A 72,089-nucleotide genomic window follows, 5' to 3' on the forward strand; every position below is an offset into this window, starting at 1 on the left:
AGGTCTTCAGCTGCTGACTTAGAAGGCAAGCCCTTCTCAGCCTGCAGAGCTCTAATCTTCCCATCTCCCGCATAGAATCTGATAGATCTGCTCTCCCTGCCGTGGTTGTGGATAGGTGTAATCTCCTCTTAGCTGAGAGGAAAGCCATATAAACAGCAATTTTCCTTTTCCGTTTCTGCTCCACTGCACACTATGCCTCTCTGACTCGTACAGCTCCTTTCAGGCACTTCCTCCAGTTTTAACGTGGCACCATTTCATAATGTGTAATAAGAAACATCGAAGCTGATATTTCAGTTTAGAGCAGAGTAGATGTAGTGAGATCCCTGTTGCTGGAAGAATAAGTAAGCTGAAAAACGCTCCGCACTTCAATATGCAGTATTGATTCCTGCATTGAGCCATAATGTCAGCTGAATGCCTGCCTTCCTCCTCACTTTCCACAAATGCAAAATAATAGACCTTGTTTTCTGGAATTCAGAAATTATTTTGGATTTTTTTTTTTTGGCAAGTGGTGCTCTGACAGTGCCCCCTACACTCTCATTTAATTTGTAGTATCATTTGTGTTTTGTATTTCATGTTTAGATATAGTTACCTAAAAATTATATTTATTGCCCTAAAGGCAAATTGGCTTCAATTTTATAGTGAGAACTTCAGCATTACCTTATTATGAAAAAGAGTCTAAGCCATATACATTATGCAAGGTTGCCATAGTAACACTTTTTCCGAAGGGAAAACTGACTGACTGTAGTTCCCACAGAAACCAGTCCCTGCTGAGACAGGTGCCTCCAGGGGAAGTGAAGGGAATATAAATGAGAGAGAGAGAGAGATGCACACAGATGTATGATCTCTGCAGCATCCCTGCATTGCTGCAAATTCAGCTACAATGGGTTTATTTTCAATTTGTGGATTTGAACTGTATGACTGGCACCTCCTCTTGGCACGTAAACTCTGCCCACCCCTCCCTTCCGTGGAACTGGTTGTGCAGATGGAGTTGTGGAAATGCTCTGCGATGGCAATGAAGTGACCGCATCTGACAAGAAAGTCCAGAGATCTAGAAACCACAGTGCATGGGAGGATTTAAATGGTAAATGAGAATTTCCCCCTCTTATTAACTCTGCTTCTCTGAAAGAAGTCAGCAAAGACAGGTATGGGAATAATTCCTTCTGGAGAGGAGTGATTCTTGACTAATTTGTTGCTTAATGGTTTTGTTCTTTTGGGGTACAAGCACATGCTGCTTGGTAAAATGTATAATTGAAGATCAGGATGTTTTGGAAAGGAATTAAGTCATAGGATTTGTTAAGTGACAAAAAAGCCATTTCTTTAATGTACTTAAATATCACTAAAGGCAAGTATGGATTCACGTTTCTGAAATCCTTTTGCAAGTTTTTTCACAAGTAGTGTTGATTGATTTTATTTTTCTTGAAGAACAATAAAATCATGACATTCATTCAAGGCTTAATGTGGCCATAGCTACAGATTAACACACTGCTACTTCATCTTCATCCTGTCATCTCTCTGCTGCTTTATGGGAAAAGCAGGCTGACATGGTTATTAAATCTGGCAACTGTGTTATATGCGCATGGGAAGCAAGTAGAGCACAGCATATAGAAAACGAGTTGCCTTCAGATAGCAACCTTCCTTCCACTGCCACAAGGCTTGAGAGGCAGACCAAAAAGCTCTTTCTCCCTTTTCTAATCACCAGTCACTGGAACAGTGTGCAAATACCACAAATATGGTGGCAAATGTAAATATTCTTTGCCTGTGCAATGCTTTCAGATTGCTAATTAGGATTTCTACCTTGGTGTTTTGACTGAAAAAGCAGAGGGGTGAAAGCTGAAACCATCCTCAGAGTAAATGCTTCTCTGCAGTATTGTTTTGGCTTTCAATGGAGGAGATGCTGAGGGAAAGGAATGTATGAAAGCTTTCCAGAACAAACGGTTTGCAGTTGTTTGTTGATTTCTGGGGATGTCTGCTCGCCACTTTGTGAGGGGAGAAGCCAAGCAAATGCAGGAGGTGCTTCTAGATAGAGGGTTTTCTGCTTATGTTAGATAATATTAGATATGCGGTGAGAAAGAAACTTCAGCATTAACAAGCTGCTTCTGAACATGCAGGAGAGAACTCTGTCATGCTATTTTTCACCTTGAACCTTTAAAAATTCATACATGCAGAACTGGACTTCTAATTAAGAATCTCAGCAGTACCTTATTATTGGAAGTGCAAACAAATAATCATCATAAGGGCCACCAATGTGACCTGCTAAGAGCAGTGAACATAGCACAGTGAGCAATACATGTTTTTAACCCATTTTACTCTGTTTGTACATTAAAAGAATATTTATGTGATGTGTGGCATGGAGGCGTGATAGTAAAGTGGTTGGGAAGTAATGGAGTTGCAGGTTTCTCAGTGATGCTGTGATACTGTAAAGAAGAGAACTGGTGATTGTTAGTGGGGCTTTTTGATCTTGTGGTAAGGGAGAAACAGCATCATGTTTTTTAGCCTCCTTTCTAATGCAAAGCTTCTGTAGTACTGTTGTCCTATGGAGTTTTTGTGCAGTGAATTTTTATGCTGTGAATTGAATCTGCTTATTGAAAACAGCCTGCAATCAGTACCAAATATACACATCAGATAACTGCAGGAGAAATACAGGATGTAGCTGGTTTGTTTGAGTTGCTGTGTCATGTTTCTTGCTTTGTTTACATGATTTGTTATTTCTTAGGGATACTGTAGGCTGTTTATGAGCCCGGTGAAAAAGTCATTACAATAGTTAACAGGTGACTGCAATTAAGTGACTAGAGAGAGATAATTGTTCCCTGTAAGGAAAGAACTGAACATATTTGCAGTACTACTGCTACTGTGTCTCTAATGCTGTTGTAACACAGGTTATATGTTTGGTCCATCTGTTGTTTTGAAGCTACTTTTTAGTACTTCAGCTTCATTTTGCGGATGTATACATAGAAATGCTTGTCTTGATTGTAGCAACTGAAAAGAGATTTTGGAGCGTCTCCTCATTTCCCTTTTTCCTCATATGCAGTCAGAAATTCATAGTTTCCCTGAAACTAAGCTGTAAAAATGGTGGTTTCTGATGACAGCTGTGGAGCTAATCTTCCCAAGCCTGAGTGGCAGCTAGCCAACTGCTGAGGCAAGAGGTGACCTTTCAGGACAGTGTCTCTCACAAAAAGGTCAAAATGTTAAAACAGCAGACGTCAAATGCCTTGTGCAAAGGAAAAGGATTGTCAGCTGGTGGGCTTCAGCTGAAGGTAGTTGATCTACTTTTTGCCTGGATTAAACATGGAAAGCCCCTGCCTAAATATATAGAGTATAAAGAAATCATGTGCGTCCCAAATCATTTCAGAAGTTTTGGGAAGATCTGGGGCTTGAATAAACATTTTCAAAGCTGTTTCATTGAAGATCTGCTCTGGAATGTTGAGACTGATGTCCAGAAAAGCAGCCTTTTCACCTTCTCTTCTGCACTTTGCATCTCATACCAGTTTTCCTTCCAAATCTCTCATCCACTATGTAAATTGATTTTGATTAAAATTAATTAGTGCTCATTGATGTGCAGCAGGATGCTGAAATTCTGATAGTGTGTGCACTGACTTTAAGACATGTGCACACTGAATATTAAACAGTTCTTCGTGCTGCAGCCCTGAGATGAAACTTCATTTGTAGCTGCACTTACTGGTGCTTTGTAGCTTCCTTTGAAGGCACTGAAGTCTGACCGTTATCTCTAGATCTATCTGTATCCATGACACCATTCCCATGCTCAATGATGTGTCAGATTCTTGCAGATACCTTTACCCTCTGTAAGCAGACCAGAATTGATCATTGATACTGATCAGCAGCACTGTTGGTTCTCTCCACATAAAATATTTCTGAGAGGTGTGAAACTGCCTCATCCTTTACCTCTGCCTGAAGCAAAGCAGTATGTGTGGTTGATCAGGAAACTAACCTGTTTACCTTTTGGTTGACCTCAGAGAGTAAGAAAGGGCATACCAGTGGCTGTACCAGGCCAGACTTGCCTGGGCAGTTTGCAACTGGCCACAATTCAAAAAAATTCTCAGTATTCTCCAAGCAAAGCACAGGGTGCACTACTTGCACAGGCAAAACCCTGCAAAGCAGTCAACAGCCTCTCCAAGTTGTGCCTCTCCAAGTTTTCTCTCTTGCTACAGGGAAACAACTTTTCTGTCTGTGTTTTAATGCTCTTCACATCTACTCCTAGAGGAAGCCACCTCACCCACTGCTTATTTAAAACTGGGAGCATCGCATTCCCTGACTACCACCTTTTTTTGGAAAGACAAAGTCTCCATATTGGTCTTTTCTTTCCAGTCAGTATTCTGTGATCACTTCTTCTGTCTTCTAATTCCCTATAAGAAGAGTTATGAAGCACGTGAGGTAGGTAAGGACACATTCCCGTAAACATATTACGGAAATTAAACTTTCATCTTTCCTTTCCTTTCCCCTTCTCTCCCTCTCTTCCTCCTCCCTGTCTTCTAATTTCTGTCTGCTTTCCCACAAGCAGGTCTGTGATTTGGGCCTTAGCGAGACTTATACATAGTTACAATAAAACAGTAACCTATGTACGAATTAACATGACCAATTATGACAAAGCTACCTAGGATGAATTTTGGATTTTTAGCTTCAGACAGCTAGCCATATGTAGTTGCAATCTATTTAATAATACATGATGATGTGGAAGAACGAACAAGATAAAGGTGCTGCTGCTTTTCTGTGGACTCTGCATGAAGAAGAAACCTGTGGAAAATAACTACATATTCATTAACAGTTATAGTTTGTTTTAAATCCAATTATACAGAGCTTGGTTGTTTACTAAAAGAACTGTAGGGTCAGATCAGCTTATTAAACTTGTCAGTCATTACACCTGATATTAAATTCTGACTGCAGCAATGGCATTATCACTTTATTCTGTATTTTACATTATCATTACTCTTTGCCATTGCTGTAGCACCAAGGAACACTTTTATTGGAACAGCACTGAGCTAGGTACTATATAGAAACAGAAGGTAATCCTTGGACCCAGATTATTTACAAGATGTTTTAAAAATAAAGCAAAAACTTAGCAATGAGGGAAAGAAGCAAGTATTTTAAGCATATGTGATCCAGATGTCGGAACCCTTGTCATACATAGTTTTCTTGTTTATCTTTTTATCTGAAGTCAGAAAACAGATGCCAGTAGAACATTATAACCAAAGTGGTTGTTAGGATACCAGCTATTGAGAGGATGCCTAGATACAAGTAAAAATTGTTATTAAAATAAGCAAATGACATACTATTACTGTATTTCAAAGCTATCTTACTGATTCACGTGGGACTGCTTCCTTAGGCTGTAACTGCTTAGCTAGTAAGTTAACAAAGTATATTAATTGAAATTAACTCCACTGACCAAAGCATGGGTACAATTACAAATAGTTGTGAACCACTGATGAAGATATCCCTTAAAATCATTAGGACAATGTTGTATTATTAACTTTGTTAATTAGTAAGTTAAGAAGGTTCATGATAAACTTGATTACTAGGGTAATAATATTCATTGTTTGGTTTAATGAAGAATGTTTACCTGCAGTTACATATGTTCTAAATTTCAGAGTTAATTATTGGAATGAAACAGCAGCAGTGTGACACTTGGCTGATGGACAGTAATTGATTCATCTTGAATCATGTACTGTGACTTGGGCAGGTGGACAGTGGGCATTATGTTATCTGTTTGCTCTGTGGCAAATTTTTCCCATCTCTCTGCTCCTTACCCATCTTGCAAGTAGATTTCAGAAGAAGTCACACATCTGTTATCATCACCTTTTCTGCTACCTTTTGTTTGAAAGTTATATTGTGAGGTAGGCAGAGTTTTTTCCATCTGGATAGGTAGTTCCTTGAAAGGATTTTGTGGAACTCATTAGTCGAGAAATATTAGGGCAGGTGCCTCTTTTTTTTTTTTTTTTTTTTAAGAGACTATACCATGATTCCCAAATGGATAAGTTGGAAGGTCAAAGGTAAAATGATCTATCCCCAGGAGCTGTATGGGTTACTGTTAAGAAGGTTCTGAAATCCTATTCTCCAATTCATATATTCCAAAGCATTCTGAAAAGAAATGACCTGATTTTGAAGATGGCAAATCAGAAATAACCAAATCACTGCAGCTTGTTTGTCCTTCTTGAAGGATGATTAATCTTAATTTAAAGGGAATCAGAGACACTATACCTAGCTTTCTTTCTTTTGTGCATCTACAGTCTTTTCATAGAAGTCTTCTCACAATCTCATGTACTCCGAGCATTTGATCTATACCCATCAAGGACTTAAGACCCATTCCAAAAAAACAAAAACCCACAAAACAAAAAAACAACAGGAGAGGTATGATGCCGTGTTCTTTCTAGCTTGCCTACATAGCCTTCTGGATGGGCCCAAAAGGCGATTTCCCTGAGAGCTGTGTGTTTGTCTCTGCCCTGCTGCTCATGTTTTGGGGTTGTGCACTGTGTCTGCAGACAGCCCTAATGCAGTTGTGGAACCTTGGATCAACTCTCATACTCTCTATAATGCTTCTAAGGACTGCTTCATTTAGTGAGTCCTGAATTGCAGAGGACCAGTCAAGCAATTTTATCTTCATGAAGTGGTGGTTAAAAGATATTTAGGCAAAAGTCTGGAAATTGGTCAAACTACAGTCAGCTATTGTACTTAGTACATTTTAACTAGAGGAGTCTTGATACTCACAGAAATTGTTTTATTATTAAAACACTAAAAAGAATGGTTCAACTCTGAGACTAAGACCCCTCTAAAGCAATACAGTGCATGAACAAAAGCTGATTACAGAAATGAGCTGCTTCTCTACCAGACTGTGACCAGAGGCCAGAGGTTTTCTGTCACTCTCACTAAGCAGCATGAAATTGCTTTTTGTCTATAAATTAAGAAACCCGGCTCTCAGTACTTAAGTAAAATGGAAAGCAAAGAGATTTTGCTTTGCTCTCACAATACACAGGAATAATCAATATGCTTACCATATTGCATGTCTTTCAACTAAAGAAAGAGCTCCCTTGTGCATAACAAGCTCAGCACAACATGGCTTGCTTTGTAGAGACAGACTGCCTGTTTGATTTACATCAGAGTAAACAGGCAGCAGATTAAAACTGATTTGTCTTCTTCCCAGAGAGAGAATTTTCAAGATGTATTTACAGGGGTTGCTAAAAGAGGACACTGAATCAACATCCTTCCTGAAAAATCTGACTACTGTGAACAACATATACAATAATTGTGCTTTCTGGTTCTAAGATGATAGGCAGCGTGTGAAAACAAAATGATTTACTAATACTTATTAACTCAGCTTTCAGAAAGCCTGGGAAGCAGATTAGCATATCATTCTCAATTTACAAAAGATTGAATTGAAGCCTCCAAGAAAGCTGGAAGTAGAACTAATATCTACTTTCCCAGGGCTGCGTTTTTACTGCAATTCATTTTCTTCCTCTGGCTCTATAGGCGTGTTGCACGTTGACTGTAGGATCCTGTGCCAACACTGCCTTGAGGCTGAGTCTTCGTTCTGCAGACACATTTACAATATAGCTGCACTCATGCGATCGTTCAGTAATACAGCAGTTGATGGGGGCTATTAATTTGGAGGTGACCAAAACCTTGACTTCTTACTAATAAGAGAAAAAAATACTTAGGGTTACCAGGTTATGAAGCCCGTAAAGTTGAATACGATCTTCTAGATTTCCCCTTCTTTGCCCTTGACAATGTTGGCTGAGCTCCCAAAACTGAGGGATCTCTTGGAAAGGAGCAGCTACCTAGATTAATATGAGCTTTGAGTTGTGATTTATGGCACTGAGCATTCAAATTCCTAGTGACAACAGGAGGCTTTAAAGGTGCTTTTCCTCTGATGGATTCAGCTTATTAACAGGTGCTCTATTGATGCATCCTGTATGTTTGACATCTGTCAGTTAAGGTTAGGATTAGAGAGGGTCATCAGCTGTTTGAGTCTGACCAGAAAACTGAACTGTCAGGTAAAAGAAAAAATATATAAGTGCCTGAAAGAAGTAATGGCAGCCTTCTGCCAGGTATGGGTAGATTTCCTTGTAAAATCCCTCACCATCATTACTCAGGTATCTCTATTCACTGGGGTAGAGGCAGAGGTTTGCAAACAATCCCTCCTCGGCTTCCAGAGCTAGGTTGTCCTCTCTCTTAAATCTGAACCCTCTGACTAATATTCTCCATGCTAACATGGAGGATATTAGCAGCCCTGAGGAGGATTTGGGAGTGTTGACTGATGAGAGATTCAACATCAGCTGGCAATGTGTGCTCACAGCCAGAAGGCCAACAGTATCCTGGGTGGCATCAAGAGAAGCTTGACCAGCAGGTTGAGGGAAGTGATTCTTCCCCTCTACTTTGCTCCCGTGAGATCCTACCTGGAGTGCTGCATCCAGTTCTGGGGCCCCCAGCACAAGAAGGACACGGAGCTGTTGGAGCAGGTCCAGAGGAGGGCCACAAAAATGACCAGAGGACTGGAGCACCTTCCCTGTGAGGACAGGCTGAGAAAGCTGGGGCTCTTCAACCTGGAGAAAGCTCTGGGGTGATCTTGTAGTGGCCTTCCAGTACCTTAAAGGGGCCTATAGAAAAGCTGGGGAGGGACTTTTTACAAGAACACATAATGGCATGATGAGGGCAAATGGCTTTAAACTGGAAGAGGGTAGGTTTAGACTAGATATTAGGAAGAAATTCTTTACTGTGAGGGTGGTGAGACACTGGAACAGGTTGCCTGGTGAGGTTGTGGATGCCCCCTCCGTGGAAGCATTCAAGGCCAGGCTGGATGGGGCTGTGAGCAACCCAGTCTAGAGGGAGGTGTCACTGTCCTTGGAGCAAGGGGGTTGGAAGTAGATGATCTTAAAAAGGTCCCTTCTTACCCAAACCATTCTAAGATTCCATGAATATTCTCAACCTTCACCGACACCTGTGAAAGCTTTTAAATCTTTAATTGTATTTTTTCTTCAAGTCTGTTTTCCTAGATATTAGATTTATTTCTAGGTAAGGAATCTATTTCTAGGTAAGGAATGCTACTTGGTTATATAAAATGAAAACTATGGCAAGCAAGCATCCTTTTGTATTTAAAATAAGGAAAAATAGAACAATTGTTGTAGTCAGATTTCCCTTGAACATAAAAAACAGAGGGTCTCCTTCTGCTGTCAAAGTTTTGTTTTGGTGGCATTACTCAAATACAGCACTGCACTTAGGAACAAATACAACTATGAAGTAAGTTACATGTTCAAAATTCACCCTAAAGAAAGAGCCAAAGTTTTTCGACTAGGAAGTTGATACAAGGCCAGTCCTGTAGGGTGGTCTGCCTACAGTATAGTGGGAAACAAAGGTAAAGACAGAAAAGAGACCACTGCCTACCTTCCTTGCCTGTGGCAGAGGGAATTACAGTGGCTAAGCAGCCTTTAGGCCTATGCTGCTTTAAATCTGTGTTTAACAGGGTCCACTGGTTTCTTTGACTTCTCTCCCTCCTGTTCGGTACACCTGGCCTTTCTGCTGTCTGGGAATGCTGAAGGAAAAAGGCATCAGTAATATACAGATACTTGTACTGGCTCTGCTGTGTTCCTATGCTGAGAAGACGATCCCTTGACCTCCATGGGCAAGCCCTATGCTTTCTTCTTACTGGAATCATTGGTTTATGGGACCGAGGTGTCCTCATTGTGCATTGTTTTGATAGTGTGGGAAGGACACAGTCTAGCTAACCAGCTTATTTTAGGGTATGTACAGAAGTGGTATGAAATAAATCACAGCCACTAGGTGGCCCCCATAGATTCCTCTCTCTGGTTCACCTCTCTCAGACCTAGAAAATTGACTGTGTCCCAGTATGTGCGCCAGCAGGCAGAAAATAATAGAGATGCCACTGTTCCTTCATCCACAGAGGAGCTTTTAAATAATTCAGTTTCCTTCCTTTTTGCCTGTGTAGCTGGGTCAGAGGTTTAAGAAAGCAGCAATTTGAGCTTTTAGAATAAAAAGACCTTGATTGAGTGGGCAGCATGCTGTGTTCTGTCCTGGTTGGTGCTGTCTAAAAAAATTATCGAGGCTGTTGTCAGCCTTTCCCTCTAATCTCTGGTTGTTCACAGCACACGCAACTGGGAAGCATAGTACCCATTAAGCTTCAAGGTTGGCACTGCAGTTTCCCTCATCAATTCCTACTGGGGCTCGCTTTCTTCCTGAGCTCCTTCTCCTTGCACAGTGTCTTCAGTGGACAATTTACCTAATGCCCTAATCTAATCTAATTCAGCTGCTAATGTTTGTTATAGCCATATCACGGCATTGAATACTGCAGGTCTTACTTTGGCAAAATTCCTGCTAATTCTATGATTCTATAATGGCAGCAGCAAGCCTGGTTACTTAAGGGCTGAAAGCAGACTGTGAGAATTAAATATTTTTGTGTGTGTGTGGTTTAATTTCTGTTTCTAATTGGGATGCTTAATATCCCAGCAGTACCTTTGGCCTTCTTTTCAATTAGTTTTTGAACGTGTAAAAGCCAGTTGATAGTTATTTGATATGGTCAGTATTAACTCCAGCATCTGAACTTTCAGCATACAACAGTTCTTAGACATAGCGTTCTTGAGACTCACTGTCTAAAGAAATTTTCCTCCTTTCTTCCATTTTCCCCATCATTTCTTCTTGATACCTTCTCTTAGTCTCTTTGAAATCTATGCTTGATTCTCATATACATCTTGGAATTCAGAGCTACACTGGAATATTTTCTTGGTTCCCTATAGCTAGAGAAAATGTAATCCTTTTACATTCCAATACACAGATTGGAATATGTGAGCCAGAATTACTGTGGCTCTGGCAATAAGAGTAGGAAGACTTGATTGTGTGGGTAGGAAGATCAGGGGAAATATTCTCAAATATATGCTCAAGTAAATAAATACCTTACTTAGGATATCCTCAGCTGAGATTTCTTCTATTTACACCTGCTTCAAAGCCCTGCGTGCCCTGCAGGACTTTCACTCTAGACTTTAGTGTCTCCTAGCCTATAGCCCCCCACTGTTTGCCCCAGTTTCTGCCTCATTCCAGTACAGAGCATCTAGCTCCTTGCTCTCTACAGCCCTTGCCCCTCCACGTCAGCCGTGTGGTTCACAACCTCTCCAGCTTTCTGCCACAACTGCTCTCTTACCACCAAAGAGTTACATTTTTCCCAGGCATCCCAGATCCTCTCCTCCTGCATCTCTTCGCTCTGTGCCAGTTAAAATGCTTATTCTGCTCGCCTCACGGCCCTTAAAAGCTTCCCCAAAGCCTTCTGCTCCCTAACGTAGTCTCCTCCTTCCCTCAGTCTTTCCCACTAGATTCCAGTATTTGCAGCTGGAGAAACAGGAGGCTGCTTCTTCTCCCCTAGAATTTCAAGTTCCTCGGTGCAGGGATCTCAACATACCTCCCTTTTCCTCTTTCTCCTTGTACTTGAAGGCAGAAAAGCAGGGTAAGATAGGCATATACTAGCCCTTTGCATGCTGTAAGAATGGATGGCTCCAGGCAAGGTTTGGAGCAAGACTAAGCCAAGAGATATTTAAGTGTGGTATGTTTTGTAGAATATGTAGCCCTTTCTGCTTCTTTTGCCAAATAAGCTGTCCAGTATTCAACACATATCTTGTGAAGAAACTTCAGCCCCTCCAGGGCTTTTGAACTGTTTGGTGTGGTTCTCCACGTGCTCATTTATTTGTACTACTGGTCACATGTTAGCGTTTCTGATTCTTGGATGAACAGTGTTTTCAAACGAAAAGGATTTGGACGCGTTACTTTTGGTTCAGAACTCTTTATGAATGCATCCATATGAAAAAGTATTGCATCTGTGTTTCCTGGACACTTGCTTTTGAAAGAAAGCTTCCTGATACAAATGACAGTTTGTGAAAAGCACCAATACTGAGACGTCATGGTTTAGTAGGAGCCTGGACTGGCAGTTAATTTTTGAGGGTAACAAAGTGATTCAGATCATAACCTGATGCAAACTGATATATGCCAGAACTTAAGGGATGTGACTTTGAACTTGTATAGTTTGAAGCAGTGTGGGTCTTGCCTGCCTGTGCCATGGTACGTTTTCATGAGCAGCTTGAGAAATGGCTCCTGTCTTCTTTCTTCCCCTGCTCTGTTCTGTGATGTCCAGTCTCTCCATTAGCTGTGATGATCGCTGGGCCCTGTGAGCTGATTCACCTCACGCACCTTCCAGAAAGTTGCTGCATTTTGTCACGGGTTAATTTTCTGTCAGGTGATGAGCTGTATCCATTCTCTGGGGATCCTAAAAGTGCCACAGCCTCTGCAAGGAATGTATGTGAGGAGGACCTTTCAAAACAGCCTCATGCCTGTCTTTTGAAATCGTATCCTTCCAATATTTGACCTTCTTTGATGAAGTTCATCGGCAGTAATACATTGTATGCTGTTTGCTGGCTTGTTTGTAAACTCAAAGAAGATAAAGTATCCAGCCATTAGATCTTGTGCTGTACGCTCCAGGGTAGGGGGGGGGGGAAAGAAAAGACTCATCATTCCAGCTCACTTAGAAGGGAAAAAGCTACCATGTCTCCATGTCACCACAGCTCTCAGAATCACATGATGTGCGGGCAGGCCCGTATCCCCACAGCCACAGGTGTTAGTGAGAGCTGGTGTGAAAAAGTGGCTTAGTGCTGCGCTTCTTCCTTTTTCCTGGGGACAGCCAGGGACTACTGCAGCCTGTAGTGAAAATATCACCAGCCTTGGGGCTTCTCTGACTACAACATCAAGGTTATAATGAATTATTTTTGTCTGAGCTGTTTATTTGCTTTATGTGGAAGAAGAGTGATACTGCAAATATAATTATAATGCAAAATACCAACAGCACTGAAGCAGCCTACTCCGATCTAACAGTAGGAGCAGGCTACAAAGGATTAAAATAGTGTGTTCTCTTTTCAGATCGTCAGCTGAAAATTAGGTGCCTTTCTAGAAGGGATTGGGCTTTTGCCGAACTCTCTACCAAAGTCTCGGGGCAACAAGCAGAAATGCTTAAACAAACTACGGAGTAAGTGAGGTCACCATAAATTGATACAAACTCAGCACCTGAACCTAGATCCAAGATATTTCATGTGCTGGTTCTAAAATGCTGGTGGTAATATAATTTATAATATTACAGATAATTCTTCTCTAAAAATGGGTTATTGTCAGTGCCAAAATGTACATTATAATAATTCCTCAACTGTAAGTGAATTGAAGCTCTACCTTAAACTTCTCCAAGGGAAGATTTGTCTCAGTTTATCTGACTTACAGTTTTTCAGTCTGTACAAAGTGTGCCAACTTGTTTGCATCAGAAATATGTAAACTCCTACACCAAGCAGTCTATTGTTAGAATGAAAGGTGAGCATACAGCTGTGGTGCATCCCTGGATTTTTAATCTGCCATCCTGAGGCCCCATCATCTTGGCAATTTCATAGGTTAAAATTTAATGGCAAGGTGCTTCCTCCATTGAACCCAGACCTTTTAAGTATCACTTTCTTGGTATTTAAACTTCAGAATGACAAGATATAGAATAAATTGCTTTCTTCTATACCTTTATAATACAGAAATTCCAGCACAGCCACACTATGGACTCAATGGGAGCAGAATCCAATCCAAGAGACATTTTCTACCACATACCACGCATAATAACCTGTTTGTCACTGACTGAGAAGGGGCGATTTTCCTTGCTTTAACAAACATACAATGTCATTCAAAAAAATCTTTCAAAAATTTAAACACAAATCTGCATATTATCAGTATAATGAAGATCTAAGGCACATCCTTCTTATTTTGAGAAAACAGATATATTGAAGGGTACACATGAGATAAGTGTAAATCAATGTCTTTACTCCTCAGGGAAAGAAAATGCTCTCTGCACAGGCATCACAAACTGACAGTTGTAATCTCTACTGACTCTCCACTTTAATACCACATCTGACCAAAAAGGAATTTTTATTCCAAAGATAACAGTCATTCAGTTTGTCATGTGCTATATCAGTATGAATGGAAAGAGAGCCTGTATGTCCAGAAAGCCACACAATGGCTACTCTGCTGTGCCTCTGTGAAACAGTTCCTGGCCACAGATCTGAACTCTGCTCTTCCAGAAGGTCGTGGAACCACCAAGGTTGGAAAGACTTCCACGATCATCCAGTCCGGCTGTAACCAGGATCAAATCCTTTGATTTCAAGGAAAATGTCAGTCCTGATAAAAACAAGAAGTAGTCAGTTCTCCTCACTTGATCACTAAGTGAGAGAAAAATAACTGTGAACAAACCCCATTTACTGCTGTATCAAGAATATATCTTTGCTTTAGCTGATGTCTTCTGCATTTCAAGTATTTTGCTGTTAGCAGTGGGGGAACAGAACAACAAAAAAAAGAGAAAATGTTAGAATGCAGGCCAAAGATGTACAGCTGTGGTAGCATTTGACTAGTAGGACATGTGAAATCTATTTGCATGTACATTTTATTTGTGTGTCTAATAATATGACTGAGTTTGTATGTAGCCTTTTACATTGGATCAAAAGATTGTATTTCGCTCATCTGGAGGGCTGTGTTTTCATAAAAGCTGTAGGAATATAATTTCTTTGAGAGCTCTAGCCCTCTATCTGATCTGACTGAAATTATTCAATGACTTCTACAGCTATTGAAAGGAATTGTGACAGCACAGGGAAAATTCCATGTAAAATTACTTCATAGTTTTCTCCTTTGCATATCCTAATTAATACTTTTTAAAGTATCAATCTAATTTAGTCATCTAAATCCTGGATCCAGGTTAAAGGATCATAATCATGCAAAAATGAGAAAAGGAGCAAGTGACAAGGCTTGGAATTTTGAGGCAGACTGTGAGAGACTGAGACAACAGTGTTTTTATTTTGTTAATGTCTCACTGCCCTGATCTATGCTTTAATGAAAGCTGCCTCATTTAGAGATTCTCACTGTTTAACTGAGTAAAATTATTACCAGTAGGGAATCTTGCGAAAGTCCTCTGGTGAAACTAAAGGCTAAATAAAACTTGATATTTTGAAGTAAAATAGCACAAAAATAACAACATTTTCTTATTTCAAGTAACGCAAAACTTCTTTATCTGACATAGACAAGGGTGAAACTGTTTCCCCGTTTTTTTTTGTTGGAAAAACAATGCAGTTTGGTACTGACCTTAAGCTATCAAAAAAAAAAAAAAAAGTGTATACGCCCTACAGCCTCTGGCACTTGAATGTAATCAGGGCATTAGACCTTGAAATAGCTGAAAACAAGGTGTGAAAGTGGCTTTAGGAGCTTCAAGTCACCAGCTTTCTCAAGGTGCTTTTAGAGATTGTGTTTGTGACGCTTTTGATTATGACGCATTTTAGCTCATTGTTGTAATGAATGGACAGGATCACCTCAAATGCTTTCCATCAGGCAGCTCTTCACTAATTCTGAGATTTGCCCGACAGGAAAGGGTACCATGTTGGAGAAGTCCTGTGACTGTTAGAATAGAATGCACAATCACTGATGCTTCGTTTGGCTGACACCTTTAACCAAAATTAGATATGCTGTTTTCAGACACTAGGTTCTGGTTTAAGGAGGAAAAAAACAAAAGCAACTGACCATGTGTCATGAACAAAACAAAAAAAAAGGCTCCATAACAAACTAAGTAAATAGTAATTGTTTGGAGGTTATTAAAGTATCTAAATACTGTCAGGAAAAGAACAGGGCCTATCATTCATATAAATACGTTTCCATCTCTTCGTGCCTCCATTTTTGATAGCTTATTTTTTTAAGATGTGCTGCTTCTGTTTGGATCTGCCGTTGTATTTGGATGACATGACTAGGTTGGGAGTGGTCTCTTGGTGTGACTGCGGTAGTAGGAGCTGCTTGGCTGCAAATGTTGATCAAATGCAAACTGGAAGGATTCCAGTTTTGTGAGAAATTGAGCCCCTTGTTTTTTGGTCAACTCGAATGAAGCCCACCTTGCACAGAATAACTTCACGTTGACATTTGGAGAGATATAAATGGCATTTATCAACCTTTCTGAACCATTTTATTTCTATGACAACTACGTTTTATTTATGCGATTTTAATAACTAAATATTTAGAGTATAAATTATATCATTAAAGACACTTGTCTACTATTTTCTACTATTCTTTCTAATATTTTCTCCATCCCTGGAGTTTTTCAAGAAAAGGGTAGGTGACACACTGAGTGACATGGGTTAGTGGGCATGCTGGTGATGGGCTGATAGCTGGACTAGATGATCTTAGTGGTTTCTTCCAACCTTAATGATTCTGTGATTCTATGAGAAACTTTGTGAACCTTTTCTGTCCCAGAATCTGTAGACATATCCTGGCACTGCATGTCATTTCTCTCAATAATTGGGTTGTTCTGCTATATTTGGATTAGGAACTGCTTATTTTAAAAGGTGAAAGTAGAAATTTAGTTTGTTACTGGAATAATATGAAGTGAAATAAATGACATAGCATGCCATTCTAATGGGGAAAGCAAGGTATCTAATCAGCTGAGAAGTCTGCTGGCCACCAGGCAGACTTCCCGCTTGCCAGCTGGGCTTTTGGGCACAAACTCAGAAGTGAATCACATTAAAAGGGAAATAGCAATTGGAATGTACTTCTTGAGGCTGTGAACAGCTAGTGTAGCAGGTAGATGTTGTCTCCATCTGCCTTGCTACTAGATAGCTGCAGTAAGGTTAAAAAAGGCACAGCTAAATTAAAAAGGCTGTTAACCACAGATATGTGCAAAATGTTAACAGCATGTATTCTGGCACCTCTTATGTTGCATCGAGACCCAGTTGACACAAGCATCAAAATATATCCAGTATAGCCAGGCTGCTGCAGTAGTTTACAAACAAAATGCTGCAGAAATGGCTACTACGCTTTACTGTTAGATATTAAATCTAGGCTATAGTAACTTTAAGGATGTGTCTTGTACCCCGGAGAAGGCAAATGATCTAAAAATGTGCCATAATCATCTATAGCCTGAAAGGTCCCCTGGAAGTACTGGACAACTCAGCTTTTTTTGGACAACACTTTTGCTCAGTTGTAGCAGTATTATTTATGCTCTCTCACTTTAATACCACTGAATGTTTTCAGTCCTGGGTGCACGTTCATAGCAGTTAATTAGATGGATCTTCAGGCCTCAATTCAGGATGGATGCTTTCTGCAAAAGAGACATAAAGATTGGAGTAGATGCAATTACATTTTTAAATTGTTCTAAATGTTTTAGATGCATGAGATGAATGTTCAGCAATCTGCCTGATCCTAATCCAATACGGATTTATTAGTTTTAGTGTTATTAGTCTGCCTAAACATGTGTATGATCAGTTTATTTCTGGATGACTTTCTGTTTTTTTTGTCATGTAACTCTACTCTGACTGTTTGGGTTTTTTCTTTCCGTTCTGAAAATGCAGAGTGACAATCCTTTCTCCCTCTATTTTTTTTTTTTTTTTTTTTTTGGAGTGTTGAATGCTAGCTGACCCTTCATTGAACTTATCATTTGAAAAACTGTTGTGTGGAGTGATGGCTTGAAAAAAAAGTGTAAATTTCAGTCTCTGCAAAGGCTTATACTGTACCTGCCTCCTGCAATTTAAAGTTTAGTTGATTTGGATTATTTTGAGCCTGAATGTACATGCTACCTACCAGTATGTTTTGTAAAGTGCTCAGGAGTTTATTTAGCAAGGAAAGAGCTATGGTTGGATTATTCTGAACTGCTTAACTCTGACTAATGTGAAGATTCTCCTTCCACTTCTGCAGAAGAATAAAAAAGTGATGGAATGTTAAAGAAAAAATACATTTAATACAGTTATTTACAGAACCCTTCCGGGGGAAGAAAAAAAAAAAGGAAAGAAAAAAGAAAAAGAAAAAAATATTGCATTCAAAAGGTTTTGCTGAACAAAAATGTACAATTGTAAGGGCAGTGTTAATGGCACTTAGAAAATTAATCAGGGTAGGGACTGTGTTGGCATAGATGCTCTGACTATCTGCTTTGGGTGCCAAGTGTAGAATTTAAAATCCTTTTACTTAGACCACCACAACATTTAGCCCCTAAAATAATTACTTTAAGCTGCCTCACTGCAGATTTTTTTTTTAAATAGCTCACCTGAGAATATGATGTTTTACAACCCTTTCTATGTTTAATAAACAAGACATCTGAGGTTGACATTTAACATGATATGTTATAGTTTAATCCTATCGTTTTCCTTGGCCTGCTTTTTTCCCCCTCATTTCTTGCCCCTTCTCTCTGAAATCTTCTTTGGAATAACTGGTCATTTGGCTGGGGATTCCTGGACTTCCACTTCATGCACTCAGATTGTCCTTGCAGGCATAGTAAACCCTGATGTACTCCAATGCTGTTGGAATTAATTGTGCTAGGCCCTATCCTAAAATGAGGTCCTGAAAACCTGAGACAGTCAAATAGCCTTGAAGTAAATATCACATCTCAGCTGTGTGATTAGTGTGTGAAGACACCACTTTTAACTTGTAAGTCTTGTTCCTTGATGTGTGCAGGGCAGTCACCAGAAAGTCTCTTCTTCATCTGAGTTTGGGGTAGTGGGAACGTGGGGTCTGTAGGGGTGGAAGCAGAACCACCAAAGGGTTGTAGGGGTACTGCAGTGGGAGACAGAGGTTGTGGGGATGGGGAGACAAAAGGAAAGGGGTCTTTAAATGCCAGCTGTTACTCTTCCCTCCTCTACACAGCAGGGTATAAAGCGTTAGTATGTTGGTGTCATAGGAGGCCTACTCAAATATTTCAGGCGTGTACCCTATAACAGGCTTTGATTACAAACTCAGGAAAGTAAGGAAGAAAAGGCATTAAAAAAAAGCAAAACTGTTAAGCTTTTGTTTGTAGCAGTAAATTCTAGTCTTGTTATTCTTGTCTTTAGCAGCTGAGAGCTTTTAAAGATACCTAATTAATGGCAATGACTTGTGATGGTAGTACTGAAGGTAAGCCCACTGTCGTGCCTGGCCCTGCCATCTCAATGGCAAATACCCGAAAGGGGAAAGAGAATAACACAGAGGGGAGAAAAGCAGTTTGTGCTCAGTGCTGCTTTTCTTGTGAGATCAGTGCCAGAAACAGGCAGGGAGTGCTGTTGTGTGAGTCAATCTTGCACTGGCAGAGAGGGGAAGCCAGGCTGTCTCAGCCACTGCTCTGAGCTGCCTGCAAGCTGAGCTGTGTGTGAGCAGCAGATAGAAATAGAATAAGGTGGCAAAGGCAGCGGAAGACATGCACTGGTGGCTGTAAGGGCTATGACTGTCTCCAGTAACCTAGCATTACTTTCCTGGCAAACCTTTCAAGTTTTTTTCCTCCCCAGTTGTGACAAGCCACGTGCTGGGTCACAAGCTTTGAGGAAGAGCATCTGCTGTGCTGGATCACAAGGTGGGGGAATGATCGTGGCTCAAGGCTGTGGCTGGGGACAGGAACAAGCACTTGACAGAGCTCCTTCAGGGACAGAGCTGCCCTCTGGTTTTGGGGGGCTTATAGTGGAAGGAAGCCCTGGATTTTTCCTGCCAGTATGAACTACAGCTTGGGCTGGTGGAGCATGTGAGTTCAGGCTAGAGGCTATGCTTGCTCTGTGGGAGCTGCTGGGTCTGCATGGATGCACAGCTCCAATGGAGAAGGGTGAAGGTGACTCCACCACCATCATCCCATCAAGATGACTAAGGCCCCATGATTCCAGGTGTGGGCACAGTCCCATAATGACCGAGTTTGGTTGTTTCACCCCACCTGCTTTCCTGGCACCAGGGTCAAATTGATGATGTGGAGCCTGGTGATGGCTGGAGCAGCCCATCCTCTCCTATATTTGTGTTCCCAAGCTATCCCCTGTTCCCAGCAGGATGACTTTGGGTAAGTGATTTCTGGTCTCTCCCACCTCGTATTTTCTAGTCAGCTTTACTTCCTAGAACTGTATTATTTAGCCATTTAGTCTGGGCTAACCCAATAATTTTTTTACTGCTGACTTTAAAATCTTCTGTACAACAGGCTGAGTTAGACGACTCGCCCCTCAGTCGATTTAAAGTGGAGACTAAAGTTCAGACCATTAATCTTAACCTAGAGCATTTGGATGACTTATTTAATATTAGGGGAATATATAATGATATATAGCTGTGGTCTGTAAAATAACAGTGGGTTGGGTTTGGTGAGTTTTTTTTAAGTAACCTACCAGTTATGAGATCGCTCAGAATGTAAATTCAGGTTATGCTTAGAAAATGGAAAAGAAGAAATTATTTGAAAAACATAACGATTAAAGGAGATGATAGCAGGAGCTAGAACACTCATCTCTGTGTCGCTATAAAGATGGCATATGCCATTTATTTTCTTCTGAACTTACTTCCAATGAGTGCTGTAAACTTCTGTGGGAGGGTAGCATTTCTGTCCTTCCTTCCTCTTTTTTGTTTCTCTCTTTCTCTTTCTTTCTGAAAAATAAATAATAACCCCCAAGCCTGTCCCCCAACTCAAAACACACATACAGTAAACTTGTTTGAAACAGGCTGGTAATAACTGTTATGCAGTAAAGTGCAAGACTGTTCACGGAGCCACAAATCCATTTCCTCTTCACGATGGAGAAGAAACCCACATGCCAACATTAAACATGCAAGAGAGGTTGTGGATGCCCCATCCCAGGAGACATTCAAGGCGAGGCTGGTTGTAGCTCTGGGCAGCCTGGTCTAGTGGTTGGAAACCCTTCCCATGTCAGAGGGGGCTGAAACTAGATGATCTTTGAGGTCCTTTTCAACCCAGGCCATTCTATGAAACGAGATCTTGTTTTCTCATTTTTTGGTTGTCTCATTTTCCCTGCCACAGTCCCATGGATTTGTTTTGTTGAAGAAGCTGAATAAACTTCAGAACATAAAATCAGTGTCAGCAGACAGCTTCCTTGGAGATAATTATATAAGAATTGCGCTTTGAAGCAATCTCTCATTTGGAGATGTAGCTCCCTGTGAGAGTGGCTGTAGCTCTGACTCTTCCAGTCTTCTTTGGCCATGAGGTATGTTATGGGATTGGTTCTGTTTTGAGGGGTATGTAGTCGTTGTGACTGACTGTAAAGAGAAATAGTAGTTTGAGCAATACTTGTCATTCTGCTGTAGTGTATGTAAATGTTATGCTAGACAGAGCAAGGAAGAGCAAGCACCTGAGTGGTGCCGGTATGCTTCCGTCAGAGAGTCTTCCACCTCAGGTCTGGGAGTTGCAACTTGGTCTCGATATTTGTTTAAAATGTGGCTTTGTTCAGTTGGCAGGAACAAAAGACCTTGGATCTCTTGGCTGTGAGAGTTTAAAAACATTTTTACTTGTTCTTTGGAATGGGGTTCTCTAGACGGTTCAAAAGGAAAATGAAGAAAACTAAGAAACAACAGTAAAACCCCACCCCCTCCTCTCCAAAAATGTGCCTGAAACTCTCTGGCCTTTTTTAAACTGTGAATCCTGAGCTGCAGATTCCTGCTTCTTTCAGCCTGCTAAACGTGGTGCTAAAATGAAGCATGCTACATTCTCTTTGACAGAGTTCAGCACTTGTCAAGGGAGTGAGAGGAACAGCATTTTGGCGCAAGCACCCCAAATCCTAACACACACATGTGCTGCCTGATGTTTCACTTCAGGTTATAAACTGGATTACAGCATGGTTTTGCCCTGTGGGCATTACCCAGGGAAACCAGGCCAGATCTGCGTGATGTGTGAACCAATCTAGTGAAAGGATTATCAAGTGGGAAATAAATGATGTGTGGAGATTCTGTATTTTCAATGAGAATTTAGTTTAAGTTTCATTTGTGATAAATGCCTATTAATACTATTTACCTGATCAGTCAGTCCAGGAATGTAATAAGTACATTCAGGAACCTGCATTTAAACAGTTTTGAGCAACATTTTAAACTGTGATTTTTAAAATAACTATGTATGTTCTAACTAAGTCAGAGTAGCACAGACCAACATTAAAACCAACATTTTTTTTATTCCTGATGCAAATGGGCTTCTGTGCCCTTTTATTTGTGGGTAGCTTTGTTGGCCTCACTGAGCTGAAATATTGCGTATGATTTGTGTTTTTTGTTTTGTTTTTCAAAATAAAAGATTCACTGTATTTAGCAATGCAAGTGGCACCTTGTCTGCAAAACCCACCAGCTGTAATACTGGAGAACAAAACTAACTGGATGTTGCTTAGCTTCAGTAGTGTCTGTGTATTCAAAATTGCGAAGCTGAGAATAAGTACTAACACCAAGGATCTGTTTATTTCCTTCAGTAACAGTCTGGCAACATCTGATTTATTTATTATTCTAAGTGAATAGATGAAAGGAATGCATCTTACCCTCAGTAAGTTTGCAGACGACACCAAGATGGCAGGAAGAGTCGATCTGCCTGGAGGTAGAGAGGCCCTACAGAGAGATCTGGAGAGGCTGGATCTCTGGGCTGAAGCCAATGGGATGAGGTTCAACAAGACCAAGTGCCGGGTCCTGCACTTCAGCCGCAACAACCCCAGGCAACGCTACAGGCTTGGGGCAGAGTGGCTGGAAGGTTGTGTGGAGGAAATGGACCTGGGGGTATTAGTTGATGCTCGGCTGAGCATGAGCCAGCAGTGCGCCCAGGTGGCCAAGAAGGCCAATGGCATCCTGGCTTGTATCAGAAATAATGTTGCCAGTAGGGGTAGGGAAGTCATTCTCCCTCTGTACTCAGCCCTTGTGAGGCCACACCTCGAGTACTGTGTCCAGTTTTGGGCCCCTCACTTCAAAAAGGACATTGAGGCCCTGGAGCGTGTTCAGAGGAGGGCGACAAAGCTGGTGAGGGGTCTGGAGCACAGGCCTTATGAGGAGCGGCTGAGGGAGCTGGGATTGTTCAGTACGGAGAAGAGGAGGCTCAGGGGAGACTTTATCGCTCTCTATAACTACCTGAAGGGAGGTTGTAGTGAGCTGGGGGTCGGCCTCTTCTCTCTTGTAACTAGTGACAGGACGAGGGGGAATGGCTTCAAGTTGTGCCAGGGGAGATTTAGGCTGGACATTAGGAAACACTACTTTTCTGAAAGAGTGGTCAGGTGCTGGAATGGGCTGCCCAGGGAGGTGGTTGAGTCACCGTCCCTGGAGGTGTTCAAGAAACGTTTAGATATAGCGTTGAGAGACCTGGTTTAGTGGGGTTATTGGTGGTAAGTGGGTGGTTGGACTAGGTGATCTTGTAGGTCTTTTCCAGCCTAGCTAATTCTATGATTCTATGATTCTATCTTTGCATTAATGCTTGTACGAATGTTCAGCAGGTGGCTAGCTTGGATTCTCGTGGTCCTTCCATATGAGATCACCGATTGTGCTGTGAAGCTTTGAGTCAAGCCGGGTTAAACACATTGCTCTGCAGTGTGAGGAACTGCTGCTGGTTTGTGTGTCAGAAGCACAGCTTTGTGTGGGGATTCTTTGGCTCTGCTTGAAATGTCTGCGGAGGCAAAGGGTACTTGTGGGGTTTGCTGTTGCTGCTGGAAGTTGGAGCGGGGGAGGGCTGCTCTGGGAAATGCTGTGACTCCCAGAACAATCAGAAGGTGCTCACTGAGTGCTGGGCTTTATCCACCTCTCTCAATGAAAGTACTTTCATTCCATCTGTGATGATGGTTCCCATAGAAGGGTTGCGTAAGAGCCGTTATCCCTGTGGGCGTTAAATCCTCCTTCCAATTTGAGAATAATATTTGCATGCGTATTTCTCAGCTGCGCTGCCATGCCAGATGCACAGTGGTGGCTGTCTCTGCCAGCTAATCCTGCAATAACGCTCTGGTGACCAAATCCAGTGGCCCTGCGCACAGCTGATTGCTGAGTAGGGAGGGAAAAATAATCACCCAGTGTATCACGTTGCAGCTCTCTGCTGCATTCCTATCCCACAATCCCTTGTGCGATTTGCTGCAATCTTTCTACACAGGCTGAGTGAGAAAAAGATGTGCTAAATAAAGATTGATTGGTCTGAATCCTGAAGGGGTTTCCCACTTGTAATTCATGACAACTTCACTGGGCCTCCTTTCATTCTTCCATTTTTCTTTCCACCTATCCTCTTCGTGGGATGGAGCATCGTTCCTCAGAGCACAAAATAGTCTGCGCCTCTCGTACTGACTGTGCTGTGATAGAGATTCTTTACCAGTTTTACATGTGAGCCTTGAGATATTGACAGATGATGTTTCATTCGTTTGGACTACTGTGGAACTGCAGCTCCATCCCTGCAAGGATTTTTTCCTCAGCACTGCATTGATTGAGCAGTTTTTCTCCAAAGATGGGTAGGTCTAAAATGCTCAGGTTTTCTCAGTGTTGTTCCTGGTGGCTGCTGCTGGGTTGCTTCTTCTGTTTTGGCCTCGATTGTTCTTGATGCTTCTGCAAGCTGTAAGAGGAAGAGGTTTGCTGTGTATTAAACAACAAGGCACCAAACTGATTGCAAGAACGGGAGAGAAAGGAATGCAAATGTAGCTTGTCAAGCCTTCTCCACCAGTGGGCTGTGCGGCAGTTCTGATTATTAATTTACAGTGTGTTTTGTATCAGCTGATTTTAGGGTGCTGCTATAAATGCCCCAGATCTGACCTTTTTTCCACAAAAGCATGGATAGGAGCTGTATCCGTTTTAAGGAGTTTTAAACCTCAGAATCCCCAGTGTTTGAAGAGAGATTACTGAGGTTTCCCACCCTTTCTTACAGCTCCCAGGCCTGACTGTTCCTTTGGAAAGGTTACCATTGGAAGCCTATTCATTTATAATACATGAATAGACCCCTTGGGTTGTGAATACCATTGATAAGAAGAGGATGAACAGGCTGCAAGCAATTTGTTCTCCTCAGGCTAAGCTTTCAGGCTTGTTGCAGTTCTGACTGAGTGGAGTTCAGTGATAGCAGTGTATCAGCAATAGAGCATTTTGCTCTTTTAGAAATAAATCCTGGGAAATGGACAATTAGAAGATTTCCAAGTGTGTCTTTCTTGTCTGGGCCACAAAAACTGGTAGAAAATTCAGTAATGACTGAAGAATTGTAGAGCTAATTTAAAGCGACCTGCAGATAAAGGAGACTGTTACATGACTGTATTTATCTGAAGCAGCTCTTCTGGAGCTGTAACTTATTATACATGAACATTTTTTCCCTTTTTCTATTATTATTGTGGAACTTTCACAAATGCCTGGGATCACACCCTGACTTCAGCTCCTGAAAGCATGCATGCATAGCAGGGCCAGGCTTTACGCTAGCTTAGAGAGCCATTGTTTCCTCCTTTCTTTGCTGTATAGTATATTTTGAACGAAAATCAATAGTCAAGAGAGAAAGAATAATGTCAGTTTTGGGGTGGCTGGCAAGATAACCGTCCTAAAGCCACAACCAAGTGACAAAGTGACTTGATTTGGCAAACCTGATGTGGGTTTCCAGTGTGTGCTTCTTATAGATAAATGGGTGGGGCTTTATGTCTTGTGTGGTGCAAGGTTTCAAAACCCTTTAGCTGTCCATTTTAAATTCTGAAGTGTAAATATATGGAAAAGTGATTCTCAGACTTATTTTCAAAGGTAATGTTTTGGCTGCTATTTGTTAGATGTGAGGCAAATGAACCTCTGAAAATCAACTGCAGCAGGATCCAAGTTTAGAAGATGCTACTAAAATAATAGAATGTTTTTCCTGTTGAATGAGAGTCATATTTGACAAAATTTCCCACTGCTATTACATCTGAAATTTATGTTCTATTTTGGAGGCAGTGCAGTTAATTAGAATAAATGCTGCCTTTGTCTAAATTCAAATGGATCATCTAAAATTTACAACTTTTGCTCAGATAGTCTTTGGTTATGCAATTGCTTTCACTGAAACAATAGGTAATTGCGTCATTTCCATAACTACATCACATTTAGCAAAACTGCATCCAAGATGAAGATGGCTCAGGGAGGCTGCAGCAATCAGATGTTCAATTCTGGCAATAACATACTTGAGAAACTTTGTAAAACAAACCACTTGTGTAAAAAGTTATTGTACCACGTAGATGCCACAGCTTGAAATGTGCTGATGAAATTCTGTTTTCAGGTGCATGATTTAAGCCTGGTTCATGTGGGCACAGGGGACAATCGTGGCTTGCTGTGATTCAGACAAAATAACAAATATTAAAAGCGCTTATTTCTGAGCTCTCATTAAGACACTCACACTAGAAGCGTGAACATCTGAAAATCAAAGTTAAGGATAAGGCTTACATATGAAATGCTAAGAATCACCTCATTATGCAGTGTGATTGGGGGAATTTAGAAAACGAGGGTGAAGATCAGATGAAATTAGCATGAAATTTTTCAGGCAACAGCAAGTTTTCCTTGTATAAACACTTTTTCCTGGTGTAGCTGTACTTGATGGCTGAAAAAGAAATTACAGAAAATCATATTTGGTTGCTAGAGAACTTATATTAAGTGGCAGGCAGCTATATGGAAGTCCTTTCATATCTTAGGTGCATTTTTAATAGTCTATGCTTAATGTATAACAAAGAAAATTTGCGCTATTCATAACTTGTTGGTGTCCAGTTTGGAAACTGTGCTTTTGATAAGAAGTCCTCCTGATTCTCATTATCTTGCCTCCCTTTCCCTCTCATTATCTTCCCTCCCTTTTCCCTCCCTCTTGGTAGGGAAACCAGAAGCAAATGCAGCTGAACTAATAATGGAAACATTTGTATTTAGAAGGGCATCACTGAAGAGCTGCATGCGATACAGCTGAATGCATTAATGCATATTTGGTAGTGTTCTCTTTCTACTCCCATCTATGAAAGCTGAGTATTTTTGTTCCACTTCTTGTAAAGCCTTTTTTAGCTCCAGCTTTTAAAAAGTAATGTGTGTTCATAACTGACACCTCAAGGTTTAGTATGTGTGGTTTATGGCATTTAGATAGCTAAATTAGTTTGTGTTTACATAATATTCAAATTTTATCTTACTACGGAAAAAGAAATGGAAAAAAGAAAGGATCAATTCTGAAATCGCATGTTTTTGGGTCATGAACAAACATTGCTTTGCATGAATATTATAGCATTTTTTAACCTTACAGTTTCTCCTTTTTCAGAGGGAAAAAAATGGAAACAGAAGGGCCTATCATCAGTTGTGTGCATGGAGTTGCACGCTGATTACTGCTTTTGGGTAGTTTAGCCGTGATTAACTTTGTGCTGCTAGCAGAGAGCTGGATCTCCAGGGCAGTGAAGACTGTTCCTTGGTCACTACTGTTATCTTAGAAATAGCCAGTGGTGTGATGGGGAAAGTGAGCCGTACCTGCATGTTTAATACACAGCTCAGGGAGAGCAGCTTAGCCCTGGCAGAGCAGCACAATGTGCATTCAGCACAGGAAGATCACGTGTCACTGCTGATAAATGTCATGGGCCCCAGAAACCTTTGCAGAATCAAGTGACCTTTAAATGAGCGTGATCAGGACCTGCAGCAGAGGGCTTGTCAATTCTGTCTTGGAAAGCCTGAGCTGCTTAGAGGCCAGGTATTGACTTGAGCCTCCTTAAGTCCAAACCTGCCATATCTTTGGCACAGTGGGCACTGATAAGGGGGAAAAGTGTAAGTTGAACCATTTTAAAACTCTGTCTGTGATGCAGCCATTTGGCTGGTGCAGTTCCAGTTTAAGAATTTTGCCAGAAGTACTGCAGATGTAAGAAATCCAATGTTTGTTAGCACTGGCTTAGGTTTCTGGCACAAAAACGTTTATGATACGGGATGTCCTTAAAACCAGACAGCCCTGTAACTCTTACAGTTCAGAGGCAACATGTCTTTCCAGAATGCCTGCTCAGACAGAGGTGTTATGTATGGTGGTGTAGGCTGTTTCCCAGGCTCTCATCAGCAATATGATGTTTTAGAAGTTTAATTCTCCCTTGCATTTGTCTTATATGGAAATATGAATTCCTGCATCAGGATGAAATATGGGTGAATGTGTTATTGATTATGTTATTTCATGGGGATTATAAGATGTATTTCTTCTTGTTTTTTTTTCCTGCCACCAACTCCAGCAGTGTGCAGGGTAGAAGGGAACAGGACCCATATGTCAGTGATGCAGGATGGCCAGTGAAGGCTCCAACATCCCAAGTCCTGTGGTCCGTCAGATTGATAAGCAGTTTCTGATTTGTAACATATGCCTGGACTATTACAAGAACCCCAAAGTACTTCCCTGTCAGCACACTTTTTGTGAAAGCTAAGTCCCTTCTTTGGGCTTCTAAGTAGACATTTGTCTTGTAGGGGGGACAGTGACTTTTTACTTGTAAAGGACATGTCAAGGAACAATAAATTCTGGGAAGGCTGGAGAAGCAGGGATGTAGAAACTGTTATTTGTGTTGGGCAGGATGAAGATACAGCAATAATATTTGGATTATATTCCCTTTATACTAGAGTAAATTGAAAGTAAATGCCACGAAAGGCATGAAGATTGCACCAGTGTATGGTGGCAGTCAGAATTTGGATCTCAAATTAATAACCTCAAATTTATACTACTTAGTACTTAATTAGAAACAATGAAAGCCTTTCTTTGTTGATTTAATAAGTAGAGAAAAAATTATCCCATCCTTTATTGTCTAAGGGTTCAACATGATGTATGCATTATTAATAACCGGTGATTAAGTGTCCTTGTTATTCTGCATCTTGGTAGACTGAAGTGGAAAACCTCTCTGAAAAGCAGTGGGGGGAAAAAACTGCCTTCTGTCTTCTACTGTATTCAGCTGAATGAAATGAACTTACCTGGTGATATTTTAATGTTACATTACCCATTCAAATAGTGGAGAGAATACAGCATCTGCAAGAATTATTGATTAGAGGTCTTGATCTGATGGTGGGATGCAGATGTTTGGGTTATATGTTGAATGGTAGGAAAATAATAGTAAAAGATGCTTTGTGCAACCACTTGGTTTACCTCTTCCTTATAATTGCAGTGGGCATATTAAATTTTACAGGATGCAAGATTATGAGTTTCTGAGTGTGTAAGACAAAATGGTCTTTTGTAGAAGAATAGGACACTGATTTTACTGAAGTCAGCAGTGAAACTTCCGCCGAAGTCAGTGAAGTCAAGATTTTTCACCATCATGTCATAAGTTTCTTGACTTCAGCTCATGTGTAAATCCTAAGGTCAGCTTCTGGTTTTCATGGTAACCCTCTTACGCTGATCTGGTTTTGGAGAGAGGTTGTAAGAACTCCTGCAGTGTATAGCTGATGCCCAAACCTAAACTCTCCTGTCAAAGAGCCCTTCCTGGGGGGTCAGAAGAAGGGCTGCCAAGGGAGGATGAAGTGTGGTGCAAGCAAAGCTCTTGGAAGAGGATGAGAGCCACACAGCTCTGCAAGGTTGCACTTTCTTGTATGGCATCTCGTGAAGAATGTGGTGTAGCGCTGCTTGCCTTTCAGGCTCCCCAAGGACTGCTGTCCACAAAGCTTCCTGTCCTTATGATACTATATTGAATTGCCAGTTGCAGTCAAATGTTGAATGCTGCACAGTTGTTAACTTGGTTTTCCAGGCCAGAAGTAGCACAAACTGCTGCATTTTGTGGCTCACACAATTTTTGTATCAGATTTGTATTCTGTAAAAATCAGTCTTCCTCGAACAAAGAAAAAGACAATAAAAAAATCAATCACAAAAATTCCCTCAAACTTCCCTTAACATAAGCTGTTATAACTTAGACATGCTTCTCTGTGTAGTAGGGAGCAAAGCAGAATGAGCTCTGCTGATTCTGGCTAATTGCCAAATAACATTCCCAGTTGAAATAAATGGAAAAATTTCCATTGGCTTCATTGGGACCAGGTTTTAGGTCTGGAACACTAAACCCACGGATAGAAGCTAATAAAGGAGATTCCATTGGAAAGACCAAGGTCAGCCATCGGTTGATGCAGTAACTTCTTGTCTGTCAAATTTTATTGGATAGTTTATCATTTTTACTGTCTTAAGTGCAGGAAGCAGAACATGTCTCAAAGAGTGGATCCACTCAGCATGAATGTCTCAAAGAAAGCGCATCACTCTGATGATGATGTCAGCTTATTGAACCTTTTTTTATGTGGCAGAGAAAAAAGATTTAAAGGTTAAAAAAAAATCCCCATAATACTTAACTTCTGAAGCCAAGAATATGATTTACCTTTCCTTTTATAAGTAGAGACAGTGATATTTCAAATCATTTCTTAAATGAGAGTTTTTTCATCTTTGATGACAGCTTCCCTCTCTTTCTCCCCTTCCACTATTCCCCATAGGTGCTTACAGAACTACATTCCAGCCCATAGCTTAACCCTTCCTTGCCCCATGTGCCGCCAGACTTCAATTCTGCCAGAGAAAGGAGTTTCTGCACTCCAGAACAACTTCTTTATCAGCAACCTGATGGATGTTCTGCAACGAATTCCAGAGAACAGCATTGAAGAGTCCTCTTTGGAGACTGTCACTGATCTTGCTGTGGGCAAACCGCTCCCCTGCCCCAGTCACAATGGAAATGTAAGTGAGATGAAGTCCTGTAAGATGCACAGGTCCTGATATGTACTGACTGGTCTAGTTTGCCATGGGTATTTTATTTTAAATTAGGGGCGGGGGGGGAGATTGGAGAATTGAAGTGAAGTGAGTTCTTTGACTTTTATAATATTTCAGTAAAGACAGGTGGCTTCTTAAAATGAGCAATACTCAGATACATTTAATGGAGCATCTTAAAGTAATCAGGATATTATTTCATTTTATCAGTTATCTTGGATGAGTCTGCCTTCTAGCACATCTGTTCAAAATTGCTTCCCTTACAAGCACTGAGCCTTGTGCCTTTGCGTCTTTGGGATGGGTTTCCATAGCTCTCTGTCTTGTAAGCTCAAATGTTGCTGTGGGAACCTGTGGACTTGTTTTAGCAGTAGGAGGCAAGCACCTTATAAGCATAACTGACCTGCATATTGGACCAGTAAGGTCTGAGTCAGTCCCCAAAAGCTATGTGAGCATGTTAACGCAGTTCTAAGTAAAAGGGTGCTCTACCTTAGGATGCTCTAGGTCAACAGACTCAAAACAAAGTGCTTCTGTTTCACTGCCATGCTTTACGTATCTCATGTATCAGTCCTTGAAGGCTGCTTTGTTTTGTTTCTTTCCTCCACCTACTTTATTTGCCCAGCATCCCCTCACATACACTCCCAAGCAGTATCTGTATTGCTGGCAAGTACCCCCAAAGTAAGTAAGTACTCCCATATTGCAGTAGCAAGAACAGTTCCAGCTCTGCAGCTTATTTCAGCATTTTCAACATTAACCTGTGTGGCTCATGGTAAGCGTATCAGCTTCTGTCTCGTAGGAATGCTTATGCAAGTATGTAAGTAGACCATATTACAAAACTGTGCCATGCTGTATTGCAAACTTCTATGCAAGCCAACAAATGCATGCCAGTATTTTAAGACAACTTCCTCAGAACTGTTTCATTTGATACTCAGTTTAGACTGTACAGGAATAATTCAGGAACAGTAGACTGTACAGGAATAATTCAGTTGGTAGGTAATGGTTGCTCTTAGAGGAACAGCTTGTTTCCTTCTCCTTTACTAATCTGCTGCAATTAGGTTGACTTAGAGAACAGATATGCTGTACAATATGATTAATATATAACTGGTGTAACTTTTTTTAATGTGTGCTATACCAGTATGTGTGTAGTGGTTACTCTATAATGCATTTCTAGTTTTCATTTGCATTTTATTTAATTGCCTTAAAATGAATCGCAGATCTTTTCTGATATAGCAGTTGTGATAGGAGCCTTTTAATTGTGAAATGCATAAAAACATCAGAACAAAGATGCAGCTTGTTTTCCATTTTATATTATCAGCTGTTAATTTTTGTCTGTCCTTAGGAGAAAAAAAAAGTTTGTCTGCAATGAAAATTGGGCCACCTTATACCTATCTGAAAACTCCTTTTGAGGAGAAGTTGGTAAGTTTGTAAATCCTCTAAAAGAAACTTACTCAGCTTGCCTTGAAATATAGCGTGCCTCTTAAGATGCAGATCATAGAAGCATAGAATTGCCTGGGTTGAAAAGGACCTCAAAGATCATCGAGTTTCAACCCCCCTGCTGAGTGCAGGGTCACCAACCACTAGAGCAGGCTGCCCAGAGCCACGTCCAGTCTGGCCTTGAATGCCTCCAGGGACAGGGCATCCACAACCTCCCTGGGGAACCTGTTCCAGAGATACTGATTTGATGGGAGTATCTTCTTGCTCCAGTAAGTATTTGGGAGGGAGCTGAGGGGAATCTGAAGACAACTCCAATTTAAAGCTTTTGTTAGGCAATTAGAAGCCAACTTAACCACATTCATCCTTGTGATTGGAGTAGCTGAGAGAAGTTTGTAGGAGAACTCATTAAGGCTGGGGACCCTGAGCCTGACTGAGGACATGGGCTTTTCCTGGCTCCATAGGTGCACAGCATGAGGACTCTGTGTGACAAAGAGCAAGTCCCTGGCTGATAGCAGCTTTGCAGGGGGCTTTGGAGAGGGAATGAAGGGGACTGTGATGGTAGCTGGACGAGAATGCCTGCAAAGAACAGTCGTTCTGCACTGAAGCCTCTCTTCATTCATTTTTTTTTTCAGTTGGTTTGGGTATAATTCTGTGTAGGGTCAGATCCATTGTATTTTTACTACCGAGGGAAAAAATTTTCAAGTATATTTTAAATACCAACAGATTTTCTTTGTGTTAGTTTAGAAATAAGTTTGTGTTTAAATAAGCTTTTTCAGTCTCTCCAGCCATACAGGCTTTAAACCTCTGTGATTAAAATCAGATAGGAACTGATGCACAGTTATTTTCACGCTGACTTTCCTGTCTGCTTCTACCTCAGCATTCCTCAGGCCCTGTAGGTTAGCTGCTTTCCGTTCCAGCTGGTCTCCTTGACACCGCTACTGTTTTCCGTACCTGTGTGCATATCTTAGTCCTTCTGCGCACATCCTCTCAGCCTATGTTGTGGCACCTGTGTGTGTGTGCTTATGACAAATGAAACTCAGCTTGTGGTACCTTAACATAATAGATTTCCTGTGCTTGAACTATGAACTAATACTTCATTTACCCAATGCAGAGCAAAAAAGCCTGTCTTTGTGAAATTGGGGTAGTAGGGCACATATGCAATGGAACTTTTGAACCTAAGAAAAGAGTCTTATTTTTGATCTACACATGAAAATAACATTGGCTTTATTCTCAGTTGCTAAACACCTACAGCTCCTGTTTTTTTGTTTTTCCTTCTCTTCTCTGAATTTGAAGTGAAAGGCAGCTTAGATCCTAAGATCCACTCTTTTACGAGTGCAGATTATTTTCTGTCTGTAGAGTACAAAATGTATAGAGTGCTGAATTAAACACTTTTTAACAAAAGAGCATGTCCTATCTCTGACTAGTTTTTTTTCTTGAAATATTGTATAATAACTTGACATATTGACATAATCTTGTTGCATACTGCCAGTGTACTTCTCCTAGAAAAATAAGGAATCACCTGTCCTTCATATTCCGAAGTCACTTCATAAGATACCTTTTAAACCTTTTTTTCTCCTTACTTCTGTACTTCTTAATATCTCACTTACTTGGGACATTAAACTGTAATCTATTTTTTTGTACTCTGCAAACAATGTTCAGTGTGTCTTTGAGGTTAAATGAAAAGTCAGAATGTCAGAGCTTACTTTTAATGAGCATTAGAACTAATAAACTGAGCTAAATGCTGGCAAAATGCTGTTCTCCCTTACTAGAAACGTACAGTTAGGAAGCAGTAGCGTGACTCTGATATAATCATATTTGATTAATTGGGGTGGTTTACTTGCATGTAAGCATGTTATTTAAGTCATGGCAGTTTTACAAAATTTTTCTTTTAAATCTGCTTAAAGCTTTCAGGTTTACTGCGGGGGTAGGCAAAAGTGAAGACTTAGAACCTGGGCTTCTGTTCTCCTAAATTTTACCAGATAGTCTATGAGGAGTCCGTGGGTAATCCAGACTTGTATTCTTCCAAAATTCTTCCAAAAGCCAAAACATGCAAATTTAGCATACACGCTAACCCTGGGAGATAGGGAATGAGCATGTGTGAGAGATGAAGAAGAAGGCTGGCAAAGAGAAAAAAGCTCCTTTTTCTGTGGGCTACTATTTTAATTCAAACAAATCAAAAGCAGTAGGTGAACAATGTGATTATTCAAATGTGATTTTGGATAAACAAGGCTTATGATTGCTGAGAGCCTTATTCTTGAGACTCGAACTTTGAAGGGCTGGAATTGATGCGCTTTGGCATTATGAAATCTATTTCAGAAGTATGTGCAACCCTGATTATGCAAATGAAAAAAAAATTCAGTTAAATTGTAGTGGAGGAGATATGTATGGGTCACTAATTAGATCTTTGTTCTGAAATATCCTGATCAGGTTTAACATGTAGTCAGTGGATGGGATTTCACAACACAGTGGATATTAACTTGTGTTTCATTACAGCTAGTGGGAATGTTTTCGTTGATCAATTTTGTGACTTCTGTGGAAATACAGCGGAAACCAGTGTTGGACACCATACCTACCCTAGAGCTCCCATCCACTTGGAAACGAGGAGTTCAGGCAAACTTTTTTTTCTGAGCTGTTTCATGAAACAAACCTGTCATCAAGAAAAGCTTGCTGGGAATGTCACAAAATATGAGGCTCTTGTTGGAAGTGGAGGGGAGAGCAGAAAAGCCAGTAGCACATGTCTGTCTGTACGTAGAAATAACGAAAAAAGAATCTTAGTTGATTAAGAAATATTTGACAAAATCATAGGGAATCAACTTATCCAAAAACTCCAAGCCTGAATCATATTAATAATAGCTTTTCTTTCTGCTTCAGCTATGGCACAATCCAAAGACTTTCATGGGAAATGGGATCTATTTCACTCGAACCATTTTGAATGTGGTTGAGGCAAAGAAGACAGTTTTTGTGCAGACATTTATATATAACTCCTTATAGTCTGCTTGCTATTACCATTTTGTCTTCTGTTTCTCTGGCACTTGAATATACGTTGCTGTAAATGTAATGAAGTTCGTTATGAAATATTTAATAGGAAAAAGAAATTCTGCATTATTCTTTCATTGTGTCTAAAGATAACAAATATTGAACAGGTAAGGAGCTTGTTAAAGTGTCCTGAACATGAGCATTAAATTATGAAGAGGCAGAAATATGAACTTATGACCCAGATTCAAAATAAATGAGCATTTATGGCCATATAAAAATACTTAGCTTCGTCATGAACAACATTTTATTTTGCAAATTTTTGAAGCCTTTATAAAGACTTTAAATCGTAAACTCTGTTTAACTGACTTCCTCTATGCACTGTGAAACTGTGCCACGTCTTAAAGCCTACCAAAGCCAGGCCTCGGAAGACCTGCTACTGTAAGGCTGCTAAGTTCAGAGTTATTGGAGTAGTATTGATAGGAGTTGCCATTGTTTAGATCTACGTGTTCTTTCCTTGCTGATGCATTCCGTCTTACCAAGATTATTTGGAGCAGCTTTTACTTTGTCTCTAAAGTGGCTTACACAAGTGGCCATCAAATAACTAACCCCTCGCTGCATGCTCATCTCGTATCTTGTGAATTGTGATAAGAAGGAAGAATGGGAATATGATGGAAAGGAGCTTATCAGAGAAAAATCCCTATTAATGCTAATAAGCCATATGCAAGTTGTGGTTCTTACTTTTATCTCCTAATTCTCAAGACTAGGAACGGCCAACTATTTTGCACAGAGCTGTTACACGTCCCTCTGCTCTCCTGAAAACATCTGGTTCTACTTTACCCGTGCAACTACCTGATGTCAACCAACATCTCAGCACACCCCTCAGTCTGAGGTCTGAGTGCCAAAAGCATCAAACAAGTTATATGAGATTCTGATGCTATGCTCTGAATGCAAGAGAACTGCCAATGGCTTTCTTTGAAGCAAATACTGAGTTGCCTTATAAACTCTGAAATAAGCCTAAAATACTTTGTATTCAAGAGTTTTCTAGCTGTAGAAGAATGTCACCTGCTGAACTTGCATTTGTGCATTATTTCGACTAGCATATGATTTTGGGCACAGCACTTTTCTGTCTCTTTCCCTTCATGAATACATTCACATTTGGGGGTATTTATTACATATATAGACTTCATTTTTTAATCTCCAGACAGTGTTTTACTGCGGATGTAGCAGGTGGAAACAATCTTCATTTTCAAGTGTAGATCTGCGCCCTTATTATAATCTCAGATACAGGGTTTTGATGGCTTGAAGGGATTAGTAATAGGAGATGGATCTTGTCCCCTGCAGCACATCGGTTCATTGAGGATGCTTTTCTGTAGCAAATAAGCATGGTGTTTGGTGGTCTCAGCTGTGTTCATGTTGCACCGGTGGCCCTGTTAGGAATAACGGCTGAAGCTTACAATTTCTGTGGCAGCCCCTTAATGGAGATTAAGGATTGAATTCATGAGGGGACCTGAGTGCCCTGATTTATTTATTTATTTATTTATTTTTGAGTTCTTTCATAGAGTAATAAAGAGACCAAAGCTTACTGTTGTCTAAAGATAATGTTGCCTTGAGGTCCAGTGTTCTATTTCCTAGGTTACTGTTCTCATGTTTCCCAATAGAATAAAATGCATTTTAAAGAGTGTTTAGGTAGGAAATACGTAAGAATAACAGGTATCTTTTAAGTAGTAGATTTTATTGACATACAACAGAGCACAAACTTTGTTTCCTTTTGAACTGTAATCTAAGAGCTTAGATAATAACATGTGAGTTCAAGACCCAGAAAGGTGTGCTTTGAACTGATGCTACTGCTGCTGCCGTGTTTTAATCTAGAATTGTGCACTTTCAGGCAATGGAATTTTACTGCCAGTCCTGTGAGACAGCCATGCGCAGGGAGTGTACAGAGGGAGACCATGCAGAGCATCCCACAGTACCACTCAAGGATATGGTAGAGCAACACAAGGCTTCCCTCTGAGTCATGTTGGATGCTGTCAACAAAACGGTCTGGAGTCTACACTGATAGTTTTTCTGTTTTCATTTTTGCTACTAGCTTCTTCTGTTACACTGGGTAGATGTTTTAATGTGCTTGTGCCATAGACCTTTTCTTAAAGAATAGAGATACTGAGGATAGTGCAAGGAAAGAAATAACGTATATATCCATTGAGCACTGAGGGATTAGAGAAAAGGGCAAAAGATTTCTATCAGTCTTTTGCAAAACAGAAACCATTAGAAATTCAAGTGTCCTCCAAAGAAAGAGAATAAAATGTTAAGGAGAAAAGGACTAGCCAGTCATTAATTTCATAATAAATAAGTAATATTTTACGCTTAGAAGACAGCACAGAATTTACTCTGGAAGAAAAGTGTCAACAGTTTACAGGTAAGTTCAGCCCGGTTCCATGACTAATAGGACAGGGAAACCCATGGGCCCACACCCCAGGAGAGGGAAAAGGGTGGGGAGATGGGCCTAAAAACAAAATAGTGGCAACAATCTGAGGAGAAACAAACTAATTTACTAAATAAGATATCGGAATGCAAAATAGCACAATATAATACAGTATAATACAGTATAATTGGAATTGGAGCTAATAAATTAAATGAGGGTGTCCAAAAGCCAAAAAGCCTTACTCTAATGCTGAAGGTGAGAAACTACCGAGTCGAGCAGGACAGAGCCAGCAAAAATAAGGGACGTCTCGTGATATGCGAACAGTTTTTATCTTTCCCTCTGAATGGAAAATGGTAACAGAACAGTGAACAGTCCTTTGGGAAATGTAGTTCTTCTCTTCTGAGACAGGTATACCCGGAACCATTTATGATCCATGCAACTGGAGCATTAACTCTTTAACTCCAAGTGCACTACAAGATGTTATGATGTGGAATTCTGATAACCAAAAATCATAAATCCATGACAAAAAGGCAGATATTGATATACTAAATTGCTATTGATATATTTAAAGAAGACCTTCCTGCTGCCCCTTGCTAGATTTAATTCCAAGCAGAGCTTAGCTTTGCTTGTTGCATCCATGTGTACTCTGAAGGCCTTCCTATATTCCTCCCAAGTGGCCAGACCCATTTTCCACAGTCCATAAACTTTCTTCTTCCATTTGAGTTTGTCCATATCTCCTTGCTCATCCATGCAGATCTCCTGCCACATTTTGCTTGATTTATTACTCTTAGGGATGCACTGATCTTGAGCTTGAAATAAGTGGTGTTTTAATGTCAGCTGATTCTTTTGGGCCCACTTACCTTCTAATTCTCTAAACCCATGGAATATTTCCAGCTAGGTTCTTGAAGTTTGCTCTCCTGAAGTCCACGGTTGCAATCCTGCTTATTTCTATGTTTCTTCCTATCAAGATTCTGCACTCCACTATCTCATGATTACTGCATCCAAGGCTGCCTCTAACCTTCACATACCAATTAGTTTTTCTTTTTTTGTCAGAACAAGGTCCAGCAGTGTACCTCTGCTCATTGGCTCCTCTGCCATCTGCATCAGAAAGTTATCTTCAAGGCACTGTAGGAACCTACTGGACTGTGTATGCCTGGTGTTTGTTTTCCAGCACATATCATGCTGAGCTTCAGGTTTTCTCTACTCAAAACCAGGCTGCTAGTATATGCTACTAAAATTAAGTTTCACACCTATGGTTGAACAATTTAACGATTGTTTTCAGAGTTACTTAGAAGTGTGAATCACTGGGTAGTGTTTCCATACTCTGGATTTTCCTGTTGTAAACAAATGTTTTGTTTAAATTTAGTAGCAAAACAAATTTACTATATATTTGCAGAATATATTAAAGCTGGACCTGGTAATACCAGCCTTGAAAGAATTTTGTTTCATATTTAGATAGACAGTTCAGTGACTGTTGAAAAATATGTTAAAGAAGCAGGTACTGTTTGCTTAATATTGTATATATTCTAGGCATTTGCAGTGCAGAATCAGCACTATTCTGGTGATCTTCCCTTGGTCCAGTGCAGTGAAACTTTACACAGAGCTCTGCTTCCTTCCTTGTTGCACAGAGACAATGTTAAACTTCACAGAGAGCTTTGCTGATGTTGACAGAGTTGAAAAGTATGCAGAGTGGTGACGGATTCTAAGATAGACTTATCTCCATTAACTAAGTTATGTTGTAGACCTTCCCTTTTCAACTGTACTTGGCTGCATGCCTGCAGTTCAAATGATGAAAAATAAATCTTTGCAGACTCTGCTGATTGAACCTTCTGGGGTGACTGAGTCCAAAATTTTCTTTTCCATCATGAATTCATTTAAAAATGGATAATATAATTGTAATTGATAATCTCAAAAGAGAGGAGAATTTTTTTAAGTTTATTTTCAGTTTAATTTAAATAACATACATATGAATGCTGCAGGGAAAATATGACCTTTGAAGTATGAATGTCAAGTCAGTAGTGACAACTAATTAAATTAACCTAAGCTATTTCTAAAGATATTTAAATAAATAAATAAAAACATACTTTCCTTTACTGAATGTTACCATGAAAGACTGCTGTGTCTCATCTAAGACATCAAAGCCTTGAAATAGTTTGGAGAGGAAATGGAGTGCCAATTCTTTTTGAAAGCAAAAGTATTCCTAAGAGAGCTCCTTCTTCTAAACCATATGCCTTTGACATAAACTGGCAGTAAAGGAAAAATCTACTGCTAGATCCTGAGAACTGCATCTCACGTGCTTGCTGCTGTTCAGATACATTTGAACAACTTGACCTCACTGGAGATACATCACACGTCTCTATTTTGAGACTTATATAAACTGTTGAATTGAACTTGGTACAGTTCAGCATGTTAGAAGAAATGGAATACATTTGAAAGTAAGCTATGACCGTAAGATTATAGTATTACTGACTGCACTGAAATCATCAATGGAGTTCACTTGGAGTTTATTTGACATGTATTCTAGAAGTAGGATGCCATGAACATTGTGGTAAATTTACAGATCTAGGTCTATGCACATCTTAACTTGCATGAATGTTCTAGAACATCAAACATTCTTCCTCAGTACTGGCATTACCATTTGAAAAAAAAAAAGAGTGATTGTATTTTATTATTTTTCAGATTTTCCATGCAGTCTAGCAGAGATTCAAGATGTGCTCTAGCCAGGACCCTTCTCTGCATGGTTGTGCTGGGTGCACAAAGACATTAGGATTTCTTCCTTCAGTACAATGGAGATGGTGTTGCTTCCTTTTCATTAGTATAACACAAGAAATCTTCTTGTAAAGAAAGTAGGGAATGCCTACATTCTTTTTCCAAGAAAGTAACACAGTAAATATAGCAAACAAAAACATGCTTTAAGAAAGATTCTTTTTTTCCCAAAAGCTACAATGCTGTAAATAGCAGAATAGCCCTCAAAGCTGTATCAAATTGCTAATTTATCACATTTATCTGGCCTTCCATGAAACTAAGTTTTAAAGAAACACTACCGGTTGCTAACCAGAACTGTTTCAGAACTGAACCTTTGGCCATGAATTCTTTTTTCCTTTTGCAGCTGAAGGAGCCACTGCACGATAGATCTAAGGAGTTACTTTAACTTCTTCCAAAATTCTGTGTAAAAACTCCAGAGTAATTCTGTCTCTTACTTTAGGTTTACATTCTAATATATTGGAAATCTAGGTAAACATTCTCTTCATTGGATTATTTCTGCTGTAAACACTCTAAATCAGTGGGCAAAGTACAAGTTATTCATTGTATTACAAACTAAAGGTAGCTTTTCCTCTCAACCCATTTGAAAAATTCTTTGACCAGCCTTGTTTATACTCCCTCTTTCACCTACTGAAGCTTGGATTAATTTCTGTACAGTAGAATAACTTCAAAGGAATCAACTTCTATCTTCTTTCTAGGTATTCAGCCTGTAGCTTTTTGGTCAGGGCACTCATCTTTGAAATAAGATGATTAGAATTCAAACATATAACCAGTGGCTGTGAGGCTTCTCTGTGTAGTCAGACTTGATTTTAGAAGAAAATGTCAGCTTTAACTTAATTTTGCCTAGAGTTTAAATCTGATGGGCATCCATAGGCAATGTCTATCACACTTGGAGAAATAATTAATTAACCCTGAATTAATTTTATCTTTATCAATACAGTATTTGGAAACTTTGTTTTTCTGACTACATTATTCTGCTTTGTAAAATATTGTGTCTCAATACTCAAATGAGTATGTCATAACAGAACCAGATTGATTAAGTTGTTACATTCAAAATGTTTTTACAAGCAAAAAGAAACACAGCTTTAACATGAAGTTCAGATAATGCTCTAATGGTCTAATAAAAAAAAATATAGCATTTACTATTAGTCTGGTTGCAACACATAAGAAGACAATTAAGATCAGTGTATACATGCAGATCTTCAAATCTGCCCCTTTTCCCAGTTCTTTGCTCTCCACCAAAGACTCCCCTCAGTCCTCAGCTTTCAGTTGCCTTGGAGGAGAAGTACGTAACTGGGGAGAGGATGACAAACCATTGTCAGAAATGTGAGTTGTTCCCTCCTTCAGTGGGCCTTAAGGACAGAAAAAGCCAAATGGGATTGCTCCTCTGTTGAATGCTTGCTTTGTTTCTTCCTGAGCACTATTCAGTTGGTGCATGTTTTTTCATACAAACTTACTTTAACTGATGAAAGGCGACCAGATTTTGTGTAATTCATAATTTAGTAGTTACAACTACTGATTGGACTTTAGGTCTCTGTACATGCCCATAACTGTTCATGGAATTAATGGAAGAAAAACACTGGCTCATTTTCTGGTTCTTCACCGATATTTTGTGGTAGACATATGATGTTGGTTTGGTGGTAATTTCTTAATATATTGCTACATTGTTTAACAGAACTGTACTTCAAAGAAGCTATGATCTACCAATAACATTTCTACTAAGAAGTGCTAGTCATTTTCTTTGTACCTTGAAATTTGGGTTCACATTAGAGTAACTTTCAGCATATTCTTAAAAAAAAACAGAATTTCCTTTACTCTTCCTGAAGTCTCACACTTTCAACTGTCCTCAGCTGTAAACTGAAGCCCAAAGAAGTCTTAATTGCCTGGTGTGCAACCTAAGAGACATTTAAAAAGAAATTAGAAACTCTAATTATCTGCTTACTTTCCTTCATTTATGTTACATTTGCAAATTTATCTTCCCATACCTTTAATTTTCTGTCTACTGCTTTAATTTTAGCTTTTCATTATTAGTAGCATTGAACTGCTCTCTAGCTGCATCAATATATAGTTAAGTTTTCCTAAATGAGCATGAATCAGTTTGTTTTGCCCAATGTTTATGCTGCAATCAGGATTCTCAGAAGACATTCTTACATGTTATTCTGAAAAACTGTTACAAAAAGATTAAATAAATTTATCCAAATATTATTAGAACATGAGAGGGCGTTCTTATTCCTTAGAGTACAGACTGAAGATAACGGATTTTTACCTCCAAATTTTGTTCATCTTGTTGTCCTTTCAGCTGTGGTTATAATTAGTGTTATTATCTCAGCTTACCACACACTGTGCAGTGTTGACTGGAGAAGGATTCGAATGCTGATGTACAGTGAACTCATAATTTTAATTAAACATTACAGTGATGTTTCCTGTATATATGGAATATATTTGAACTTTTCCTATCTTGCAGGTGTGGATGTTTTTTCACCTTCGTGGATGTCATGGTTTTGTGATTTTCGGTTATTGGTATTCCACATCATAACATCATGTAGTGGACATACCTAGTTCTCAGAAGAGAAGGACTACTACAGTCCCCACGGCACTTTGCTCCTTTGTTACCATTTTCCAGCCAGAGGGAAAAGATAGAAGCTCGCAGTATAAAAACTTGCAGATCACGAGACCTCGTCCCTTTTTCCGCCGTCTCTCGTCTTGGCAGCACCTCGCTCTCCAGCCGTCTTATCGTCGGTAGTAGAGTAAGGCCTACCTTGATTTTGGGACATTCTCTCTCTCTGTATTGGATTTATCAGCTTAAATTGTAATTATATTGTATTATAGTGTGTTGTTTTGCATTCCGATATCTTATTTAGTAAATTAGTTTGTTTCTCCTCAGATTGTTGCCGCTGTTCTTTGCTCTCAGGGCCATCTCCCTACCCTTTTCCCCTTTCCCCTTTTCCCGGGACGTGGGCCCTTGGGTCCCCCGTCCCCTTTGTCACGGAATCGGGCCTAACGCCCTTAAACCGTTGACAGTGGAGTACTCAAGATGCTGAAATCAAGTACTGCAAGTATGTAAGGTTAATATGTAAGAGTACAAGATGGTCCATACGAATTTCAAAAGTTTAGCTAGCCCAGTATCCTATGTATAACATCAGCCTACAGCAAATGCTTAGGAAACATTGAACAAGATAACTTGTAGTGTACATTTGACTAGGTATCCTTCCATCCTCCAGAAAGCTGCAGTTCAGTGCCTGGCTCAACCATAGATAGCTCCCTGTGTTTAGCAGCCTTTGTATATGTAGTAATTTTTTTCAACATCTGTAAATTTAACTGAACACAAAATCCTATGGCAAATTAATTGCAAATTGTTTGAAGATATGAAGATGTGGTTTTTTTAGTTCATTTTGAATTTTCAGTCTAACGTCTCTAGTGACATTCCTTAGTTCTTTCATAGAAAATAGTATAAATTAATCCCTTGTTTATATAACAACCAGAGATAGTCATCCTCACAGTAGACCAGTCAAGAGAATATGAAACTTGCTCTTTGAGTGTTGTTTGTTTATTGGATGAGAATGTGATACAGGAGATATCTGGGACTTAGTTCTGCTTTTGGGAGGTGTTTCTGGCTCTAGGTAACATTTACAAATAGAACGGATATTTTTATTGTGGTGATCTTCTTCAGAGAGAAAAATTTAAAGAAAAAATATTATTCAAAAATGAGCTTTATCTGAGAGACTCAAATCAGTATTCTAATCACCTTCGTCTTCCAGAGCAAAATAATAAAATTCAGATTAAGCAGTAGTATATGATTTTCACATATTGAAGCTAGCAACAGTGTATTAAGACCTACCTTAATTCTGAATTTCTTTGATTTTTACTATGTGGTTTATAAATGTTTTGCTTTACTCTTCAGTTCTTGGAATCTTCAGTATTTATTGTACATAGGTGTTGGTGGCATTTTTTTTTCTATTTAGAAACATGTGTTTCAGTACTTTCTGAATATTTCAGTAGTGGAGGATAAAGCATGATTAAGAAAAACGTCCATACTTCTTTGGACATTACTAAGTATTGTGAGTTCTGAGTTGTTTCCAGTTGTGTCTGCTCTAGAACCAATAGTAAAATATCTGCCTAGAGGTGCTCAGTTTAACTGCAGTGTGGTGCTAAGCTGCTAAACTGCTACAAGCATCAAGCTGCTGTCTCTGTACAGACACTGTTATGTGGATCTCTGCACGGCTCTGTGTATAGAATATAAATGCCCTAATTATTCATCTGTCATATGCATACAAAGACCCTGTATAGAATATGAGTGGCTATTGTGTGTGCTCAGATTGCTTTCTTTATTTATTTTTTCTGATAACTTCTTATTTTTATTTTTTTCTGCATGCAAATAGAACATCTATAAAATTGACACTTTCTTTAAGATATATAAGGTAGATGAGATATCTATAAATTGATAGGATAGGACTTGAGATTCTGAATACCTCCTGTGACATTACTGGAAGTACAGTAAGTGAATTGATGACTTATTCTTAAAAAATAAAATCTTTCTTATTCATAGATACTTATACCTGCAAATTGAAGATACCTCTTTCAAATTTTTTCAGTTGCAAAATTACATTCCTGCTAATCTACATGTGAACTGTGAAAATACGAGCGTTTCCCCCAAAATAATAGCAAGGTAATGGCCATTTTAGCGAGGACCTTGTGTGGATCAACTGCAACGAGGGATCCTGGCAGAGAGGTAAACAGAACCAACCCCCAAAAGCACAGCTTGACCCGCTGCACAGAACTGTTTGGTCAGCGCGGCAGCCCCAGGCCCCCCTCCACCCCAAGTAAGGCAGGAGCCATGCTTGTGCTGCCGTGGGGTGGGTGCTGACTTTGTGTGAGCAGAGCCAGGAGTGACAGCAGCAAACCCCCTGCCTGTATAAAAGCAGCTCCCCTTAGGGAGCACCGCGAACAGGACACGCAAAACAGGATGTGCTTGTCAGAAGGGCATGCTCAGCAGTTCATGAAGGCAGTTCTCATGGGGCAGGGAGGGCGAGCAGGGAGGGTCCTCTACTTTCTTCCCCTCTTCTTCTCTCTCCCCTCCTCCCTCCTCCTTTGAGAACTCTAGGGTGCTGCTGCTTCTTACAGTTACCATGGTGGACATTCATCACAGCGGCCGGGCCAAGGGGACACAGCCTCTCTGGGTTCATTTGGGCACACAGGTAGACATCTTGAGGGGTGATGTGGCAGTCCAGACTGTTGACTGTGGGGAGCTCTGGAATCTGGAGTTGCCCCTTGGTCCTGAGGGAGGAGAGGGCTGTCATGGGTGCTGGTGTGTCCACGTGTGCTTAGGGAGCTGGCAGAGGTGATTTCTGAACCGCTCTCTATCATTTTTGACAGGTCATGGAGAACAGGAGAGGTGCCTGAAGACTGGAGGTTAGCCAGTGTCACTCTGGTCTTCAAAAATGGCAAGGAGGAGGGTCCGGGAAACTACAGGCCAGTCAGTCTCACCTCTGTCCCTGGAAAGGTGATGGAACAGCTTGTTTTGGATGCTATCTCCAAGCAACTGGAAGAGAAGAAGGTTATCTGGAGTAGTCAGCATCGATTCTTCAAGGGGAAATTGTGCTCAACCAACCTTGTAGCCTTCTGTGATGGCGTCACCAGCTGGGTAGATGGGGAGAGAGCAGTGGATGTCATCTACCTTGACTTCAGCAAGGCTTTTGATACCGTCTCCTACGACATCATGATAATGAAGCTGAGAAAGTGTGGAATAGATGAGTGGATGGTGAGATGGGTTGACAGCTGGCTGACTGGCTGAGCTCAGAGCTTGGTGCAGCACAGAATCTGACCGGAGACCTGTGACTAGTGGTGTTCCCCAGGGGTCAGTGCTGGGTCCAGTCTTGTTCAATATCTTCATCGATGGCCTTGATGAAGGGATAGTGCCATGCAACCAAGCAACCCATAAATACCTATGAACGGTCATTGCTGCTGTCAACCCCCAGACAGAAAATTGCTTAGTTGTGTTATGAGACTAATAGAGGCATTCAGCTGACATCAGGATTGCTTTGAGAACAAACGCCAGAAAGAATAAATTTATATTGATTACAATTAGTGTCGAACTGATACCCTGAGAACTGCAATCTTAATTACAAAGCTAGTTCAGGAAATACTTTGGCACAAGCTTTAGACCTTCACTGATTTAGGGCCTCTTTACTGAAACACATACAGAGGGCTGGGAGCCTTGCTGGTCTATTCTGAAAAGTGCATGACTGCTGCACTCAGGTTCTGATCTCTTCTGGTATTAGAAGAGAAATTGTAATTCATCATGCAGCCATTCAGCCAAGGGCTGCACTTCCAGCTGGCTGTGTCTGTACATCTAAAACATGGATGTCAGCACATGAGGAATTACATTTTTAAAAAATATATAGATACATAGGCATATACAGATATACACATACATATATATTTACATGAAGATTTAAATGTACACTAGTCTTTAGTGGAGGGCAAGGACTTAATAAAAGTCCAGGAAGTTATCCAGGAGGCCTTCCTTTTTCAATCTTCATCATTTTTCTAGTTGCATCTTGTTCTCCATCAGGATTTCAATGTGAAAACAATAGGCAGTTGTGGTGCACGTGTAGTGCTGAAATCTTGATTTGGTGGGCAGTGGTGTTTATGCTTTTTTTTTTAATTTCAGATACAGTGCTCTCTTTGTGGTTTTTTTCACTCTTGCACCTTCCCCTTTTCTATATCCTTATTTCCTATTTCTAATGTGGATTATAAGAATCCTGAGTTCATGTCTATTTATGTTGCAGGCACTCTCCATGCAATCTGAGGTTGTACAGATACAGAAGCCAACATGTGTCCTAACAAACACTGTGATCTTATTCTTAATGGTCAATTTATATTAAAAATTTGCTAAATTACTTCACATGACCTTTTAAAGTAACATGTCAATTAAAATCTATACAGTTCACTTATCTACATCTCTAAGACTGGATTTTAATGGCATTTTTATGTTATTTTCTGCATCTAACTAAAAAGCCTCTGAATGAAGTTAAGATTAAAGGCCATCCCAGTATTTTTAGTTTTCCTTTGATGCCTTGTGGTTTTTGTTCATCTTTTTCTTGGAGTTTCTTTAACGTTCTGTGGTAAGATAGCTTTCCTGGTAATAATTTTTCGTCCTCAGCAATCAACTTCTTCTGATGACCCCGGCCCCTTGTGAGTAGGGAATTAATAAGCACATTTACTTTCATTCATACCTCTGCTGTTAGCACATTTTTGCCATCTCTCTGAAGCTAACCTGCCTTCTTCACAGCTCTTTTTAATGTACTTGGGGAGAAATCTTATCTAAACTTCTTGTAGAGTTTATGATTATATCTGATGTACGCTGCCATCTTATTCTTGGTTACACTCTGCAGGTTTGATTTCATTCAGGCCGGGATCCTGTTTCCTTTCTCACAAATTCAACCAAATGAAGTGCAGGAAGTCTGAACACACCAAACAGAAGTATGCATGACCAAACATTTCTTCTATGCTTTCACAAATTCCACACCTAGATTACGGTAACTAAAAATCGATTAGTGATATAAAGGAAACTTTTCCTTTTGCAGTTGTGTCTCACTGACTCAACTGCCTGAGTGTAGTGTGCGAATGATCATTTTGTTATTTAATGCATAGAAAAACAGGGACAAATTGCTTCAATTAGTATCATCAATGAGTTGCTTAATTCTTGTACCACTGTACTATCACTGATTTCTGAAGTGTAATTGTATACATATATTGATCCAAGTTTGATCAACATGTCCATGCAAGACACTCAAGTTCACACGTACCTTGACAAGTACCTTGTGAGGTAAGATGACACTGAGAAGTCATTTCTTTGGATGGAGGAAGGGAGTGAAAGAATCTCGCTGCTAAGAGCAGAACTTGACTTAGCTTGTCCAGGAATATCCTGTTGTATCTTGTATGATTTGGTTACACTGCAGATGAGCAACACGACATTCTATTGCTGATCAGAACCAAAGTGTGGTGCATTCAGTGTAGCTGTGCATGCCATCAGTAACATTTTGTCTGCAAGTAGATCTTTGACTCCAAAAATAGCGATGTACAGCACTCAGTGGAATGGGTGAAGATTTTGCTTCTTTTACTTAGTGTCTGCATTTCAGCTCTATCTTTGACACCTGGATTTCTCTGAGAATCTGAAAGGCTCTGCCCTTACATGTAGAGCAAACTGGTGCTGCTTCGTACAGCAGTGAGGGGCTCAGGCTGCACAGAAGGAAAAATAAACAAAAACCCCAAATCCATGAGACCTCCCAGACCAGTGCCCCCTCTGGTCAGTCGCTTGCTGGTGATTCTTGAAGGCCTTAACACCATGATCTCATCAAGAAAGTTCAAATTTCAAAATCTCATCAGCGTTAGCTGAATCAGTATCATTAAGGATAAGCCTAATGAGTAAGCCATACTTGATTTTAATGACCGATACATATACAAAAGTTGAAATGTATTGGTCTGCTAGTTTTGATCCCTAATTCATTCTCTCTTTCTCTTGAGTACACTGCATTTTAACACTTAGAAATTAACATCTTTCCAGTTCTTCAACACCTCAGTGCAGACAAATCAGGTTTCCAATAAAACTGTAGGGAACTGTTAAACTCAGGAAAGCATGCACAGATACAGATGCTTAGAGACTTTGTCAGAGATTGTGGAGCTGAGGCTGATGGAATATTTTCACTTCCCCTAAACTCATAAAACTTTATTTAGCTCTTATCTTAAAATACGTAGAAATTTTTAAAGAATTTTCATTAAACTAGATCTAGTGAGTGCTTATTTGAAGTTGTTATATATATGCTATAAGGCCACGCTTCTTCAGTTGCACTCTGGCATAGGACAAATTAGATAATGCCACTGGGCTGATACTGGAAAGCACTTAAAAGAGAACAGAAAACTGGCTTTGAGACATAGGTATCAGTTGTGCTATTTTGGGTTGAATATGCTATTGATAAATTTCAATTATAACATTAGTAAATAATGTTGCAATTATAATGCTAGCTGAGACTGTTAATAGCATACAGATGGGTTGGTTGTTGCTGAGTGATGAATGCATATTACTAGCTGTCTCTTTCTTGAGTTTCTTCATTTCCATACATCCTTTATTTGTGACAGCTGAAACTCATTACAACTCCAGAGGTGTCAGCCCAGGCATGTATTCAAGCCACTTCCTTAGTTTTTTTGTAGAACAAATGAATTTGTCTTTTAACAAGTCGATCATTTCTATGCTCCTAGTTTCCTCATAATTTTGACAATTATTTAATCTTCATGTCATTGCTAGAACAGTGAAAACATAGGAGTATTCAAATAGCGAAGCAAAATAAAATCAGTGGGCAAGATTTCTGTCTAGTCTTCCTTCTGAAGATGGGAGATACTGATTTATTATCCACCTCCTGAACTGAGAATCAGCTTAGAGATAAATATGAGATAAGAAGTCCTGTTACTGGATCGTTGGTGTACTCAGATTTGGATATTCCAAACTGAGTCTTCAGTTTGACAAAAATATTTCTTTGAGAGAAAAAATATTCAAAGACAATAAAAGATGGATCGCTAACTTCAGTAAGTATCTGCAGTTGGCAGTATCTGCTCACCTAGAGTGAGGTCGGAATGGGCCACCTGTTATAGAACTCACTTGTTGGTAGACTGAGAGGAAACAGGGAATCCGGATTGTTTCCCTAGTTAAGTCATGTCCCGGTTACAGAATTACAGGTGTTTCAACCTGCATCATATATGGTTGTCAGGGTTTTTTTTGCTGTTACTCTTATTTTCTTGGGATTTTTTGAGCTTCATTTCTAAAGTAGGGAAAATATTTTCCTTAGAGAAAGTCACCAGAATGTTGAAGGTAAGTACTGTTTAAATAGGTTTTTAGCTTTTCCTATCAACTTCACTTTCATACACCTTAGATAATATGAGATGTGATTACCTGTGTTTGAAAAGTAATGTTTTATTCAAACTTACAAACTAATTTTAAGTTGAGTTCTTCTACACCTCACTCATTTTCACATTTCTTTATGCAAATTAGTAGAACCACTGCATGGTGAATTTCAACCAACTACGTTCTCCTGACTCAAGGAGACCAACCTCATCTACTGTAGCTCACAGGCTCCAAACTGCATGTAAGAGATAAATAAAATGCATTAAAATGAATTAGATGAGCGAATGCTGTACTAGATGAAACTACAAGAACTGAAGAACAAGGCGAGAAAGAAGACTTCTTGAGCTCAAGAACGCAAGTGATCAGCAGTTAAACAGAGCAAAGATCAACAAAATTCAATTTTTTGGAGTTTCAAGACCAACAAAAAGGATTATGGGCAGAGATTTTAATGTATTAGTGTCTGGACTCCACATAGTTTGAAACAGGTTCAAGTGCAGAAGGTAAGCTGGGAAGTGAGTAGACGCGAAGGGCAATTCTTAATGTTGTAATGCAGACTATACCGGGGGTAGTCTGAGTTGACAGAGGTAGTACTTAAAAAGCTGTTGTGACTTTTCTGAGGGATTTTTCACTTACTCTCAGTAACAGAATTTATGCTCACTTCTTAACTTTCTTTCAGTGTTTTTTCCTCTACTTCAATAGTATGAATTTGGAGTGTTCTCCTAGAATGACACTAATACATATGAAAGGTTGAAAATGAGTGAGAGTAATTGTCCTTTTATCTTTTAGATGCTGTAATCCTAACACAAATCCACTGGAGCTCTGGCAGCCTTTTTGTTAAGAATATACTGCCAGTCTCTTGAATAATTTCAAAACATGAAAACTGATAGTTTTCAGAAGTAATCACAGCTGCCTTGCCCTTCCTAAAACTTACTAACATGAAGATTTCAAAAGAGTACACATAGCTCCGTATGTTTTTCAATACAAATTAAAGTTTGAAATATCTTAATTAGAGATGCAATTGGAATTAAAGCTCACACTACATCATTAGTCCTGCCTTCATTATTCAATATACTTCAGTTGTCACATATGTTGCAAAACCTGAAGTGTATAGGGAACAAATCTGGCCATTATGTTTACAATACTCATAGTCATTTTGCTCTAGACTGTGGGTATGGGGAAAAACAAAACATAAACTTCAGAAAACCATCTACAAGTGCAAAGAAACAATAGATTAAACACAAGAAATATATTGCATGAACTAGTAAGGAAAACCTTTTAATCCCTTTTTAGGTGAGATTGATTTCAGATAACTGGACTGTAGAGTATAAAATGCTGAACTACCAGCTTTGAGTTTTAGAATGTTTATGGTAGGAGGAAGATAAGAAGCATTAAGAGATTTTTTGAGGTAGATTAAACACTTCAGCAAAGTGGAGGAGAAGTGTGCAAAATCCATACGAGTGCAAACACGGTATTGCAAAGTTATGTTACTAGATAAATCAATGAATAAAAATAATTTCAGGTCTGCATCCTGGCTACTAAAACTGCACTTATTTTCCATTTGCAGTACTGTGGTTTAAGGACATAAAGGCTTTTATTTTAGGGAGAGTTAAGCTGGATGCAACAGGAAGTCAAGCATTTAATACTTATGCCATACTTTTTTAAAAAATGAATTAAGTAGTGTAGCAGAAATGCTAAGTCATGGCTTGAACCATGAGCACCTTTGAGCACCTGGTGGGAAGGCAGGGCCAGCCCAGGGCAGCTCAGGTGCATGCAATGTACCTGAGTGATTGGAAAGGGGTGAAGCCAGGACCCACCCCTTCCCAGAACTCATTTAAGGGTTGGCAGTGGAGGCAAGGGGATCTTGTTGGAGATCCTTGCATGCCTGAGGCCTTCTGAAGGTAAGCAGATTCTTTCCTTTGTTTCTGTGCCCACTGCTGTTGCATTTGAGCAAGTCCTCACTTTCTGCGGCCTAGGCCTTTGCTACTCTGCTGTCATTGCTGCACTTTCCATTGCATTTCAAGTTTACATGCAAATTTTACGTAAAGTTGAATTTTAGGTAAGTTCAGCTCACTTTATTTCTAGTGAAAAGGAAACATAATGGCTGAAGAAATATTTAGGTGAATTTGACTTCAGTCTGTACAAAGCAGATGTAAATTACTAAGACAAATTGCTGTTGTAGTAAACTTCTCTTGCACAATTATCTTCTGAGTAACTCATTAAGAATACCTTATGGGTAAATTTCCTGTTAAAACCAATATTCTTCAGAGAGAAACTAAAGCAGTAAGCACTTGAGAAGACTCTGTCTTCCCTGTCAAGTTGACGTTTCATTCTGATTCTCAGAGTCAGAGCTTGCACCTCGATCTATTTGGATCAATTTTTGTATTTTAGTCTGCTATGAGAAAAGAGTGTTGACTGAACTGCTGTGTGTGCTGTAGAAACACCTGAGGATGTTGTCTGCCTCTTTCTAACGGCTTTAAACTAATGTTTTTCTCTTGGCAACAAAAACAGGATGCAAAACAGATATTGAAATAATGCCCACAATAAAGGGGAATTATTTGGATATCTTTTAGCAGAAATTGCTGTCAGAATGCTGACATCCTTCATCTCTTCTACAGACAAAAAAATTTAAAAACATTACTTAGGACTTGAAAAGCAAACATACAGGCTTCTTTCTGCACATGCTTTTCTCAACATCCAATTGTTTTGCCCTGCAGCCTTTTTGAAATTAAGAGTTATCCTATTTGTTCTCCTAACAGAAATTAATAGTAGACATCATCTGAATACCTGAGCTTAATTGTTCTTCCACACACCCTGCCTTGAAAATAGTTCTTACTTGTTATTGTACATTATTTGCATAGAGGGCATGGTGTGCATTTATGGAAGTTCATCTCAGTAATTAACCTAACTTTCTTCTGTTGTCTACTAAATACTCTTGAACTCTTTTTTACACTGTTGAACAGAGCTTAGAAGAGATCAAGGTCATTGGAGAATCTTCTGACAAAATGTCTCTGCATATGTGAAGGTATGTACTTGTAGTACAGGAATTTTAACCAACAGAGCAAATTCTGTAAAGTTTTGCTCACTTTGTTTGTTCCTCTTTGTATCTTAATTCTTGTTTGTGAAGTCTTACTGAAGTCTGTGTATTAAACAAGTCTGTAGAAACTTGCAGTTTCTTTAACAAACTGTGTTAATGACCCTTACTAGCTCCTTTTGCACAACTAGCTGTCTGTCCCATGGGAGGTACAAAATTATTACTTTTAGACACTTCTAGAGTATCTTCCAACACAATAAGTTCAGCTAGGGGAGAGGACTCTCTCCTTACCATTGGTCCTATAGAAAAGTCATTCAAAGATAGTGGGGAGGGTGAATCTTGGCCACTCTGACCTCAACTAAGTGAGTTATTCACAGGAAACAAGCTGACCTAATTCACATCATGGTTAAATGTACTCAAATGAAAATATAAGGTCAACATGATACAGAAATAAGAAACCAGAAGGTTCTGGAAAACCAATGTTGGAAAAAATGTACTATCTTATTTCCAGCAGCTCTAAACTACCAGAAGCTTAGAGCCAAATAGTTTGATGTTCTCATTTCAATGGAGAAGTAAATACTCCTCCAGCCTCCCACTCCAGGGAAGAAAGGAAGGAAAAATAATTCTGGAGTTGGTAGTGTATTTAATAAAATGAATGGATAATAATTAAACTTTTTACTGGAAACATTATGTGACTGTTTTCCTGTATTTGGTGGAAAGATAAATTTTTAAGTCTAGGACAAGGACATTCTAATTGTGTTGGAATTAATTTCAATTAATTCCTGATTAGTTTTACATGATTCACTACTTACCAATTATCTTCAAAGCTGTCAATATCAACCTCCAAATGCGTCAGAAGAGAGATGGATAAATTGAAGGCAAATAAGGAGAGCAGATTTCTAATGATCTGTTGAATGCATTAGTATATACTTGTGCTATGAATGTACAAGGCTGACAAGTGGAAAGCATGTGAAAAAGAAACTTTATGTGGAAATACTGTAGGCAATACAATACTGGTGACTTGTAGTGACATACTAAGATACAGTGAAGTGATTATTAAAATGCCATCATAAACCTAGAAGAAATATCATTAAGACTCAAAAAACATCAGAAATTTAAAGAGATGAAGCTGAGCTTGTGTTTATGTGACTGCACAGCATGAGAGAAGTTATACATAGAGGAATTATATTTGCAATCTTGATGTTTGCTATTGATCAAAAAGCCTTAGAAGCAACTGTTTTGACATTATTTTTCTTCAGAGTGTATCATGCATCCCTCTAAATTGCTTTCAACATAAAAAGAAATCACTGACCCATAGTCTACAGAAATATCAAATAATAGATTCCAGCTTAATAAATTTTGTAGTAGAGATGGGCTGGAGTGATAATAGGTATATTAGCTTATTATGTCTTCTCCATTATCTTGTTTGCAGATGTGGCATGGTACTACAGTTCTTCACAGCTTCAAAGCATTACATACGCAGTATAGATACAGACGTCCTTACTGTTTCAAATATTCACCTCATTCAGCAAACCATTGTCCACCACGTATGCTTAAAAAGCAAAATAATCACTGAGCGAAAGAAATTATGAACTAGCGTGGAACATTATTTGTTAAAATAGAGGCATTTTTAATACTTCAGTGTTACTTTTTTCATTCAGTGGGAGGTTGTCTTGTTAATAGAGGTCATTAACATAACTCCATATACAGCAAAAGGCCTACTTTCTGGCATTTATTTTTCTCCTTGATTCTCAAGGTAGTACACTTCAAATTCCAGTATGACTTCTACAAGGCTAACAAATGTGTTAAAGTGACAGTGTAATGAAGAATGTAGAAAAATAAAATAAAATCCAGATATAGTAGAAGTTATTGTCTTCATAGCATGATATCATTGAAATATTATTTCAGAATAAGAAAACATTGAGAAGTATTACTGATCTTCCACACAAACAATGATTTTTTTAAAGTGTATCTCACATCTACAGAGTATATGGAAAGGTACAAGGTACGTTACTTTTATCATAGCTCTTCACAAAGTGCTTGCCCTAGAAAAAGATAACTGTAATTATTTTTCAAGTTAAGATACACTCACGTAGCTTTGAATTAATTATGTAATCAATTATGGTGCCTCTGGCTTTTTAAAATACAGTAATATTCTAATTACTGAGCCTCCAAAGTCATGTATTCTGATTTGAGTTCAGATGGATGAACAAATATAACTTTGCTAAGGTTAAGAGAGGTAACAGATAACTTTAGGAGAAGGAAAGCATATCCTAGAAGACTTTCACATCACATGCAAAATAGGTAACACATAATAGAATAAAAAGTATTATAATACTATGATGGGATGGAAAATGCAGCAATAACAGCAGGGTGGAAAAGTCTGTAGCTACAGCAAATGAGAATGAGCCCAGACATAGCAGCCACAGAAATGAAGGAAAAGTGCTGCTTACCTTTGGAAAGCCTTGGATAGGCAGGGATCTCTAGCAAGAAATGCCTTCGCTTCCACTGCCAGCCCTTAAATTAGGTCTGGGAAGGGGTGGGTCCTGGCTCCGCCTCTTCCAGTCACTCAGGTACATTGCATGCACCTGAGCTCCTCTGGGTTGGCCCTGCCTTCCCACCAGTGCTCCATCACTGATTCAGACTGTGACTTATCTCAAACCAGTCAGCATGACCCAAGAAGGTAAGTGTTCAAAATTTGACATTAAACCATTTACTTTTTCAGTATCTGCTCATCCATAAGGAATAATCAAGTATGTGTTTCATATGGAGTTTCTTTTTACAAGTCATGAATAACATAAACATCATAGCGTAGAAGCCCAAAGCAAGCAATAGGAAGGTTAGGAACAATAGAAATCTTCATCTTTTTCCAGAAGACCTTGAAAAATTGTAGGAAATATGATGTCTCCTATAGAAGCTTTACTGGTAATTCCAGTGTTCATGATGTGATTCTTAATTTTAGAAGTAATGCTTGATTTGATTAGCAGCTGTGTTTTGGATGAGGAACTGCAGTTTATGAAGTTTTGTAAATTGCAAAAGTGAGTAAGGTGTGTTCAACAAAAAAAGTTCATTTATTGTTCTTTAATAGAGCTAAGTTGGTCCAACATTTAAAACTCTGTCTTATATCTTTGTTTGATTCTTTCAAAAGTACTTTTTGGTTGAAGTGTAGTATATCGGTACATTAGTCCAAGTAAAATTCCACAGAACAGAGAAAATATCCTGTTTCTTGTTTGCCTGAATATAATTTCTGTTAACACTGGAAAAAAAAGGCATAAGAAACAGCAAAGCTTTAGTCGATCTTACAATGCTGCAATGAATCTTCGAATGCTAGGAACCAAGTTTTAAAGTGTGCTTCTCCATTAAGGCAGAAAATTCCACTAGGGAAAAAGGTACCTGACTTGTTTCTGCTCCATTGCAACAGCCTTGCAAATGATGCTTTGCTTTAAACTTGTATTGGAAAAAAATTGAGTGCTGTTGACAGTCTGACTGAATATGAATTCTGATAGAGTATGCTAATTAAAAGTCAATTTAGTTACACATGTATGTTTTAGAGGAGTCTGATATCTCTGTAAGTCATTGTTCTTAGACATTTCTACTTCTTGCTCATCTGATTGCTTTGCATATCATTCAAGGAGCCTAAGCGTATTCTTTAGAGTATTAAGAATAAGTGAAAAATGCATTTTTCCCCTTCCCTATTACTGTCACCTTCAAAACATTTTCCTGGTTTACCGATCCTGTTCCTGTTACGGTCTCTGTCACAGAAACTAGAATGGAATTTTAATACCAATGCAGACCATGAAACGGTAATCAAGTGTGTGACTAAGTTGTCGGAATGTGATGTATTAGGTTTATAGTGCACTTATGGATTCTCCAAACCATATCAGAAAAGAAGATTGACAAGCAAACTAGCAACACCGCACAAGGCAGAACATTGCATTTGACTGTTGGCAGCAGATAGCTAAGAAATTCATTTTGGGGGTAGGAAAACTTTCTTGACCTCTTCCTTTCCTGAATTACACTCACAAATTACATTACGCAAACTAAGAAATTTACTAAGAGATCATGTGTTGAAAGGTAGTAATAACCATGCCACTAGAATCCAAGAAACAGAAAATAATTGTACGTCTTATGCAATTTTATTTTCAGTCATAGACGTGAATTGGTTTGGTCCATGAAATGAATTAAACTAATGTATTCTTATCCTCTCCTAATTCTTTTGTAACAACTCACTCTTTTTATTTAATGTTTTATCTCTTGGTGAGTGTGTGTTAGGATATATCTTCACTTAGCTATCATTGCTAATCAAATATTTAAGGTCAGTTATTCAATTCTAAATATATAATCACAGTAATTGGGCTTACTCAAGCTACTTCAGTTTTACGCCATATAGTGATTTAGATACGAATTTGACTGTTATGTGAAATCCTGTTCATACTCAGTGGGTGGCACTCACTGAATTTATGAAAATATCATTTTGTTCCATGTGCCATAGGCAACTGCTTCATCTAGTGTAATGTTTTTAAAAGGTTGAAATTGTTCTATGAGTACTTTTTGCCTCGCACTCGTCTGCACTACATTTCATGTAATGCTGTTCCTCCAGTTTACAAAATGACATTGTCTCAAAGTGTTTCATGTAATGTTGTCTCGTCTTAGCCGTTCTGAATGGTCTTACGTTGTCAGCAGTTATTCTTCAAATTTTCTGTCTTTGAAATCTTTTTCATGGCTTTGCGAGGTGTACTTTATTAACTGTTTGTTTTGAAACACATCGAAAGAATAACATACTATAATCTTAATCTCTGAGAACAAACTTTGCTTTGCCTGCCCTGGCCCAGTTCTCCATATTTTGGATGTTTAAAAGAATTACTGCTAAAGCACTACTGATATTGTTAGTACGATATTATCCATTTCATCCATGTAGCTGTCACAAGAACAATGATCGCAGAAAATGTTCTGTTCCTCAGCACTGGTAAAGGAGAGGAAAATGCATACAGTTAGAGGAATCCTGACAGATGAGTTATCTGTGTTATCTGTTATCTCTGTGATTTCCCTGTTCCCGTTCTTGAATGAAGATTTAAAAATGAATGACATTTTTACTGTATAGTGTAGTACTTCAGTGAAGGTGGTTTGACAGCCATCTCTGAAAGAGATGGTGTGGGTGAATACTCTAGGTAGAAGGGCAGGTGGGGGGAGAATACTCTTGGTGGATGCTTTCCCTGCAGTAGATTCTTTCATTTCAGTGTATAGTTGATGCAGAAAGGAAATTCACAGCATAAACTTAGTCTAAACATCGTTTTTTTGAGAGGGAAACAGTGCTTCATTATTTTTGGAGGGATTTGAAAGCTATATAAAAGATTTCTGCTATTAGTTATTTTAAAGGACATTTGGGCAACAGAATGAAATCGTCTTTTTTCCTTAACAGTTTTTAGTACTATTTAAAAAGAGACGATGTACTCAAACGTGGAAAGTTAGGCTTCTGTTTAGTTTCTCCCACCACAACCTCACATGTTGCTTTGAAATAGGCAATGGACAACTGAGAAGAGTTTGTTTAAATCGCTGGGGATACAGCAGTAGCCTTGAGAAGCAAGTAAACAAGCGGTGATCCAGAGCTACCCTCTCTAAGAAATGAGTATCGAGGCAGGGACCAAGAGAAATGTTCCAGTTGGCCAAGAGAAGATAGGATTCTAGTTTCTGTACTGATCAAGAGACATCTTTTTGTCAGACCTTTTCAAAGCAGCTGGGGGGACAGTGAAACAAGGATTTAGCTACAGAGGCGTGAGAATAGGCTGCTTTTAAACAGCCGTGGTTACAGTTTATTCTCTGAATATTTACAGCATTCCCAATGGGTGTTTAGATTCCAGGTGCCTCTGTCAGATTTCTCAACCAAATCTGTCAATCTTAGCACTTAAAATGCAAGATGTATTTTTGTTTAAATCTTTAGTAGACTTTTTCCTAACTGTACATAGCGCTGAGGGCAAACCTCTTTTTCACAATAAACAATCAGTTCTATGCAAACAGCCACAAACCATAACACTTGATCAAGTTATATTAATGAAATATAAGATGAAAGAACCATCAAAGTATTCTTCTGTAAAAAATATATGGAAATTATGTGCAGTTAGAAATTATATGAGTTAAAACAGAAATGATTCAGAATCTGCTGCTCTAAATTAAATAGGTTTAATGAAGCGGAATTACTAAATGCCTAAGACATTTTGATTGTGGGTAGGTGGAAAAAAAACACGGATTTATTCCGGATCACTTAAATAAACGTGAATGAAAACATTGTACCTGAACGTAGGAAAAAAAAAATCTATTGCAATGTAGCACTAAGTGGATAAACATTCCATTGTCTCGAATGTTGATACATGGTTTCCCATGGTACCAAAAGTTACATTGGGCACATATTTAGTTCCTACCCTTACTGTTGATGATTTTTATTAGATGTATGATACCATTTCTGTTCCGTGTACAAATATCTGACTCTTTCAAAGTCAATATTTTAAAAGAAATACTCTGTGGCACAAGTATGTGAAACCCTCTTTCAAGAAGAAAAGCTATTGGATCATTGAACTTAATAGTGAATGTGTTTCACCACCTTTCATGCGCTTAAGTTTGGAGTAATGTGTTAGAGATTGAGAGGAAAAAAATTAAAGAATAGGGTCTTTCAGTTTTTAACTATTTAAAGGGATCGTTTGGTAGTGGGTTCATGGTAGGTTTTTATTATTTATATTAATTGTCTTTTTTCTTTTGCATCCAACTTAAAAGATTTCCTTTAGTTTTGTCCTTTATGCTGAATTGCTGGTGAATTTTCTGCCTTGCTATAGCCTTGTTGTACAAAGTGCTTTTTACAGTGCTCAAAATGGGATGGCTTTTTCAAATGTACACCATGCCACTTTTCGAGGAGGAGAGTGAAATTTAATTCTTAATGCCTCTGAAATTCACTTGGAGCCGTTGCTTTTTTGCAGTGTTCCTGCAAGCACGGAGCACTGCTGTGCAACCATTAACGCTGAGAAGCTGTAAGTCACTACCAATCAGAACTGTACTACCATTCCTTTAAAGCTAACATGATGTTCTTTTCAGCCTATTTATATACAGTTCTGCATTTTATATGACACTTGCATCTTGTTTTAAGCAAATGTCATGATCTGTGATGCCACAGTGTGGTTAAGATGTGCTTTTTAATTAAGATCACTTTCTTGATGATATAATATATGTGTGTGTGATTATCCATGTCATCTTCCTGTGGTAGCCTTGTTTAGGCAAGTCTGTAAATCTCCATTATTTCAATATTGCTTGATGAATCAGTGGTAATTAACTTAGATGGCATTCTCTGAACTCATTGAAATATATCATCTTTTTACTGCTGTACTACACAGGAAAGTGGAGTTTTGACAATGCAGCATGAACAGAAACAATCATCTGAAGTCTGTCTATTTGTAACGATATCTAAGAGTAACTTCACTGGATCCAATGGTGTAAAGTAAATGCCAGAAACAAAATGGTCAAACACAACCTAAATTTAAACTATTTTACTACTTTATACTATAATAAACTGACAGTCAGATTTTGTAAGTAAATGATCCTTAAAAATGTGAGGCTCTGCTGACTGATGGCAGTTTTATCTAAAAAGTGTAGTAATCTAAAGAATACCAGGTTTCCAAATGATTCATTTTAAAAAAATGATGTGTTTCAGGGTAAGCTATGATCTCAGTCTCTGCAGATGCTGGAATATCTCGCTATGTGAAACAAACATACGGTAATAATCCCAACAGCAGGAAAAACTGAAACTTTTCATTCAATTTGGAACTTACCAAAGAAGAATTGAGCTGTAAGGCACAATTCTATGGGAATCAGAGAAATGTATCTGGATCTTTAGAGATCATCAAGTCCATCTTCCTGTCCCTAAGCATGATGATGTAAATCAATTACTTTTTTATTCATCAGATGTTTGTTTAAATTGTTGAACCTTTGAAAGGCCTGCAAGGATGATGACTTCCTACAGTACTTCACTATTTCTAGAATGCCAAAAACTGTTTACTTATCAGGCACTGTTGCTGACAGAGCCTTGCATTGCTTCAATAGGTCCTGACAAACTTGCATACGATGTTGTTTTGGGGTGCAAAGAAGCATAACAAAGATTTCTACAGGTATGTTAGCCAGAAACAGGAAGTTCAAGCAGGCGTACCATACCCTAGTGAGCAATACAGGCAGGCTGATAATAACAGAAGAGGAGAAGGCTGAGGTACTTAACAACATTTTTTTGCTTTAGTCTTTATTGTCAGCTGCTCTTCACCCAGCCCTTGAGCAGATTGGTTGTAAGGTGAGGACCGTGTAGCAGCAGTTGCAATCTCTTGTTATTGCGCAAGCCAACCACAGATAACATATACAGGAAATACCACAGCCATTTCATACACAGGGAACTGAAAATGCCAAATGCAGTGAAAATAATCCATTTTTTTTTTTTACTTAGACCATTTTCCTCATTAAAGCTTTAGGTCATTCAATGCATACTTTGTTACTGATGTCAGTGGAAGAAATTAATCTGAGTATAAGTGTTCTTATCTTAAAATGAGAAAGGGATTTAAATGTTTGTCTGATCTTGAATCCACAGTAAAATCTTCAGTGTTTCTCCAGCCGTAGGTGCCAAAATTCTACTGCTATCATGGTTAGATGGCTCTGAAAGCATGAGCATCATCTGACAGGGAGCTCTGGGCCCAAGGAAATGATGTGGAAGTAGTGCTGTCTGAATCAGTCTCAGGCAGGACTTGGTGGCACAGTGAAAAAAAAATGTTCAGTGAAATCTGTAAGCAAACTTACAGATGGTTTCCATTACCATAAGGCTGATTATTGCCGTTGTCACAGCTTTGGTTGAATGACTTGAACTTCTAAACTAAAATACAAAAATAAGAGCAAGATGAGCACTTTATCGATGTAGTTCTCACATGGACAGACTGACCCAACTCACTGGTTAAAGAAAGTTTTGTGTGAAGCTTTGAAAGGATTTCATTACCATATAGTTGAATTCACCAATTTTACACGTGGGAATAACCTCTTAAAAGAAAACAATCTTTTCATATGAAGAATTGGACAATGTGTGAATTATTTGTGGCTGCAAGTTGAAGATCTGACTCATCTTGTGTAAAAGATTAAAGATTAGGTCAGGACTCTTGGTCCTGTAAGATGCACTGGCAGTAGTTTCATTCCACCCACTTAATTCACAGTTTTTGTATTCTGGTTTAGCTTTAGCAAGGTCATCCATTCTTTTAAAAGTATAAGAAATAAATATTGAAGGGACAGTTTTTCAGAACCAAGCTGATTGAGTTTTTTTTATTAGTTGGATTTCTCACAAATAAGCCACCAGAACATCTCTAAGTAAATAAATGTGTTTAGGTATTCTTTCTTCCAAAGGCTATTTAGCACTCCTATACTACTTACTATCCGTGGTTGGTGGTTACGTCCTCCTGGAACCAAGAATTTACAAGCTTCCTTTCGCTTGTCTTGGCTGAAGTGTTGAACTCTGCTTTATGTGACTTCGAGCAAATGAGGTAAAACTTAGGAGGACTCACCTGAATTTTTAAGGAAGCTGTACTGATATTGTTTTTATCTTAGTATTTCATAAAACCTATGCTGATTGCTGAAGTAGCTCTGACATCATTGTCAGTAAAAGTGTGTTAGCTCTCAGTATCTATTTATGCTGTGCATCAAAGTTGGAGATATATTTTGAAAGTTCTTCAAATAGCTCTGTTGCTAGGATGATGTAAAAAGGCACATTTACAGAATTTACTCTAGTGAATTGTCCATAGAAACAGAAAGCTTTCCTGCAAAATTATGGTTTGAGGCACAAATGCAGAACTATTTAGATATCCCTCATTAAGTGGCTGGAGGTTTTCATAGGTATCTTGTGTTTTAAAATGGAGGCAGTAGGGAAACGGAAGGATATATTCTGTCTCTGTTTCTTGAGTAAGCAGTGAGACTTTACTGGAGATAAACTGATGTGTGTCATCTTGTCACAAAAGAAGTAACTTTCTACTGGAGACTGATAAAATGATAGAACGCTATTCAGCATATTTAATAAAATACAAATCTTTGGTTTAGTAATTCCGCTTTATTTTGAAAAATGAGATGCAATCCAGTTCACCTGTCTCCCGCTTAGTCTTCTAATGATACAAAGAATTTTTAGGTATAGAATACATATAAATTTGCCTTTATTTATAAATAAAGATCACAGAATTAAAATGTCTTGAGTGAAGCACTCCATAGCGTATCTACACAGAACTGGAGAAACCTCCAGTGATTTCCAGCATCAAAGGTCACCCCTTCTTCTTGTAGTTTAGTTGCCTTTACATTAATTTCCTAGTTTATGAATTTTTATAAATGTTTTTACTTGTATGGTTAAATACTGAGAACAAAGTTCACAAAGGACTAGATTTTGTAAAATGTGGGGTTTTTTTTAGGGACCAACAAAGTTGTTTTTCAGAAAAATCTGCTACCTATGTTTTCAGAAAAGTAAAAATGGCAACAGTTTATCACATACCAACAGAGAGCATACATTCAACAGTACTTTTAAATTGTGTAATACTAAATAAGCAGCAAAATACATTACTTTAACCAAGAATAAAACCAAAGCAACTGATGTTTGCAGTGCCTCTTAGGACTCTGAACTTTGCTAAAAAGAGGAAAAAATGAGCAACAAAATAATTACATTTTAAGATGCTGATGAGAACAGACTATATGAATGATAATTAGTGTATGTTTTATGTTTTAGATATGCTGCCAGCTGGATGAGATGAAGGTTTGCATTTGTCAGCATTATTGTTCTTTGGTTTGGATTGTTCCAGCTAATTTAAGTGGCTGTTCTTGAAGTGATGCACAAATTTCACAATAGTTTGCTTGGTCTAGTAGAGGTTGTCTTGTCACAGCCCAGAGAAAAAAACATGTTCTTTTTCTCATATGCTTGAAAATAACCTTTCTTTCTTGGAATCCTATGTACTCTGTCCCGTAGCTCCTGCTGTATCTGAGCTTAACTCCAAATTCTGTGAAGACAGTAATAAACTTTCCATACCATTGAAAGATATTTAGCTGACAATCTATTTCCAGAGCATAATTCTTATCCATTTATTTTTTGGGTGGGAGTAGGTTACATGGTTATTTATAATATATATGTGGGAAATGTGATTACTTTCTGAATTGTAGGAATTTAAAGATATTTTGTTAATGTTTTCTGCCAAGAAGTAGCTCCTGATTTTCACCAGTGTAAATAAGTGGGAAATAAAGTTCAACAGCCTTCTCTCATAACAACGCTGTGACTGTAGGTTATGCGTGGCTTCAGAGATGTACCAAAAGCCAGCGGCATCTTGGTCTTATAACACAAGGCTTAGACTGCAAACTTCAGACTACAGATTGTTGGAAATATTTCCACACAAGGGACTGTTGATGAAAAATTTTCCACTGAAACCATTTTCTTCCTTTCTTTCTTCTTTTTTTCGATTTGTAAAAATGAATGTTTTCAAACAACTTTCACTGGTAACCTTCCCTTAATGCAATACGTAATTTCTCACCTAAATGAAGAAAAAGAGCCGCCCCAAAACAAACTACTTCAGACGGGTACTTGAGTCTGTTTCACCTGCATCCCAGATAAGAAACGTGAGCTCTAGGTGCGTGGCTGACCTAAATTAACACACGAGTGATATTTTTGAGGGATAGTGAGTTTTCCACGAATGGAAACACTTGCTTCATCTCAACGTTTTCACAAATAGTGATGAAACCATTTACTACTCTTCTAAAGAGGTTCTGAAAAAAGAGGATAGAAAGAAAGAAAGCTTAAAACACTAGTAGAACTGCTTCCCCTAATTCACTTCTATGTTTGGTTTTTGGTTATAAAATGATCTTTCATTAAAAAGAAATACTGGGTAAAGCCTTTTCATCCACTCCACCCCCAACAAGTAAACACTTCCAGAAGGCAGCAGAAGAAACTGCACCCAGTATTTTTTGGTTTTTTTAATTTTTATGGAAAGAAATCACATAGTCTGCATGCTAATGACTTCTTTTCTTTGAAAATGAGCTCATTGCTGCTCATTTCCTTCTGCTTTTAATCTGTTCTGAGTTTCTTCTTTAAAAATTCAGAAGGCGTTTCATGAATCTGTAGCAAAGGCAAAGTTTAAATACAGACTTCTTCTAATGACAAGCATAGTTGTGCTTCATTCATGAAGGCGGGAATTAAATTATCAAAGGGAAGAAAAGATGGATGGGCCACAGAGAAGTGAACTGTGGAAACGAATACATAATTTTGTAAAGGGAGAAAAAGGAAAACCTTAGAAGCCCTAGGCTGATATTGAATTTGCCAAATGAAATGCTCAACAGACTACAATATAGTGCAAGTTACAAATACGTATGATTTCCTAGTGTCATGTATTCTGGTTGCACTTTGATGATTTCTAATGGTGAAATCTATGGACAAACAATTTAATTTGTACAGTGATAAACTGAAAGATAATTTCTGAATTAAACTGAATTTTAACTATCAGATTTTCCCAGTCTTAGTACATCCATGCTGGACGCAATGCTGTGCATAAAAGAGAATCGTTTGCTTTAGAGTGCTAGCGAATGTGCATGACTTCAAATCTATTCATTTGTTTGTGTTCATTTAGGGGTTTGATGGAATGACCTGACTTAAAAGCTGATAAAGCTGCTTGTCAAATAACGTAAGAGATTCCTTGCAGAATCATGCAAAATTCGACACGGCTCTCTGTGTAACAGTAAACATCCTTTACTCTTTACTACTACTTCTGAATCCTCAGTTTTTCATTGAATTATTTTTCTCCTTTCTCACTATTAAGTAATACATACTAAACTTCTTAAATTTGTTATTACTGAACTTTCTGCTTTCATACGAATTAAGATTTGATTTTGTCAAGCAGTGTAAGAACTCAGAAATAAACATTTCTTTCTACTTTTTTGTTGTGCTATTCCGTTGTTATTTCAGGTGACTCAGCATGTGTCATTTCCATGATGCTGAAAGCACAATTTATAACTGAAAAATGGGCTCTGAATTTGCGCAGTTGGCAAAAATCATGGCCTAAAAAGGCATCAAAGCTCTTTCAAAAAGTTAAAACGTGTTCTACAAAGAGACTTTTTTTTTGCATTGTACCATGGCGTATAAAATTAATACAATGGAAAGAGACTTCAGTAGGCATACTCAGAAAGGCACGTTCATCTCTAACAATAGCTTTGCAAGGCGCAGCTTGAAACATATTTTTCCCCATTGAAATTGCATTTATATTACACATTTTGTATACTGTTTTCAATGTGGTACAAAGTTAATTTTTTCTATCAGATGGTCACAAATCCTGACTGACATCCTTTGGTACTTAAGGGAAAAAAAATAATATTAAAGTAATAATAAGGGCTGACCTGTCCTGGAGCTCCTGTGCGTGCTACTGGTAATAAGCTAAATATCCTAACAACACGAGAGTGTTGGTGTCTGGATGTCAGATGTTTCATACGCAGTGTGTGAACTAATTTTGCATCTGTGACGTCAGCTAAAAATCTGAGCTCACTGGTGATTTTTGAGGGTCTCCTTTACGTGGTCTTGAGCAAAACTGTAAGTTACTGGCCTTTGCTTGCATACCAGATAATTAATATATTGAAGGCTCGTTTCCTTGTTTCTTCTTGTATGTATATTACAAAATGACTGTGTGAAGTGATGTAAGGAGATTTTAAAATTGGGATTCTGATTCTTCACTGATTTTCATTTAGAAAATTTTGAAATAAAGGTACCTTATTCCTTCTCATTTCTTAGGAATAAAATTTTAATTTATTGACAGCCTTCTCTGGGATATTTCCAGATCTCTTAATTTGAAAAGCGTATCAGATGACTTCTGGTCCTGTAAAGACCTAGAAAGTATGCAAAATCTTCATCTTGCACATTTCCATGCAGGTTAGCTGCCGCTGCTGCCTTTTTGCTCATCTTAATATTAGGGCTTCTTCCTGTTAAGCAGTCACTTAGGTAGTAATTGCTGCAAAAGCTTGGAAATGATGATACCGCACCTGAGCATTTTGATGGCTTCTACATTTCCCGGGCACCATCTTTTCATGGTTATTCAAGCACATTGTGAATTTCCATCTCATTCTATTAAAAGTCATGATGTAATTGAAACTTTTGATGATAAAAGATGGCATTATGGCTTACGACAGGGCAATATGAGGGAGCTGGATCTTCATTTAGAGTCTGTATTCTAGCAGAAAATCTTGAGAAGGTAATGAATTATGTTACTAAATGTAAACATGTTTTACATTGATTTAAATGCACTCTGCTATGGGTGAGCGTGCTTGGTTTTGCAGTTGAACTTCACGTGGTCTGAAACAGTGACCTTTGTGTGAGGTCTCTGTCAGAAGAAAAAAAACAGCCGTAAATGTTACTGAATAAATAACTTTTCTCAACTTTACTTTCTGAGGAGAAGTGAAGTTGACAGTTTTTTACGCTGGCTACAGTATCCAGAGCAACAAGTCAACATGAAATAGATTTTTAGAGAGATTCCTGTTCTGAATCTTTCAAGCTTAGTACTGAAAGATGGAGAATGCAGATACAGTTAAATATGAAACAGCCCTTTGGATTTGTTAGACGTAGTGCTAGGTGACCTCTTAAAAAGAGAAAAACCCTAGTATTAGCATTCATTTTCATTGAGTAAAATTAGAAATTCTTAATACTGAATATTTTGATAAAGAATTATGTGTATCTTTTAAAATAATTGTTTAAAATAATCTTAATGTGAGATCAAAAAAAGAAATCCTGCAACTTACTGTAAAACTGATTGCAGACACTTTAAAACAAAGACTACAGTAATGTGTACCCATGGGATTTTCAGACTGAGTACTTCAGGGTCAAAATCTAGATTGCCATTTTTCAACCAAGATGCATTATCTTTACTGGTATTTTTTCATTTGTTTGTTTGCTTTAAATTTTGTTTGTTTGCCTCTTTTATTTGAAATGCTGAAATACACATTTTGCCTCTGAGTATTCTTTTATTTCTGGATCTTAGACACCTTGTTTGATCTTAGTCTTCCCATTTCTTCTTGTTGTCTTTGGACCCACATTTTCTATTCTGAGTGATTTTGGCACCCAAGTTGAAAAACTGGATATGTACCGCTAGGGTAAGAAAATGGATGCAAGTTGCTAAAAGGAGATGTCTTCTTGCATAAATAAATCTGCTGAGCTGAGCAACAGCTTGCTCTCTTCCAAGATTTTCCATTTGGTAGTGCAGGTGATTGCCAGCCATTCCTATTTTTCATGCAGTACGAGTTCTGTTCTGAGCTCATTCATCACTGTCCACATGCTAAAAATGGAATTCCATTTCCATTTAATATATCTTCATTCCATTTCTTCTTTCTAGAAGGCTTGTTAGGCTCACTTCCTCCTCTTCCTGGCATTCCTCCTCCTTTATTTCCTTGGGTTGCGATATAAGAGCATGAACATCATTCATTACAGAATGCTTTGTCTGTCTCTCTCCCCTCACCGTGTGATTGCTTAGTGAGCTGCTGAAGACACTTAATAGCCTTCTCAGTGTACAGACAAAATACTTCAGAGAAAGGTAGGTTTGTCAAAGTAATGAAAGTCTGGCACTTCAGCATCGTGTATCAGCTGAGCGTTACCCAGTTAAAAATAACACAAAGGACAGAAAGAACTGGATAGGGAAACGTAGAGAGTGGGAAGGAGTAGTGGGAACGTGAACATTGGAGAAGGAGGCATTCCGTGGTGGAGCAGGCAACCCACACACAGACAACTCACTCAAGAGGAGTTGCTTCGCCAAAGGGACTGTTGTCTGTGAAGGAGCCCCCACTGAAGCAGGCACACCCTGAAGGGACAGCAGCCTAAAAGGGGCCCCGTCAGAGCAGAGAAAAAGAGTGAGAGGGAAGGAATGGGAGAGAGAAACCACAATGTAATCCTTCGCTGTCTACTCCATCGCAGAAGGATCTGAGCATAACCTACAGCAATAATGAGGTCCTTAGTAAGAAGTTAAGCCTGGGAAAGTGTGGGAAGAAAAGTCATTATGCTTTCCCAAAGCATATTATTTTTTATTATTATTATGTAAGTATATTATTATGTAATATTTGAGTACACTACTCAAATCAGTAATTATTTATTTTAATTGACAGCCAATTAATTTTCCCAAGCCAAGTCTATTTTTCTCTTGACAGAATTGGCAGGTGATCTCCTCGTTCTTTTGTTGACCCAGAGATAGCCAGCATCAGTTCCCAATGAAGAGGGGCACTGAGAGAATGGCTGGGTGGGAGCGTGCCCGTTAGCTGCGGCCAACTCACCACAGTATCAGAAACCATTTGCAGACACTCAGACACTTCATGTAGAAAGAAGTAGAGTGATCAACTGTAGCTTTGAGCTTTGCTTTAGTTGTGATTGAAGCCAGTTCACTTTTAGGTACTGCCGGACAGAACAGAACCGCACTTCTCATCATCCGTCTCTGCTAGAGTAAGAAATAGGTAGCGGTCTCTTAATTCTTCTAACTTTGTTTAGAATGATATTTTGAGTTTGACAGAAGTTGTACAAATAATACAGCCTAGAAATAAGAAACTAATTCCCATCACTGAGAAAATCAATTTGCGTAAGGGAATGCATCGAGAAGACAGTAAGTTTTCAGTAGCAGTGAATGATTATTCACTTCCAATTAACATAAAATTATTTCAAAATTAAGTCAGAGAATATGAATTCCATGATAACCAATAAGTTTCTGTTGTGAATTAGTGACACAACCTACGTGATATTAAGTACCCTATCTAGGCTTACCTTGACAACAGAGAAGGTGATTTATTCTGGAAATTTGTTTTGTGCAGCTTTTTTTTTTTTTTTTTTTTTTTTTTGAGTACTTATATAGTCCTTCTACCAATTGAGTTGTTGTATTTCAAGGCGACTTTGTAGTCTGTATTTTATTCCTGGTTAGAATATTAATTAGAAAAAGTTAATTAACTGTACATGAATTCAGCAATGTGATCATTGAGTAACTCAAACACTTAGCATTGCTGGGGATTTGAAAATCTCTGGAGATGCTGGCGCATCACTTGTACAACTAATACTTTTCCAAAACTGAACAGAATTTTATCAAAAACCACGTCAGTGCTCTCCTCTTAACTTAGGAATGGCTTATGATGTTGTATCTCTATGCAATCATATATTGTGAATGTAAAAAAAAATAAATCGGCTCAGCCTCGGTCGATCCATTTCTATCACAGAATGGCTTGGGTTGTAAAGGACCTTAAAGATCATGCAGTTCAAACACCCCTGCCATGGGCAGGGCACCCACTAGGTCAGGCTGCCCAGGACCCCATCCGACCCAGCCTCAAACACCTCCGGAAATGGGGCAATCACGACCTCTCTGGGCATCCCATGCCAGTGCCTCACCACCCTGAGTAAAAAGTTCTGGCCTCCTAATATCTCACCTAAATCCCCCCTTCTTTTAGTTTAAAGCTATTCCACCTTTTCCTATCACTATCAGACTGTAGCGGAAATGCTAAGTCGCAGCTTGAAGCAGTGATTGAGCACCTGGTGGAAGGGCAGGGCCAACCCAGGGGAGCTCAGGTGCAAGCAATGCACCTGAGTGACTGGAAGGGGTGGAGCCAGGACCCACCCCTTCCCAGACCTCATTTAAGGGTTGGCAGTGGAGGCAAGGGGATCTTGTTGGAGATTCCTGCTTACCTGAGGCCTTCCAAAGGTAAGCAGCTTCTTTTCCTAGTTTCTGAATCCATGGCTGCTGTGTTTGGGCTCATTCTTATTTGCTGCAGCCAAAGACTTTGCCAACCCACTTTTATCTCTGTTCTTTCCATCATGTTATAGTGTTACACAGACCATGTGAAAAGTCGGTCCCCTTCCTGCTCCCTTCAAGTGCTAGAAGGCCGCAATGAGGCTTTTCTTCTCCAAGTGAAACAAACCCAAGTCCATCAACTTTTCTTCATAGGGAAGGTGCTGCAGCCCTTTGATCATCTTTGTGGCCTTCCTCTGGGCCCACCCTAACAGTTACACATGTTTCTCATGTTGAGGACCCTAGGCTTGGGCGCAGGACTCCAGAGGGGGCCTCGTGAGGGCAGAGTAGAGGGGCATCTTACAGCACCTCGCAGAGAACCTGTTTCATTCATTGTCAAGTCTTCACAGATGAGTGTGGTGTCACCCGATCCTTCTGTGGAGACAGCCACTTCCAATGTGCTTTGCACTTTACAGGGACTCTGTGCATACTTTAGTGCCTCTTTAAGATTAAAGACACATCAAAGCATAGGAATTGTTCTCCAAAGGTGAATACTTCTGCCACCTGCCTGAAATTCCTCACAGTTGCTAGCAAGGTGGATGAGATATTTTTTTAGACAGGGAAAATTTAGGTCTGACTCTCATTAACTTGAGGGAGAAATTGGCTAATAAAGTAATTCTGTGTTTGGAAGGCCAAGTTCGAAGCGCTCACTTCTGTTTCCCTATCTTTTGTGAAACTGGAGGACAGACACAGAGGTTCGCTGCTAAGACAGAGACTAAGAGTGAGTACAAGTACGTTTGTTTCATCTCCCCTTTGAGACAGCTATATTTCTTTTTTATTTTTCTCAGCGGATTTAATTTTTAGCTCCCATCATTCTGTAGTCGTCTGGTTGCCCATTCATAAAGTTATCTGGGGCCCATTGAGAGGATGATAGGAATACAATGATAAGCTCTGACCAGGTAGGATATACTTGTGGAATCACCCTTACAGTGGTCTGAGGAACAAGAAAAATATTGTCAATCCGATGGCTGTTTTGCACCACAGAGAGAACCTAAGCTCTTTAACACAGGGTTACCAACTCTAAAAATCTCAGAGCTCAAATATCCTACGGAAGCGCTTGGGAGAGTATGGAGTCAGGACTTCTCCGTGGTGGCTGATCCCTTAGCTGCTAGGCGTTAGATTTTCTTTTTGGTTACCTTTTGATTTTTCTTCTTCCAAATGATTATTTCTACTCAAATTCTTCTCATCTTAAAAGTTAAAATTTCACTTTGTTCCTGTAAGGCAATAAACGCTGCCTGAAGAACATGATAATTGCTTCGCAGAGTATGGAAATCTTATAGGGTGATGATAGCATGATGATGTTTTTAAACACTTATCTGAGCACATAGGTATTCACAATTTCATGGGAGAAGGTCAGTCCAACTCTAAGC

At 39.0% G+C, this 72,089-nt stretch overlaps 1 protein-coding gene across 5 annotated transcripts; it reads left to right on the plus strand.

The window, feature by feature from the left end:
- On the plus strand, positions 831 to 42,598 carry LOC110398614 (tripartite motif-containing protein 2-like). Of its 5 annotated transcripts, none has more exons than XR_002438499.1 (4): positions 831 to 1,081; positions 30,130 to 30,364; positions 31,731 to 31,807; positions 42,448 to 42,598. XR_002438499.1 is itself a non-coding variant. In XM_021396434.1 (4 exons), exons 1-4 carry the CDS (start codon positions 1,065 to 1,067, stop codon positions 42,517 to 42,519), a joined length of 402 nt encoding a protein of 133 aa, XP_021252109.1. In that variant the 5' UTR covers positions 831 to 1,064; the 3' UTR covers positions 42,520 to 42,598. The 5 variants fall into 5 exon arrangements, 3 of the variants coding, with proteins under 3 accessions (XP_021252109.1, XP_021252107.1, XP_021252108.1); XR_002438500.1 differs by lacking the exon at positions 42,448 to 42,598 and adding an exon at positions 34,319 to 36,678; XM_021396434.1 differs by having other exon boundaries at positions 30,130 to 30,368; positions 31,734 to 31,807.

This window comes from Numida meleagris, chromosome 4 (assembly GCF_002078875.1).
Source record: "Numida meleagris isolate 19003 breed g44 Domestic line chromosome 4, NumMel1.0, whole genome shotgun sequence".
NCBI lineage: Eukaryota > Metazoa > Chordata > Aves > Galliformes > Numididae > Numida > Numida meleagris.

Bases quoted from the DNA above. Each gene is read 5' to 3' on its own strand.
- LOC110398614 (XM_021396432.1), top strand. The intron at 30,369-31,733 runs GTGAGATGAAGT...TGTCCTTAGGAG, and splicing joins CAGTCACAATGGAAATGTAA to AAAAAAAAAGTTTGTCTGCA. The intron at 31,808-34,318 runs GTAAGTTTGTAA...GTTTCATTACAG, and splicing joins CTCCTTTTGAGGAGAAGTTG to CTAGTGGGAATGTTTTCGTT.